Source organism: Electrophorus electricus, chromosome 3, assembly GCF_013358815.1.
Source record: "Electrophorus electricus isolate fEleEle1 chromosome 3, fEleEle1.pri, whole genome shotgun sequence".
NCBI classification, from domain to species: Eukaryota; Metazoa; Chordata; class Actinopteri; order Gymnotiformes; family Gymnotidae; genus Electrophorus; species Electrophorus electricus.
In genome coordinates this window covers 20,987,991-21,058,708 of record NC_049537.1, presented here as the reverse complement: position 1 = coordinate 21,058,708, position 70,718 = coordinate 20,987,991, and the positions used below count along the sequence as shown (strand labels likewise).

Genomic DNA, 70,718 nt, shown 5'->3' with positions numbered 1-70,718 from the left:
GCTGTGTCCAAAAGAAACGAATGGGAAGGACATAAAAAAAGGAGTCATAGCAGGCCTGGGTACAGCCGGGCTGTTGGGTGTGGCAGGATATTTCAGGTATTGTGGGTGTTAATCCCACCATTCCCATCATCAACATTAGGACTCTGAAGATGAAGAGGACAGTCAGCCATACTCTGCTAATGACCGTAGAGTGGGTCAGCACTTCTTCCACACATTTTGCGACAAGTCCCCTGTAGTCCATCTCGTCTGCCCTTCAAAACTACTGCAAAGAGCAAATGAAAAGGACATTTGTATGTAGAATTTGGCCTGATTTGATACTGGTGTTCACAACATTTCTGCACAAACAATTCTGTAAAAATGATGATCATATGTGTTTATTGGTATAGGAGGTGTAATTTGTGTATTCAAAATGCTCTTTGATATCATAACAAATCAGATAACAAATAACAAATCACCGAGAACGTACAACAACATATCAGATACATCAAGTGGCTAAGAACTTTTCCTGATTTAGTTGTCTACTTTTCTAGCATACTGCTGAAATCACACTGTGATCACTTTACTATACATCTACTCTTTAGCCTAGTAGACTACCATACATTTTACAGTCAAATGAAAGTTGTTGGTTGCTGGCCCCACTACTGTACAATAAGGTCAGTTGATTGGCTGTCCCAGACTTCTGTAACCTGTGTTTTTTTATTGTCAACCTTTATCATCCTTTGTCAAGCGTGACCTGGTTTCGTCCAATGGGCATGGATTTTTAAAATATTCATTTATACTGTAAATGCACTCCTAAATACTGCTTATGCAAACATTGACTTTACTGGGATATTTTCTTGTCAAAGTGGGAATTAATGAAAGGGGTTACTGGAAACATGGCAGAACGTTTAAAGCAGTTCTTCAAATGTCCCTCCCCTGGCTAAACATATTTATATAATACTTACCCATATAATAACAGCTAAACCAATGAAAATGTAACGAAAAAAAAAACAACAGACTGTGAATGTAGCTTCTATTGCATGTACCATCTTGCCAGATTTCCTCTCATTATTTAATGTGCAAAATAAATTACTTAAAAATGATATCATCTGTGCCAAAGTGATTTTGGACTAATCATATTGTGGTCTAAAATCTCATTACTTGTTGACTTGGTATCTGTCTGTTAAGGACACGTTATAACCAAACAAACAAAAAGATTTTTCTGATCGTTACCCCTGAGGCATATGGAGGAGACCCGGAAACTTGTGAGGGGTTCATTGTCCAGTGTGAACTCTTCTTTGGGTACCAGCCTTGGTTAATGGATCACGCGAAAGTATCCTCCGTGATCTCCAGGCTCACGGGTAAAGCTCGCACGTGGTTTCGTCACTAATGCGTCGCCCCTGATGAGCGACTACTCGTTGTTTGTTTGGGAACTAAGGGCTGTATTCAACCACCCCCGTCAGGGGAGGCTCTGCGGACAAGCCCTGTTGCACCTGAGGCAGGGTCTCAGACCAGCTGCTGACTACGCCATGGAGTTCTGGACCCTGGCTGCAGGAACAAGATGGAATGAACCCACGCTGTTCGACACATTCCTTGGAGGGCTAAGGGTAGAGTTGCAGGCAGAGCTGGCCTGCAAGCAGGCCATGCAGAAGCCCTACCGATGAGTGTTCTTCCCCCCTCGTGCTTCTTGGCGTCCCTGGTGTGGGACCTCGACCAACAAATAAAGGCCGCGAATCCACATCCACAGTGCCCATCCGAATACCTCTATGTACCGACGAAACATCAGGGTGCTCTGATTACATGCTCACATACCTCCATGGGAACGGGACATCTTGGTGCCACACAAACGGCACAGTTAACAGGCACTCGCTACTGGTGGCCTGCTATGCACAAGGACGTGGTGAAATATGTGTCTTCGCGCATGGACTGTGCCCGCAGCAAGATCCCACGTGTCCCCCCTGTCGGTAAGTTGCTCCCCCTGCCTACTCCTCTGAGACCCATGTCACACCTCGCTGTGGACACAGTGCATTGCAACTCGGCGTTCCTAGCATCCCTGCGGATTACTTTACCATTTCCGTTGTTTGTCATGGATAATAAAGAGCACGTTAGCTCAACTTCATCTCTCGCTTCTTCTGTGTCCCCAGTGTCACACACTGGTTTCCACTTCTTTGAATAACTTTGAATAGGGTCATTCCATTGAAAAGGTTTTGGTAAATGCATTCCTATCTGTAGTCCATAATGAATAAACAAGCAGCTATCAAAAGTATCATCGTTTCTTTTATTTACTTTTTCTCTTTTAAATAAATGTATTAGTTTTTGTTACACATGCCTATCTTTATGCTAGATACTTTGCCCTCATAACCTTCCTACATTTTTACAAATGTATCTAACATTTTACATTTTATATTTCTCGATTATTATTTTTTTTTACAAATGTAACATTTCAGGTTTCAACTCAAATTTTGCTCTTATACACCCAATAATGAACCAATATGGCATAAAAAAGAATTTTGCAATCAGCTTTCTGGAAAATGCAGCAACAAACTTTCAACCTCCTCTGACAATATACATCAAACAAAGCACTGATTCTCATTAGATTAGATGCTGGAATGTAGGTCAGATCAAAACCCACAGCCTTGTGCGCCAGAACCCCACACCAAATCTGGTAGTATTGTTTTCTAGAAACATGTGGATGGTGCTCAACACCATCCACAGATAAATGGCTTTGATGTCTCACATGTAATATCATAGGAATAGGCCAAGAAAATATAAAAACTCCAGGGGGCTAAAATATGCTAAGGAAATGCAGCATTGGTCACCAAATCAGCCTCAGTTGATTATATAGTTTATAGTAGAACTGCATTGCTGTTGAATTTAAAGATCAGAGGCAGTCGAAGCCATAGAATGATCTTACACACAGTTAGAAATTCGGCAGTGAAGAGACAGGAGATTGTGTTGATCCTCAGATTCTAAATGTAGAGTCAGATTCTCAGTGTTTATTTGCATGTGTGGAAACATTTTGGGTCCATTTTTTCTTAGCCAAAAAATTGGGTGGCCAAAAAACGAATTTTTGTTGGCACAAAAAGGTCTTCAATAATATGCTTTTGTAACATAAAACCAAACAAATAAAATGATATACAAGAAAGAAATATATAGCATTTAAGGAAAAGTCAATTATATAGAATTTTTTAATAGTGGCTCAGAAACAAAAAGTTAGTTCTGTTTGTTTTCCTGAGGTGTAGCTATTTGTTGGTCTTCTTTTTCCTCTTGGTTTTTATTTTGTTGAGCACTGAAGAAAAAAATAGCAAACAGAAAATACGATGTGAGGTGAGAGGAGAGTTTTGTTTCAAATGCTGCAGTAGGGTCCCCAATATTTTCCTGTTAGACTTTTCACAAATATTTGTTGTTGACAACTGATTTTAACCTCAGGCAGTGGTTTTAACCTCAGGCAGTCCAACAGCACAGGGGTATAATCATATTTAAGAAGAGGGAGACAGTCAGGAGGAGGAGAGAGGGGTGTGGCTAGATTAGGCCTCAGAGACCTCCGTTCAAAGCATCTTATCACCTCCTGACCTGGGTGCCTGTTTTCATAGAGGCACAAGACACTAAAAAGTCACATAAACATTCAGAACATTTAGTTTTTACAAAGTACAAATGTAATATGAAGCAGAATCAGGACTAATCACGAAATAAAACAAATGTAAGCAGGGCATATGAGTTCCTTAAATTCCCTCTTTGATTCTTCGATACATGAAGGAGTGCTGGCCAGTCAAACCTGCCCTCCATTAAAAAAAAAAAGTTAAAAAAAAAAACAAAAAAAAAAAACCCTATTGTGGTGGAATTCTGGAAATAAAACGTTATAGAGATCTGGCTTCTTTTATATCATGTCTTTATTGTAGCTTCACTGCAGTCTCACACACAGCAGTGTGGTAAGAGGCACAAAAAGAGTCACGCTCAGGCCTTATTAAACATGCAGGTAAAAACAGGAACTGTACACATCAGATAAGATGCTCCCGTCCCCAGATATGTCACCCTTAATCCTTGGTCTGTAAAAACCAACAATTCCTGGAATATAGGTATAGGTGTACTTGAAAAGCAGAAACATACTATATGAAACCTGCTGCTGAAGCAGAAACATGATTATAAAACAAAATTTCCATTACACTATCTAGACTGTAAGCCAGATGGTCAAACCTTTATTCAGCATACCATGCTAGGATAGATTACAAATTTTAGATACTCTTGCTGCAAATACAGGCTCGGAACAGACATCAATTCTTTAAGCGGCAGATACAGAATAATAATATACAATAACACAGATAACAAATACTCCTAATTGGACAACATTGTGCCAAAAGGACAACACATATCCTCATAATCATCCAGGAGCCTGGACAAGTGAGTCATCTCAGTAATGAAGAGAAGTCAAATAATATATAATGAAGTCCAACCTGAATTATGAACTTAAGGTTTATAGCTAGGTTAGACAACATTAGACAACATCCTCGGCTGGACACTATATCAACTAAAGCCACTCAGTTTTGCATGATAATCTTTTGTAATAACAGAGTGATTGTGATGTTGCAGAGTCATTAATCAGTTATGATTAATTGCTGGGTTACCTGTTTTGATAAAGCATGACCAGATACCTGTGTTGTTTCTATTCCACTACACAGTCCAGACACTACATTCTTCATAACACCATTTGAACAGCTTTTTAAACATAATGGAAACATTTTCATCATAATAAGATCTGCACATGGTTAATTATAGTGATCATTTACACTGGAGTACAGACTTCGTAGAAAACCCTTGGATTCAGTTGTGTATATTTGTCAGTGAACAGTAGAGCACTATATTACAATGTGAAGCTCGATATGCCAACCCTTAAAATGTTAACAGGTTAAACACAGTTGAGACATCATCAGAAGATCTGTGCTTTTTTAATATAATCATCATTTGCATTAAATATAAAACCATATAGTTTTGCTTATATTGTAGATTGCATGATAATTTAGTCACTGACCTCCTTCAGCTCATAAGCTTTTGCTCTGTCTGGGACATCTGTCAAATATGAGGATGAGAGACATTTTTCTCTTTTTGTCCTCAGCCTTTTCAAAAGCACAATCCCTTCCAGCACATTCAGGATCACAGATGCACACGCGACTGCAAACATGTAGATGGAAATGATGGACATCTCAGTGCATCGAGACAAGATACACTCCACTGTGTGGGGACACGGATATACCCTGCAAGCCAGCTCTCGACTCATCACTAAACCATATAAAAAATATTGGCCGACAATGAAAGCAAGTTCCATGGTGATCTTGACAAGCAGCTGAGAAAAGTAGCCACACAGCACACTTTTGCTCACGTTCACGTCGGCCTTTGGTTTAGTATGTTTCGGGGGCACCCCTGTAAAATGGCCGGCTCTGTAGATGTCATGCATTGCATAAGCAAGGTACAACACAGTGGGGGTAGATACAAAAATGAGCTGTGTCCAAAAGAAACGAATGGGAAGGACATAAAAAAAGGAGTCATAGCAGGCCTGGGTACAGCCGGGCTGTTGGGTGTGGCAGGATATTTCAGGTATTGTGGGTGTTAATCCCACCATTCCCACCATCAGCATTAGGACTCTGAAGATGAAGAGGACAGTCAGCCATACTCTGCTAATGACCGTAGAGTGGGTCAGCACTTCTTCCACACATTTTGCGACAAGTCCCCTGTAGTCCATCTCGTCTGCCCTTCACAACTACTGCAAAGAGCAAATGAAAAGGACATTTGTATGTAGAATTTCTGGCTTCAGTACTGGCCTGAATTCATACTGCTGTTCAGAAAATTTCTCCAAAGACAATTCTGTAAAAATGAAGTGGGCAAGTTCAAGTTCAAGTTCAAAGAGGTTTTATTGTCATTTCAGCTATATACAAGTACACAACAAAAACGAGACAATGTTCCTCCAGGACCATGCTGCAACACAAAAACAACAGTGCAACAGACAACATGCTACACAAGTGCAAACAGTCCAATATAGTGCAAAAATGTCATTAAATAAACATTAAATAAACAATAATAAATACAGGACAGGACAAATACGAAATGAGTAGACAGTGCAATTATTTAGTACAGTACACAGTACTGGGCATATGTAAAGCGAGTTGTGCATAGCAATCAGTGACATGCTACCCTGAACATAGCAGTCACCGGTAGCAGCCAGAACAGTTCAGAATACAGTGCTGGTTTAATACAGTACTCTAGTAGCAAGTAGGATAATGTGCAAGACTGCAACAGGAGCGTATAGTTTATTTGTGTGAGGTTTGACTTCAGCACTAGTCCGATGCAAAACAATGTGTGAGAGTGTGTGTGTGTGTGTGTGTGTGTGTGTGTGTGTGAGATATATATATATATATATATATATATATATATAGTGTATGTATGTATGTATGTATGTATGTATGTATGTATGTGACAGTGTATAAGCATGTATAAAACTGCCCGTTTTGGAATCTGAATTGGAATTGGAGTTAGCCAGAGTTCAGGAGTCTAATGGCTTCTGGGAAGAAGCTGTTGCACAGTCTGGAGGTGTGGGACTGGATGCTGCGGTACCTTCTTCCAGATGGCAAAAGGGTGAACAGTTCATGTGAGGGGTGTGTGGGGTCTTTCATAATGTTGGTGGCTTTCCGGATGCAGCGTGTTATGTAGATGTTCGTGATGGAGGGAAGAGAGACCCCAATGATCTTCTCAGCTGTTCTCACTATTCTTTGGAGGGTCTTGCGGTCAAAGGCAGTGCAGTTCCCAAACCAGGTAATGATGCAGCTGCTCAGGATGCTCTCTACAGTTCCTCTGTAGAAGGTAGTGAGGATGAGTGATGGGCTTCCCTCAGCTTCCGAAGGAAGTAAAGACGTTGCTGGGCTCTCTTGGTGATGGAACTGGTGTTCAGGGTCCAGGTGAGGTTCTCCGCTATGTGAACACCAAGGAACTTGATGTTCTTGACAATCTCCACTGAAGATGGCAAGCAGTGAGTGATCTCGCCTTGAGCCCCTGAAGTCAACAACCATTTCTTTTGTCTTGTCAACATTCAGTTACAGGTTATTGACCTAACACCAGCTAACCAGTTCTCGGTCTATATGCAGGAATCAACATTACAGACATGTGATCAAAGTATCCGGGCTTCGCCCGGTACGCACCGGAAATGTTTGTGTAAACGAGATCCAGGGCGTTCGCGCCTCTCGTTGCGAAGTTCATGTTTATGGAATTTAGGCAGTATTACCTTGAGATTTGTGTGGTTGAAGTCTCCGGCGACAATAAACAGTCCGTCTGGATGAACGTTCTGCAGTTCACTAATCGCTCCATACAACTCCTGGAGAGCCTCTCGTGTGTTCGCGCTGGGTGGAACGTACAGCGCCATTATAAACACGGAGGTGAATCCCCGCGGTAAATAAAAAGGTCTGCATCTGACAATAGCAAACTCCACCAGCGGTGAACAGTACTTAAGGACAAGCACAGAGCTTTTACACCAGGACTCATTGATATAAATGCATACTCCTCCGCCGAGTGTTTTGCCGGAGAGCGCATTGTCTCTATCGGCACGGATTGAGACTAATCCATCCAGATGAATGGCGGCGTCTAGAATCCTGTCGCTAAAACAGGTTTCAGTAAAGATTAAAACAGCAGTCTCTGAACTCTCGCGTTGTAGTCTGCTGGAGTTTGATGCAGTCCAGTTTATTATCCAAGGAGTAGACATTTGAAAGGAATAGAGATGGTAGAGCTGGTCTGCTAGGATTAGCTTTTAGCCTAGCACGGATCCCAGCTCGCTTCCCCCGCTTCTGCTTCCTTGCACAACGCTTGTGGTGTGTCTCCTTTCGTCATTCGGACTTAGGCGACGCCGTGGTCTGCGGCCTGGTAAACCCGAGCTCACAGAGCGTCTGAAGCACGCCGTCGTCCAGGTAGCTTTGTGCATTATGTCTTAAGTGTAGCAGGCTATGGAGGTTGGTTGTTTCCATGTATGTGTGGTTTAAGTTGCTGGAAAAAAAGTAGTATAGATGACAGATAGTAGCACAATAGCACCATTATCGGACCTGGAGTAGCCGCTGCGTGCTACCGCGCCGCCATTTGGCAAATGCCATATGGATGTTTTTAATATACATGTATACTGTAAATGCACTTCTAAATATTGCTTATTTTTGACAAAGAGGTCATTAATGAAAGGAGTTACTGGAAACATTGTATAACGTTTAAAGCAATTCTTCAGAGGTCCCGCCCCTGGCTAAAAACATCCATATAATATATGCCCATATAATAACAGCCAAACTAATGAAAATGTAACGGAACAATAACACAGACTGTGAATGTAACTTCTATTGCATGTACCGGCTTGACAGATTTCATCCCTTACACCCTTTCACTTATTTAATGTGCAAAATTAATTACTTCAAAATGACACCATCTGTGCCCAAGTGATTTTGGACTAATCATATTGTGGTCTAAAATCCCATTACTTGTTGAGTTGTTAACAACACAAAATAAATAAGTCACATATTACAAATGACTGATCAGTTTATCATTCTGTTAAGGACAACTTCTAAACAACCAAACGAAAAGATTTTTGCTTCTCACCTTAGGTTTTTGCAAAATAACTTTCTTCACCTGGATAAAATATCTTTGGACTCTACACCACATCAAAGCTCTAAGGGTCAGTTTTTATTCCTGATATTTTCTTTCAAATGACCAATCACATTTCTCCCTTATTTTGTGGGTTTCCCGGATGAAGTGGTTTTGTTGGCATGCGCGTTTGTTTGCATTGGTTTCCACCGCTTCATATAACTTTGAATAGTTAAAAAAAAATAAATAAATTTTAAAGATTCTGGGATATGCAGTTCTATTTGTAGTCCATAAGAGAACATTAACGTTAAAACACAATTTGCTGAAACACAATTACTGCATTACATGTAAACAGAAAAATTTGTCATGTTTAATATAAAAAAAAAAAACCCTCAAATGTTAATTATAGAATTTACCCAAGAATATTTCTGTTTGTTGTCATTTATTGCTGGATCTTTTTACAAAATCTTAGTTAATATCCACAACTAATGTGCAAATGTTATGAGAGGATTCTCAGGATATGTGCAAGCGTCATGATATTGCCTAACATGACACAATAATGACCCAATATGGCATAAAAAAAGAATTCAGCTTTCTGGAAAATGCAGCAACAAACTTTCAACCTCCTCTGACAATGTACATCAAACAAAGCACTGATTCTCATTAGATTAGATGCTGGAATGTAGGTCAGATCAAAACCCACAGCCTTGTGCGGCAGAACCCCACACCAAATCTGGTAGTTTTTTTGTTTTTTTCCCCCCCCAAAAACATACATTGCTCAACACCATCCACAGATATATGGCTCTGACAGAGGTCATAATACAAAAAAATAATATTAACAAATTTCTCATGTCTTTTAGGCTTGCATGAGGAATCTGTGCATGGCTTCAAAAGCATGATTTCAGCACCCTGCAAATAACTGGTTAAATGTTATTAATGTTAAATGTTAAATTAAAATGTTTGTAACCTTTACTTGTTACATGTTTCTATTATTTATATAATAAATACAGGTTAATATGCTTTATTATTCAAACATAATGTGAGAAGAATCACTTCAGTGAAAAAGGGCCAGAAGCCCTGTGCTGGACATTTTGCCAAGTGAGAAAAAAATGGATAAAAAGCTTGCATAGAGCTTGAACATAATCCGCTGACATTCCTATCAATAGTAATTTTTACAAAAAATTGTCAAGCCATTTTACAATTTTTTTTTTTTTTTGCAATGCTAACCACATTAAAGGCCCTGCACAGCTGTTTTTTAAAAGCCATGAAACGTAAATATTTCTGCAAAGAATGTTATATATTCCAGTTACTTTCTGTTTTTTCCCTAATGCCAAGTTCACATACACAATTTTTGCCCATTTTTTGGAAAATGAATATGCTAAGATCCTGTGGGACGTCAAGACACAAACAGACAAGATGGCAATTGCTAACCAACCAGACATAGCAGTGATGGATAAACAGCAGAAGACGGCTGTGGTGATGGATGTAGCGATCCCAAGCAATAGCACCATCAGGAACAAGGATCATGAAAAGCTCGAGAAATACCAAGGGCTAAGAGAAGAGCTGAAGTCCTGGGAACAGCTAAGATACTATGCAGGAGAGACAGATTTTCAAAATTGTAGTGAAGTAGTTAAAGTGTGGGATTGCCAGATACCTGAGTGGCAGTGTACATTTGTTGCAAGTCACGTTGTTACGGTTGGTCCCTACCTAGCATTCCTGTCACCTTGGCAACCCTGCCTTGTCTGTTTTTACTTCCTGGATTCTTTTCCCTGTGCTTCCTCTTTTTTTGTTTCTGTTCCTTAGTTTTAGTTTCACTTGTTTCCCACTCGTTAGTACATTTAAATATCATTGACCTAGTCATGGTTGAGTACTTATCCTAGCCCATATCGTGTTCTCTCGGTTTGTGTTCTGTGTTGGTACAGTTATTTTTTCTTGTTTTCATGTGCTACTTTCTGTTTTATCATGTTTCCTGGATTGGTACGGGTTGGTAATATGAGCCTGGACTGTCTTACTGACCCTGATTTTGGATTTGCCCTTAAAAAAAACTTGCTCTTCTCATTGTTTGTGTCTGCCTCCCATTTGCTCCATGTTACAGAATGACCAGCCATCTAAGCACACAGCAAGAGAACAAGACTCTGGTTTGTAGTAGTTCTGCTGGAAAAAAAACTGTTTCCACATAGTCCAAGTTTGCCCTGTCTCAACTTCACCAAGCCAGAGACCGCAAAAGCCCTGGCACTGTGCGTACAAGGCCGTCTTATTTGCAAAAAACAATTCAGGTAGTTTCACTTGCACGGATGGAATGCACAGATGATCATTGGTACTCAGTGTGCTCTTGAGCACAACTGTGAGCTTCCCATAGCGCATATGAGCCTGCTGCGTGGGTTTTGTGGGTTTTGTGTGTTCCTCTGGGGTCACCCAGTCTCCAGTCCCAGTGGCTGTCCCGTAAGCCAGCCAGCCAGTTCTTGTTCCCGGCGTGGAAGACGTCACTCAGCCAGTTACTGTTCCCTTGCCTCGTGCCAGGCCTGTTCCAGTGGCCGCGCTCCCAGACCTGCCTCCTGCTGCTGCAGGGTTGTTTCCCGCCCATCTTGCGTGTCGGCTGTCGCTGCTGCCCTGTGGCTCCCGCCCGTCCCACCTCCGTCTGTGTCTCCTGGGACTCCTGTCTAGCCTCCATTGTTGCATCCTCCTTTGTTTTTACTTGGTTTTTTGTTTTTCCCCTCTGCCAGGTTGGTTTCTGCCCCAGTTGTTGTGCCTGTCGCAGTGCCCATCTCTGAGGCTTTTTCTGTGTATTGCTATGTTTCTGTCCCTGCTCCCGTTCATGTGTCTGTTCCCGTGCCCATGTCAGGTTCTTGTTCCTGCCCTGTTGTCCCTGGCCTGGTCTGTGTTACCTTTTTTGTTTTTCGCGTCCTTCTGTGCCTCCAGTCGTCCCTTGTCAATTGTCTTTTGTTGTTTTTCCTCATCCTCCCTCCTGGCCTTTTTATCCTCAGTCTGTTTCCATTCTGTGTCCTGTTCCTGGTTCTCATGCTCTCTCTTTGTTCTTGTTCCTGCACCTCCTCCTGCTCCTGCGTCCTGTGCCTGCTCTGTCTGTATTGTCAATTATGTCTGCTCCTGTTATTGCACCGGTTCCTGTGTGGGCTTCTATTCTGGTGTCTGCACCTGGTGCTGTTCTCGTGTCGGCCATGGTTCTGTACCTGTTTCTGTGCCTGCTTCTATCTACTTCTCTGCCTGCTTTGGCTGCTGGGTTTCTTTCAGTTCCTGCCCCTGTCATCTTTCCTGGTCTGTTCCTGTCTGTGTCTAGTCTTGTTCCTGGTCCTGTTTTGTTTTATGTTTTGTTGGCATGCCTTGGTGCCGCATGCTTTTTTTGTTGTTGTTTGTTTTGGGGGGTACTGTCACAGTTGCCCCCTCCCTTTCATCCCTGTCACCTTGGCAACCCTGTCTTGTGTCTTTGTTCCTTCCTGGTTTCTTTTCCGTGTACATCTTTTCCTTAGTTTAATTTTCCCCACCCCTCATTAGTTTCACCCGATACTTGTTTCCCCCTCGTTAGTACGTGTATTGAAACCCCGTTTGTTCAGTCTCGTCGCTGGTCATTGATCTAGCCGTGGTTGTGTACTTGTCCTAGACCATGTTGTGTTGTCTCGGTTTGTGTTGTCTCGGTTTGTGTTGTCTCGGTTTGTGTTGTGTTGTATTGTGTTGTGTTGTACATTTTCTATTTAGCCTGTTCAATTATTATCCTGGTTTTCATGTGTTACTGTCTGTTTTATCACGTTTCCTGGATCGGTGCGTGTTGCCAATATGACCCTGCACCGTTCTACTGACTGATTTTTGGATTTGCCCTTGATAAATCTTGCTCCTCTCAGCATTTGCATCCACCTCCCACTCCCAATTAATTTTCTTCAACATATGAAAATATTCCCCTTTGCTGGCGTAAAGTCTGCAAAATTTTTCATTATACATATTTTTTGTACATTTTTTAAAGCCTGTGCACAAATATTACTATGTTTTTATTGTATTTGTCATATTGCAGAGTTGTTACCCCTAAATATTCTTACCTAGAGGACAAGCAGGAAGGGCTGTGCTATGTGGAAGCAGTTTAATTCTGAGCTGTGTCTTTTCTTGTGTCTGTGGTATTTGATGAAACTGACTCTTTCCAAAATATGAGCTCATGCAAAAAAAAAAGGGTAGTAACAGTGTGTAGGGGTATATGTATGTGCTAACAAAATGATTTGCTTAGCTGTTTGTGGGTGGACACTTACTGTGATGTACAGAAGAATTTATAAAACTGGAAATGATTCTAGATACAATCTCTACCCGTCATATTGGATTTGGTTGCACCATTAAAACATAGTACACTTGTAGTACAAGGTAAGCAAACCATTTGATGCCAATATTTGAAATCATGTGTTTGTGTCATATTATTGTGTATTAGTTTACAGGAACAACTAAATTAAATTACACAAGTCATCCTTTACAATTCTTAAAGGCTCTAAAGTTTTAAAACCGGTAGTAACAGAACACAGGTTCTGTTTTTTTTATTTAGTTATTCTGTTTTTATTTATTTATTTTTTACAGATTTCTGATTTTCTGTTTTGGTCTTAATTATACCTTCCTCTATCTTCAGTATAAATCATGGGAGACTGGGGCTTTCTCTCCAAACTCCTTGATAAGGTCCAGTCCCACTCCACCAACATAGGAAAGGTTTGGTTGACAGTACTCCTGATCTTCAGAATCATGGTGCTTAGTGCCGTTGTAGACAAAGTGTGGGGGGATGAACAGTCTAACATGATCTGCAACATCAAGACACCAGGATGCAAGAACGTGTGCTATGACCAAGCGTTCCCCATCTCACACCCTCGCTTCTGGGTCCTCCAGATCCTCTTTGTGTCCTTACCGACTCTAGTCTACCTTGGTTACGTACTTGCCATTGTCCACAAAGAAAAAAAGCTCAGAGATCAGCTCCAGAACCAGGCCGTGAAGAAGGGGATGAGGCAACCAAAGTATACTGAAAACAACGGCAAGCTTCGTTACAAAGGGAGCCTGCTTTGTGTTTACATAACTTGCATATTGGTGACTATTCTTTTTGAAGCAGCTTTCATAGTAGCCCAGTACATTTTATATGGATTCGAGATGGTTCCCTTGATCTCCTGCAATAAGGATCCCTGCCCCTCTCCTGGTGTGGAGTGTTTCATGTCACGTCCCACAGAGAAGACCATCTTCATCGTGTTCATGCTGGGGGTGGCATGCGTGTCCCTAGTTTTGAACATAGGGGAGATATTTTATCTGATTGGTCACGCTACTGTATTCAGATATCGGACACCAAAGATTTCAAATGATCAACCTAAATCCTTTACCACAGAGACATTTTGCTGAGATCAAATTCAACCATTTTGCTTTTGCCTTCAACCGCTCTGTAATTGCTCATACTAGAGGACAATAGAAAAGAGAGAATGGCTCCACAGTGAGAAAGTTCATGAGCTTTCTTCAGATTTTGAGCACTGCTGCTTTTCTAATGCACAGATTAACAAGATAGCTCTGAAACTATGGCACTAAAACTGATAGGAAGATTTTTTGGATGTCTGTGATAAAATAAAAAATCCCAATAAATAAAGGGAGAGAGTAATCTACTAAGGTCTAAATGAATAATTCCCTCTTGCATATTGTTTCTGTCTCACTATTTGATGTTTGTAAATGTATTTAAATGTCACTTTTTGGGTTTTTTTACAATTGTTTAGATATTTCTGCTTTTTTAATGCCATCAGAGGCAAATACAAAATTATTTGAAACATACAGTTGTCATATGCACACTATTTAATTTTGTAGTATCTGTGATTAAACAAAAGCCTCCATTACTTTCTCTCTTCCTCATAACCATAATTTCAACACAACCTCTTTTCCTAAATCACTGAAATGTCAGCACCACTGGAATAGAAGTAAATGGTTGTGTCCACATTTGTGTTTCAAAAAATAAGGAAGACAATATTTTAGTTAGTTAGTTTATGTAGATTTGCTTAGTGGTAAGCCTGCAAATTAGGAGTAAAAGATATGGGACTAATGAGTACATGAAGGTGTAAGCATAATGAAGTTAAGTGCTTTCTTTCATCTTTATTTGCTACTAAAGATCGTAACATTATTAATAATGGCCGTACTTTGAATGCATTAAAAATAGTAGTGATTAGCTCTACCACTAGGAGGCGCTAGATGAATATCTAGCGTCATCAACCTTCAGTACATGTTTACTTAGTTGTGTATATTATGGGATTAATGGTGGACAATACTGCTGAAAGATCTATAATACTGTAAGACTTGTGTAAGAGGTTTTAAGTTTTAGTTTATTTCCTTCATTGGATTAAAACTTCAAAAACTGAACCTGAAAAAGACCAAATACATAAAAACATTTAAATACAATAAAGGTAATTTACCCTTTTAATGCAGAAGTAGACCAGAAAATGAAAGACCATGTGAGTATTTTGGCAATCAATAGTTAAGTCTAAGGTCCACATTGCTGTTTCTTTTGACAGCAGTTTGTCCAGGCAGAAGTACATGGGTTCGTTTTGATTCCCACAGAGCCTGCTGGAGCCTGTCTCCTGGGGAAGGGAGTGGGGTTAGATGGTCTGACCCAAACATTTCATTTATAACCTTTATGGCTTCACATCTATCGCTCTTGTTGACCACATGACAGGAGAGGAATCTCTTCTTATGATCTGGACTCCTTGCTCTTTTAAATCACACCTTTCCTTGTGTTAAATATTGTGAATCTCGCACATTCAGTCTGACGCTATGGGTGTCTGATGCTATACATTATTGCTGGAAGAAGCAATGAATGTTTTAGTATCTTGTGTGTGTTATCCTTGATCAATTCTCTACTGACTGACATCCAACCTACTCTGTAAGATATTTCTACAAAAAATTAGTGAGAAATAGCAGGCCACGGGAGGTATTGACAGGATATGTTCATATGATAATGGCCTAGCATGCGATACACGCTACAGAAAATGTGGCTTATGTCTGACAGGAAATGAAGATCCTAGGGTTAGATGGACTTTCTCAGGGGGGTTAGGTGGGGTTGGTGGATTACAATCCACACTAAATACTGTAATTGGACCATGGACTGCCAGACAATTATTATGAAGAATGGTATACCATTTATATGTTCAGCACATATTTTGACATGTTGATTTAAAATTTCTGATTGAAAGTTTTTTGGTGTATTGTTTCCTACAGCACAAGTGAGTGTATAGATCTGTTGTAGCCAAGAGTCTTACAAACCTTTCAGTCTGCGTCATTCAGGGTGAGTCACCTGAGGTTAACAACTACTGAGACGGTGAGCATAGGAATTGCTAGATATCTGAGTATGATAAAAATGATATTACATATGTTCTTATTGTAGACCTCAATCAAGAAAGGTGATAAAGCGTGAGGGAAGGATTGACATAAATGGGGTAATATAGCTGGCTAACTAGCTAGAATTTATAGAATTATAATTCATATGCTTAAATTCAGGCTTTGTCCAAAGCTTTCTCCTCTGTGGAGGAGGATTTATGCACTTGGACCCTCATGGAAGATCCTTGACTTCAACCCTAGTATCACCCTTGGTTCTGGGCCTTATACTGTATATCTGCTCTAGGCTGTACCACGGAACTTCCAAAATGTCAAATGCCCAGTAAAGTTTATTTCTTTCTTTGATTTGCACTATACATTTTTTGTGAAATTTACAGTTTAATATTACCAGATTTTTAAAGCCCCTTAGAACAGTCATAAATTATATTGCTATATATACATATATAGTAAACAGAGGCCAAGAGGTTTTCTAATAATATCTCTCTTAAAATACCTCTTAAAACTGTAGCTACTGTATCTCAAGAGAGGTCCAGACTCTTCAGTCATGTGGTACTGCCTATAATGTACAGGTTTTGGAGACTACATTTGTAGTGCATCTAGCAGTGAAAGTTTGATATTCCTGTGATAAGGAAAAGTTAAATTAAGGCTTAAACAAAGAGTAACATATCAGTAAAACGCATTGATAAAGATATCGCTAAAGTATGTGGTAACATTATTTACAAAATAAAGCATTTGCAAATCAGATGTCTTAGTGAGGTTTTGTTCACTAAATCTAACACAGAAAAGATAAATGAAAAGAAGGGGAAAAGAGAAAAAAGAAATAAAGGTTTGAAATAACCTTCTTCTTCTTAGCATTCAACCTTATTCATGAAGCCACTGAAAAGTCTACAAATACAATGAAGTAAGATTCTAGTCCTGTAGCACTTGGGAAATAGGACACAGAAGCAAGAAGTCTTAAAGATACTTTCCACACACAAAATTCCCTAAACGGTATACCATAAAAGTGTGGCACCCTTAATTTTTTATTCAATACAAGGGTATATAGTTAATTAATTTAGGCCAGGCTTGACACTTGACAGTTTTGATATTTGTTTTTTTGTTGTTGTTTGTTTGTTTAGGATTATTTAGGATTTCCTACTATGTTCAGTCCCAGGAAGATGATAAAATTTTCTTCCATTTAATCCCAGAGACGCATGATGCCTTTTTGATCTGTGCACAATCAAGTAGAAAATCTCGATTATATTCAGCAGCAGCGACACACATGACACCACCAGCATGAAGATGATGAAGACAGTCTTCTCTGTGGGTCGAGACATGAAGCACTCTACAGTGTATGGACATGGGTATCGGGTACACTCAATTTTGGGCACCATCACAAAACCATACAGGTAGTATTGACCTACTATGAAAGCCGCCTCGAGCAAGATCTTAACAATCACACTGGCCATGTAACTGGCAAGCAGATCACCTTTAATTTTGACCTTCCCCTTGTCGTCTGTGTACTTGGGCTGTTTAATGCCCTGACACTCGGCTTGGTTTTGGAGATGCTCTCTCAGTTTCTTCTCCTTGTGGATGACATGCAGGACATGCCCGAGGTACATGAGCGTCGGTGTGGCAACGAAGATGATTTGGAGGGTCCAGAAGCGAATGTGGGATATGGGGAAAGCATGGTCATAGCATACGTTCACACAACCCGGCTGTTTAGTGTTGCACACCATTTTGGACTGTTCATCCCCCCACACCTTTTCTGCACCACCTCCAAGAACCATGATTCTGAAGACGAAGAGCACTGTCATCCACACCTTTCCAATCACAGTGGAGTGGGACTGCACCTTGTCCAGAAGCTTGGAGAGAAAGCCCCATTCTCCCATTTTTGGCCTCCGTTAAGCCTTATCTGTGGAAGATAATGAAAATACTGATGCAATTCTCTTTAAATATGGCACAACAATAAAAATACCTCAGTGACCTTAGTAGATTATATGTAAAAACTGGCTTTAAAAACAGTGCAAGGTCCACTCACAAGGTACAACCTAGTGATGGAAAGCAGAGACAAACAGTTGCCAACATGAACCTTAAATGAGTATTAGCACAGATGCTGCATTTTTTCCTCTGAAGTCAAGAACATCTAAACTATTCAAGTTAAATAACACCCATCGTCTGCACAGCAAATTAAATGAGTAGTATATACAGCTTTTGCATTGACTAATGAGTTCAGGATGAGTTTATATAAGAGAAAAATTTAAAACCTAATCGATTTTAATTTTATTAATATTTTAGCACTGATTATAAAACATTGCAGGGGCCAATACTGACTGTCTAATCTGACTATCATGAGAGTGCCGATTTAAAATGAACAGAGTAATCATACGCAGAGATAGAAGGATATATATCTATCTGAACAAGCAAATAAACACACTGTTAAAATAATGAAAATTAAGAAATATTAAAAAGGCACTTCAGATCCTGCTGCCTTAACATTTGTTCTTTAAGCACTTAGAATTTAGTAATGTAGCTATTAAAAAGGAAACAGTAAGGCTTGAATACAAATCAAGTTTGTGAAAATCAGGTTTGTGAAAGATATAGTTGTGTACTTACCTTAAAAGGGGCTAAAGCTGGAATGATGAAACAAATGGAAACAACTACTAAAATGCCATGAATTGGAAGGCTACAGTGAAGTTTACTTTCTGTGGAGTTTTGCAATAAGGCTAGAGCATGTCACGTCACCCATTACATCTACAAATGATAAGTCAACTGTGGTACAAATTAGGAGAGTCAGGTAGAATGGGGGAAGAATTAATCATTAATCGTAGAATGTGTTCTGCAATGGGTCATACACGTGAAACAGGAGAGGATATGCTTTTAATTTAAATAGAGTACAATCTTTTCTGGAACTCAAAACAAATACCATCAGTAACCAGATTAAAATATAAAAAATATGAGAATACTGATTCATTTGGAGTATTAATCTATTTTCCCAGGACTGTCTTAAATTCAATTCTGAATTATCTGTATAGCACAAATTAAATGGAGTATTAGAACTTGCTAGTCTAAATACTAATACATGTTGCACTGCCTGCAAAACAAATATGAAAAACAAAACAAACATCAACCAAGCTTGAGAAATCCTCACTGACTGAGCAGATGACTTACTGCCCAGCCCCCTAACTGACATTTATTTTAAATTTTGTGATGAAATGGAGACTGTTACCCATCTCATTAAATTGTCATTTTAATTACTGACCTGTGCTTGTTACGGTTTATGAATAGTCATGTTTTATTTTATATATATATATATATATATATATATATATATATATATATATATATATATATATATATAATCTTTAAATACTGAAAATACCCTAAAAAGAACTTTATATTTGCTACATAAAGCACAAGAAACATTATATGCTTTTCTGGTATTGCTTAAAAATCCATTTTCATATTGTAATAGAGAAGGCAAACAGCAAATTTATTATTAAAATTTAAATACTTCAGATATAATGATCATTCATCATATTCTTATTCAAAGCACTCATTCTGAAGAACATACTACTTCTTTGGTGATATCAAGTGCTTTATTATAAGTTACTTTCAGTGAATACATGCAATAGCAAAACAATGCCAAAATACATTAAAAACAATAAAAAAATTTATTTTTTATCTGGATATGCAAATTTTAAATGACAGTTTGATTATAGTTCACATTTATAAGAGTACATTCAGAAATATCAACAAATGCTTAAGAAATGCTGTGGATAAAACCACTGGCTTAATCTGGCACGGGGGGTACCACATTTAATGGCCCTCTAATAACTTTTTGTCCTCCTTCAGACCATCACTGCTGGCAGAAGAACTCTGTCCACTCTGGATCTGTATATTCAGACTGTTTTGCTTCAGTGCAAGTTCAGCCTCCACCCGTGGCTGCCATGATACGGACAAGCTGGCAGGATTCTCGGCTGACGTGGCGTTGGGAACGCGTCGCCTTCGGGAGCGACACCTAACCCTGGTGCACAACAGGTAAAAGACCTCAGTCACATTCAGTAGCAGGGACACGCATGCCACCACCAGCATGAAGATGATGAAGATGGTCTTCTCAGTGGGACGAGACATGAAACACTCTACTGTGTAGGGGCAAGGCTTTTTGGAGCAAGCAAACTGGGGGATCATGATGAAACCATACAAATAATACTGTCCGACAATGAAAGCAATCTCTAAGATAATCTTGAAGAACAACTGGGTTAGATAGCTGCCTAGAAGGTTCCCCTTGATCTTAACATGGCCTTTGTCATCTGTATATTTGGGTCCCTTTAAGCCCTTGCTGTGAAGCTGTCTTTGTATTTTCTCTCTCAGCTTGTTCTCCTGGTGGATCACATGGATGGCATGGCCCAGGTACACCAGAGTCGGTGTGGACACGAAGATGATCTGCATGACCCAGAAGCGGATGTGGGAGATGGGAAACTTCCAGTCGTAGCACACGTTCTCGCAGCCGGGTTGCAACGTATTGCAGACTAAACTAGATTGCTCATCCCCCCACACGCTCTCCGCTCCTGCCCCCAGGACGAGGATCCTGAAGATGAAGAGCACGCTCATCCATATCTTGCCAATGACAGTAGAGTGGGACTGCACCTTGTCCAGTAAAGACGAGAGAAACCCCCAGTCTCCCATTGTCTCCGGCGTTCAGTCTTAAAAGGGAATGAAAGAATAGGAATCATATTTTCTTTAACTTGGAGATCAATGTTTTAGATTCCATACCTATAAACATTACCATAATCATTAATTTGTAACAGGCTCATATTAACTCAAATAATCTATGCCTTGTAATCATTGCTTCCAGCCCTTAGCCTAAAGTTATCAATTCGTGAACAGCAATAAATATTCACACGAAATACTGAACTGATCACTTGAGATGCCAACAGAAAGTAGTACTATAATAAATACTATTATAAATAATACACTCCAAATTTTAGTTTGGAGTAAATAGACATGGACATGTGGTTTGATATATGTAAGTACATATTACTCCAGTGTAATTCAACAGTATAAATTGTTAGTGATAATTATCTATGATATTACACTGATTAAACAGTACACATTACATTAAGAAACAGAGGTATCTTAAACCTTTTACTCAACACGGAAATGCTGGTGTTTAGAATCTGTAGGCATGTATTTATTGTAAATTATTTTCATTTCCATAAATATAATCATTTTCATACCTTTAATTGGTCAAAATACCAAAAGCAATATTTTTAACGTTTTTGCATATGATATAAAATGCTTTTCACTTACCTACACAGACACTCACTTCTTCCTTACTAAAAATGTTCCAGAAACCAAGTGATGGCTAACAATAGTTGAACCTTGAGTTTTTGGCTCTCAGTGGTTGTGTAATTTTTTAAAGTGGTTAACTGTCACGTAGGAATATCAGCAAATGGCACACACTCTCTTGGAGTTCAGAGCGGCATTAATTATTGACAGATATGTTCAGGAACGTGGACCATGCTCTGTACAAAGACCTGTTCTTTTTAATGTCGTGGTTTTGGGTCAACAAGTCATTTCAACCCAGAATAAATAAACCTATTTTGCATTATAATAATAAAAAACCCTTCTTCACTTTGTTTTTTGCTGCCCACTGACTATAGAAAAATTGTTGAAGACATAGTATGTCCACATAATATTGATTGTAATGATGATGATTACAACAACAACAACAACAATAATAATAATTAAAATATATATCTTATTGCTAAATTCAACAATGTTTTAATCCTTTGCTCTCGCATTCGGTTTTCAAAAAGGAAATTCTGATTACAAAACCATTATATCTCAGTCGTCCAGTCAATTATTGTGATCAATATGAAAACTGCCTACAACATGAAAACTGTCTAATGGAGATGAAAACATGCTTCAAGTTACATCGGGGAAAAACGTGTTTCCGTGCTGCGTCTCTACGGTGGGAAAATACAGCGAGTAAACTGTGATCATTTGTTATGCTTTTACCTCAACAGATGAGAAATTCATTCAAAAAGTTGAAGCAAGACATTTTTAAAACAGTTTATTGCCATGACGTATTGGTATTTCTACCCTGGAAATCTGACCCTAACCCAGGTGTCTAGCAAACTGTAATGAAACTCGACAGGAAATTCTAGTCACACTACATATCCATCTTGAAGCTGACTCCGTTTATAGCTGTTTTTACATATTTTGCAAATATGGCTTGAGATCCTCTCATGGGCGAGCCATGTACCAGATGAATTCTACCAGTTTCTTATTTCTCATAAATCCTTCCAGGGTTCATGGACAAGTGCTTCATGTCTTTTTAATGCATTTCTCCCACTTTGTGGACATTGCCATCATTAATCTTATTTTTTGATTGACAGCATAATAATACAACACCCGGTGCTGGGCGGAGGTTAGCTGGCTACAGCCAGATAACCTTTAGAAAGAATCTGTCACCGCAGCCAGGCAGTACTGACGTCGGGCGATGTTGGCTTCTAGGCCTTTCAAGTTATACGTAAGGAGGGAATGGCTACTGACAGATACGTATTTGTCGGTAGCCATTCCCTCCTTTCATATAACTCGTGTTCCTGAATTCCTGGACACTGAGGAGTTGCCGGCTTTGTTAAGTGTGGTTAAATTAAGTAAGAATTACATGAACATTCTAAATGGCTATATAAACAATAGATGGTACAACCATTGCAATGTTTTTATTAAGTACCTCATTAGATTGCGAATACTTAATATTCTCTAAATTTTGTATAGAAATCTTGTATAGAAATTTGTTGAATATATGAGTGTCCTTGAATTAATATTTGGACAAAATGCATTGATACTGACTTTAAATATCTTTACTAAATTTTATATCATTATAAAGAGCTGATTAAAACGGAGTTTGTATGTCTCTGATATTTACTAATCTCACAATAAGATATTTTTTGTGGGCTCATGTGCCAAAAAACTATGTGAAAAACTATGTGCCAAGAAATGGAATGTTCCACTCAAACACCAAAGGGTTCATTTATTCAGACAGCAATCATGGAAACATTAGAAAATAAAATTAAAATTAGAAAAAAATAAATAAATGAAACCTTTATTGTCCACAAACCCATCAGAGACATAGCAAATGTTTTATCATTTAATAAATTTTCACATCAGGTGGAAAACATCAGCAAAGTTATTGTGTTTAGAGTTAGCCACACTCATTTGCTATTATTTTTGGTTATTTGCACAAATTAGTCCTGTGAAAAGTTATGTTTACAGAGGCTTGCAGCTCAGATATGAACCTCTTCCATGTCATTGGTGTTGTGCTCTTCCAAAGCCATGTTCTTGGCCACCTCATGGCAAAGATCTCTTCTTTGGAGCCCTAGTTCACCTTTCATGCAGTTCTGGATTGAATGATCTACATTTTCGAAATTCTTCCTGCTCATAACAGGGGTCACAGGGGTTACAGTGTAGTCCCGCTTCCGATTCAAGCACTCGTTGACCTTCTTGACACACAGATAGAAGACCTCGATGAAATTCAACAGTAATGACACACATGCCACAGCCAGCATAAACCAAATGAAGATATTCTTCTCCGTTGGCCTTGACAGGAAGCAGTCGACCTTGTGAGGACAGGGGAAATGATTGCATACATATTGTGCTTGAAGGGTGAATCCATAAAGGTAATACTGGCCTAGGATAAATCCAACCTCCAGCACTATCTTACACAGTAAATTCAGGATATAACTCCTGAGGAGGCGGCCCTGGATGCTGACCTTTCCCTGGTCGTTGCTGTACTTGGGTGGTTTGTATCCTTTCTTGACAAACAGACTGGCTTGATCATTGTGGGCCTTCCGCATTGCTTCTCTCACACCCTTCTCCTCATGGATGACATGGAGGACGTGGCCCAGGTAGACCAAAGTCGGCGTGGACACAGAGAGGATCTGCAGCACCCAGAAGCGCAAGTGGGAGATGGGGAAGGCGTGGTCATAGCAAACGTTCTCGCAGCCTGGCTGCTGGGTGTTGCAAACAAAGTCAGACTGCTCGTCACCCCACACCTTCTCTGCGCCTGCTCCCAGGATGAGGATCCTGAAGACGAAGAGCACGGTCAGCCAGATTTTGCCCACCACTGTGGAGTGCTTCTGCACCTTGTCCAGGAGCCGCCCGAGGAAGTCCCACTCGCCCATCTTTACTTATACGGGGGACCTATCAAAACATCAATGAGTGACTCCATGTGCATTGCCTCAAAGGCTGTCTCTGTGTACAGTATTAGTATGCTGTATTTATCTGGAAAGCTTACAGATAATTATCATATTATTACATTTTTTTTCAGTGCTAATCGTTAAATTGATTAATGTTATTAGTGTTCTCTTAATAAGCATTAAGCATGTTTTACATTAATATAAAACATGAAATGCCATTAATCGTAACATTAGATATCTTTAACAAACATGCACTTCAGCAATGATTATCATGTTTAGAATAAATAAGGGAGCTGGGTAGAAGTAAAAAGAGTCCTGAGATTCTTTAATGAAAGGACAGGCAGTAGTACACGCGGTGCAGGACAAAAGAAGATACTGAAACAGGTAATCCTCATAACAGTAGATCAATGCAAATGTGAATGTACCAAAGGGCTAGGCAAACAAACACAAAATAGATAGCAGAAGCAGTTCAGATACACTAGAGTCAGAAATATTGGACAAAAGCTCAGAAATATTAGTCAAGGAGCAACAAGACTTTGAAAGGTGAGTCTGCAAACAGCAAACGTATATGCAAGCAGAGAAAAGCAGACCAGGTTTAAACAATCAATATTCTGTTGAGTCGGAACAGAGTCTAGCAGTGAGGGGTGTGGCTGGTGAGGAGGGCCAAGCATTGTCTGCTGGTGAGGGCATGGCCATAATAAACCAAAAGTAATGTTATCAAAGTCATTTAATATTGCGACTGAATTATTCAATTGGTGCTAATCCTAACTCTAACCCTTGCTTTTTTTTTGCAAACCACAGAATCCACCTTGATGCCACTAGAAGTTAATGAAAGCATAACCAAAAAGCCTATGGTGTATTTTATAAGGCAAACTAATTTAACAAGAAGAGTCAAAAATCAAACACTTGTACTAGTAAAACTGCTATTAAAATGTTAAATGCAAGCAAACTCTGCAGGCAGTTTTGCTTTACTATTACTATCAGAGCAAATAAGAATATCTTGTACTTATTGATAAGGAGCAAGCAAGGTCTTTGATGATAGCATCCCTTGTCTGGTGGGAACCAAGGCTTTGACCTTGTTTAAACACCATAACACTAATACCATGCTTGAAGGATGCAGTGCCCAGTGTTGGAGATCCTACTTCCAAAACATATTTAACTCACCAATTATTCTTCCTTGAAAGTGCACACACACTATAGCACTACAGCTAACACTAATGCAAAAGCAATTAAAGTAAAAGCCAATGAATATATAGAATAAAGAGATAAACTCATATAAACCCATCTGCCATTCTTTCTTATAACCATGGATCAATTCCTGATTTTGCATCATTTTATTCATAGTTTTAAGACTCAGCTCATATAACAAAATTGTAGAAATGCAAATGAATTAAAGATTCTTATCTATACTATACCACTAAAATGACAGTGCTGGTGAGTTTGTGGAGAAATTTTATATTAGCCTTTTATTGAATAATAAAATGACATTATCAACAATCTTTCAAAACCTCCCATATGATTACCATATAAAAAACTAAATTGTTGACAAAATTATCCGCCATTTCCAAAATCACTATTATATTGCAGTACTGGAAAATGATTACATTTTCTTCAAGAAAAGTGTTCCAGAAACAGAGTTTCACCTTGACTAATTACTTGCTGCCATACCAACATGCATGTGATGTTTTTCCACTTACCAAATCGGAGAGAGACAGGTCTAGGACAGAGACAGAAGGAGAGACAGGTCTGGGCACTCCGTACAGACGGGACAGACACAAAGCCCAAGAAGCCTAAGCCGAGGATGTTCTGACCCTTTCTCTCCTCACTGAGGAGGCTCCAGCTAAACCAAAACATCACTACACTATTCTCCCACTATCACAGAGACATTAACCTCAGTGGGTGCATGTCATCACACTTACGCAAGACATTCTAGCTGTTTCTGTAATGTCTAAATAGACTGAGATTTTATTTATTTACATTTTGACTTCACATTTTGAGTTTAGGGGGTTATTGGGGAGACTAGTCATGCTCTAACATGCTCTTGGTAAGTTTATAAACATAGATTATTCTCAGTAAAGGTTCTGACATGATCTGAACAGCCAAAGATGCTCTATAGGATTAAGATCTGCGGAATGTGAAGGCCAGGCAAACAAGGGAAACCTGCTGTCATGTTCCTAGGTCCAGTCCATGATTATATGACCCTTGTAGCATGGTGCATTGTCCTGCTGAAAGTGTCCTTCTGCAGTAGGGTAAAGAGCTGCCAAGAAGGGATGAACTTGGTCGGCCTACCGTCCAAACATCCATCCTCAGGTATCAGAGGACCCAGGGTGTGCCACAGAAACCTTCCCCACACCATTACTCCATATCCACCAGCCTGAACTGTTGACACCTGACAGAAAGGCTCATCTATTAATGCTGCTTGCGCCAAATTCTGACCCTCCCATCAGCATGATGCAACAGAAATCTGGATTCATCTGACCAGGTGATGTTTTTCCACTGCTCAGTGATCTAATTTTTATGCTCTTTTGCCCACTGGGCAAAGTATTGTCTTTCTGTTTGCCTTAGACAGCAATGGCACTCGAATTGGCCATCTGTTGTTATAGCCCATCTGTACTAAGGAATGATGAGCTGTGTGTTCGGACATGTTAGCTGGAGCACCAATGTTGTATTTGGTTGCAGTTTACTTGACTGTGCAGCATCTATTTGTCAGAAAAACTCTTGACATCCTCCTCTGTCTCCTTTCTTCAATGAGTTGTTTATGTCCACAGGATCCCCTTTCACTGGATGTTCAATATACTCTCAAAGCTGTTGGATGAGAAAACCCCACAAGGTTGATAATTTTTTAAATACTGGCCCGGCTTGTCTAGCATTGATGACCATGTCTTGTTTGAAGTTCCTCAGTTCGCTCAATCTTCCCATTCTAATGTGGATTCAAACTGAAACTGATCCACAGAAAACTTGCAACATTCCATAAATAAGAAATGCGCAATTACATAAAACACAGCTTTTTATTGGTATTTTCAAGTCAGAGTAATGACCTATAAACTGGAATAAGCAACCAACATAAATAAATTATTACATTAAAAAAGAAGGAAAACAATCACAGCAGTATAACAGCAGAATATAAAACACCAAGCACACTGATGTACGTATATTGGTTTGCATTCTAACAATTTCAATCAACGTCATAACAGTCCAACAATAGAGCTTTCAAATACTTCGACTGGACGAACTATCAGTTATAGTAAGGGCTACTATGAAGGTTGGCTGTAGTATATTGTTGAGGAAATGCAGAAGTGTTGTTTTCCATTTTTAACACAGACAACATGACGATCACTTTCCATATTAGCATTCTATGAATCACTGCACCATGATAAACTTAGATATTGGTTCACCAAACATCAGCAGCTATTTTTCAAAAGGTCTTGCATAACACTGATTCTAATCCCTGGCTCAGGGTACTTGTGTAGGGACTGAGGTACTCCATTTATGCTGTCCTGGACATCACACGAGATCCGAGCACCCATATCCACTCTGGCATGCACTGCACGAGTCGTAACTGGTGGGAACATGACACAGATGAACATATTTTGAACATATTTAGCAACATATTTAGAACCATTTCCATCTAAAATTAAAGAATTAAAGGCTTCTACCTGTATGGTATGAGGCCAGTAGCCGGTAGTTCTATGAGAGATGCCGAGCGTGGACAAAGCATGCCTTGCATACACCTGCGGCTGTGGAACCAGCCAGCCAGCATTGGCCGCGTCGTTATGAGGGGCAACTCTGAAAGGGACCAAACTCTGCACAAAGACTCCCTGATGACCATACTCATAGTGCAGAGCACGACTGAAGTGGTCAAGGAAAGCCTGGTGGGTGGGGGAGAGACAGCAATACAGAAATAAATTAATTGTCAGTTGACAGTACACTACAGCACAACGTAGATGATGAGTTCTGACCGTGGACGCAGAGAGAGCAGCCTTCCTGTGTGTGGGCCTGAAGCATCCTCCTGAAGAAATGTTAATGATGGCTCCCCTTCGCCTCTCGGCCATACCAGCCAGTGCCAGGTGTGTAATCATAGTGGCTGCAGCTATGCTGGTGTTGATAATGTCCCACACCTTGCTCTCAGACAGGTCAAGAAAATCTTGAGGAATGTCCAGAGAGGAGTCCAGACAGTTTATTACAAATCCTATGTCTTTGTCTCTAATGACCTCTTTAATGGATTTACACACTGCAGGACCGTGGCTGAAGTCTGCTTCGAGCGGAATGGCCTCCACTCCATGCGTCTCGGAAATGGACTTGACAGCGCCACTTACACTGCTGACGTCGGCGCTGATGAGGATGACGGACACACCATTCTTAGCCAGTTCCTCAGCATAGGCTTTAGCTATGATCTCTGATGCACCTGTATGAAAGCAAACAAAACCTGGGTGGGTGGGTGTGTGGGTGTGTGTGTGTGTGTGTGTGTGTGTGTGTGTGTATCGTGAGATGCAGTTCCACATGAAAAGATGCAAATTGCCCTCTGAGCAAATTTATTGTGATCATCCAATGTTATCCAACAAGCTCAGTCGAATGCTGAATGTGAACTTACCACTAATTATAGCCCACTGACCATATCGGTGGACCAGATCTCTAGGATAAACCAGACGCGGGATAAAGTGAAGTCTTATCAAACTGTAACAGTCCCGCATCAATATAACAGCTTTGCTTGCTGTGTAGAATGCACCCACTAATGCGAGGGTTTCTACATAACAATTGCATGACCTGGCAATTTCTCTATACAATAGCTGGAAGCTGTCAACAGCGGCCATGACTTGAAAGGTTAGCAGTCTACTAGTCAGCCACCTATCTAGCTAGATGTCACGAACCGTACGTAGAAAGGATGACAGGTAATGATCCGTTAGGTACAAGTTGGCTACTTTCTTTCAGGAAGAACGTAACCTTTAATGCTTTATCCGACTGCTTCAGACTGCATCAGTAGCCTTTCTCGTCACACCTTTGACAGCCTCAACCCAAACACAGAATCCGGAAGAAGAATTGGTCCTACAAAGCCACGTGACGCCATTTCGCAATTCCGTTAAAGTGACAGCTTTTTATATATATATATATATATATATATATATATATATATTTGCAACATCGTGGATTCTCATGCTCGTTAGTATATATACAGACACATACATATTTAAATATAGAGCACCATGATATGATTCTTTTATGAGTTATTTCTTTTCCACATGCGCTGTAATGACATTATAATTTGCTAGCGACTACTGTACACTTCGCTGGTGTCCGCTGTGAGCGTGTTGTCTCCATAGAGACGCTTGATGTCTGCCAGCTGTCCGTTGCCCACCAGTTGAGTCGAATAGCTTATCCAACAGCAGCTAAGCGCAAATCTTTTGTGCGCTCGGAATGACGAGTTCTGGCTGTTTATGAAAGGCATGCCATTTCGTCAGGTAACGTCGTGATAAGCATGCCTTTTTTAGAACAAGCTAGCTAGCTGGATTAGAAAGCATGCAGGCGTATCTTGTAAATTAACCTTGCTAATTTAGCTAACGGTTAGCTACCTAACGCTATCTTACTTAGCTTAGGTTAGCCGGTCTGGGAAAGGAGTGCATTATTAAATGCGACTAGCAAGCTAGTACCTGAATTACACTGAGCTAGATAGCCCTCTAAACAAACAGATGGCAAATAGTGTGTCAAACTTGGCTTTGGGGGAGGTTTACACTTGAAGCTCACGCTATAAAGACAAGGTTATCTAACCTAGGTGATTCTTGTCAGTTGCATGATAGCTAAATGTACCTTTAGGCTAACTAGCCATGGCCTAAATTTAAAGTTGTTAAGGAGTAAGTAACGCTACTATACTGATATGAATGTATTGATGTGGTCACTTCTACAGAACTGATACATCGCTTGGGAATGAATACCGTGTCTGTGTGCACAGGGAACACTTGGCGGAGAGGAGTTCATCACACCTCCTGCAGAGCGATGTCTCAGTTTTCGGTAGAAGACGAGGCTGAGGTACAGTCCCTGCTGCGGCAGCTTCTCAGGAGCGTTAAAGAACGAATCTCCGGGGCGCCGTCTGTGGAATGTGCAGAGGAAATCTTGCTTCACCTGGAAGAGACCGACAAGAACTTCCACAAGTGAGTCACATGCGACCTTTATCGTGACCCTAGAGCTTGTCTGTAGTAAAGCCGAATTTCCTTTCTTTGCTGTTGCATGTTAGTTATGAGTTTGTCAAGTACCTGCGGCACTATGTGGAGAGCACCCTGGGAGCAGTTATTGAAGAGGAGACAGAGAGCTGTGCCACAGGGGACGGTCATGCCATTGGCTCGGCTCAGGATACACTGGTCCATGTTGTCACGAGAAGAACCAGGGAATCTGCACAGTATGTCACATACTCTTACTCTCTCTCACTCTGTCTTTCTCTCTCCCTCTCTTAACTCCTTCCATCCTTTTGATTGCTTCAGATTTTTTTACCTATATGGACATAGATACAGTAGGTGTATTGTTGTTTAACAGATATAAACAGATGATGCAGGCTTTAAAGCAAACGATGATGGTGATTGTGGAATCACTGCTCAATAAATTTGAGGAGGACCAGCTGAAGAAAGAGGAAATGAACCAAAAAAGCCCACATGAGCAGTTTAGTAGCCACTACACAGACAACTGCTCAGACAGTGACTCCTCCTTTAATCAGGTGATGAGTGATACACACTTTTCCCTTTAAACATTTAAACACATACCAGACCTTATGTGGCTGTGAAATGAGCTGAAATGCATTGAAGCTACAGAACTTAAATGACTGGATTACAAAGGAGTTAATTAATTATCAAGGATTTTGCATTGCTGGTATAAATAGAGACAGTAGTGTTGCTTATGTCCTCCATTTTCTATTTCATGGTGACAGTTGTAATCACTAAAATAAGAATGTAATCACTAATACATATGTTCCATTTATGAAGCAGAGTTATGCATTCATCAGACAGGAGCAACTACAGGTCATTTCTGAGAAGCTTGACCCGAGCAGGCCAAAAGAGGCAAGTGCTCGTTATTTTTGCACTTGTCAAGCTAATTGTTTTCAATGCTGTTTCCTCCCTTAACAAGCTTTACAGTGAGGCAGATCGTTGATCAGTGCTTAGCAATGGCAGTAAACTGAGCTGTGTGTGTGTGTGTGTGTTTGTGTTTGTGTTTGTGTTTGTGTGTGTGTGTGTGTGTGTGTGTGTGTGTGTGTGTGTGTGTGTGTGTGTGTGTGTGTCTCCTGGCAGGTACGCTGGGAAGCCTTGCAGTTGTTGTGCTGTGCTCCTCCCTCTGATGTGCTGAGCTGTGAGAACTGGAGTGGTCTGCACAGAAACCTCTCTGCTGCCCTCTCTGACCCTGATCCTGACCTCAGTGTAAGAACCAGTGTCTGCTTTCAATAAACTCTGACTGTAAACCTTCAGTACTGCATCAGACAAACAGTGATCGTTCAGGCCTACATTAGACAAATGTGGTGCTGTTGTCAGTGCTAGGAATCCACCAAATGTGAGAGAAATTCGTTTAAATTTTACCATAGGAAGATTTAGGTCTCTGAGAACCCCTGCCGCAGTTTCTATGTGAAAATATCTGTTAGCCTGTTGTTTGAAAGTGTTTTGTCACATTGTAATAGTGCGAAACTGCCACAATTCTCACCTCTTACAGTGCTGGCTTCCACTGTTTAGTTTTTTTGGGCTTTATTTATTTATTTTTCTTCACTTTTTCACTGTATATTTGCAGGATAAGGTTTTGCGCTTCTTTGCAAAAACATTTTCTTCCTCTCCACTAAATGTGACAAGGGAAATGTACACTAGCTTGGGTAATCCATTTATTTATTCATGTATATTTTTTTTAGATTTCTTTGTGGTGGATTCTTTAAGGAGACGTTTAAATATGCCCATTTAAATGTGCACTTTCTATTTCCTCCTTCAGTGAAAAGTTTGGAGAGTGACTTTTTACATCACAAGCTGGGTTTTCCTGCCGATTCATCGGGGCTGGATGTGAATAGACCGTATATAGCTCGCCTGCTTAAGCAGGTGTACGCCATCTCCCCAGCATTTCACTGCTCACTGGGTCTGAGCTTATATATGGCCATATTGAATGGACCCTGGACCTAATCATTAATGCCTTGTCCTCACAGATGAGACTGATGAACGACTTTCAGAAGGAAGTGACGACGTTTTGGATACGTCATCCTGAAAAGTGAGCTTTGGCCCCACCCTGCTATCCCGTGAACCACAAGCCCAGGCGCAGAGTTGCTAAACACCCACATCTCCCCCCCAGAACCTTCCCCGCTGCAGTGATTCCTCATATATTGTGATGTTTTCTGTAGGTACATGGAGGAAATCATAGAGAGTACCTTGGGCCTGCTCTCTGTCCGACCTGAACATGGCTCAGTGAAATCTCTGGAGCCTGTCCACTTGCTGTCTCTGCTGGACATCCAAGCCACTTGGTTCAAGAAGTGGATGGTGAGTGCACATGGCACGAGACTGCTGTAAACACACACTCAGACACAGAAGGTACTCTACTAAAGCGGGTGGCACACGGCTGCCCTGACATAATGCTGTAACTGCTCCCCTCAGCACGGCTACTACAGCAGAACTGTTGTCCTGAGGCTGCTTGAGAGGAAATACAAGTCCATGGTAAGTTCCTGAACATGCCATCCATATCTGCCTCATTAAAATGTGGAGGCCAGTGTCAAAATATTATTAACAAACAAAAATGAAAATATTATTTGAGTGGATCTTGGAAGGCACCTCCTGAGACTTGTGTAGATTATTACTGCGACACCACCGACTAGAGAAGCTCAAGAATCTTGCTGTTCTTTCTCTTTTAGATTGTTGCAGCTGTTCAGCAGTGCATTTATTATTATGAGTCATGTGACCCTGGTAGAGAGGACACCCTGGAGATCACTCAGGCCATGGAGCATCAACAGATTGGTATGACTATCCTTATTACTTATGTGCAAACCTAAAGATACCAGTTATTCACCCGAACCTTTTTTTAAAAATTCTTTTTTTTTTTAGGCACGGATTTAGCCTAGTCTTTGACTAAATAAATTGCAGTGCCATGGTGAATTATACCATTATAAGTACAGACAAATAGAGCGAGAGATATGTAGAGATGCGTACTTATGGATTGAGGACTGATATATGGATGCAATTCCCAAGGCTCTTTCTCTCTCTCTCCTCGTCCTTGTATGCCGCCATGTTTTTGTGTGCCTCCCCCACGTTCCCATTCACTCCGAACAAGCAGTCTGGCTGCAGAGACGTGCGTATCGGCCGCCTTGGCATTTGGTCCGATATGCTTGCCGTTACTGTGTGTTCTTCCACAGACCAGTGCCTGTCAGGTGCCTGTGGAAAGATAACTCCTGATAACTCCAGCGGTCATGGCAGTTCACACAGGCCTGCCACATGCTCTGTTTTGGATTTGCGTTTCAGTTGTTCCCTGTGATTCCAACCCTATTGCACACAAAAACAAACAAAACATGAGTTTGGGGTTAAAATCGCTTCTAGCAACTTAGTTGCTGGCTTGTATCATGCTGCAACTCCTGACTTGGAGCCTGTCTCACAAAGCAAGATTTAGGGCATAGCCAGCTTACTTTATACATACTGTGACTCAGAATTTTGTCTCAAGACAATGGACCACTTTTTTACCAGACTACATCGCCAGGCAACTGTTTTTCTATATTTTGATTTTACACTGCTAGAGTCAGTGTGAGGTTAGTCTCGGTTGCGTTTGGTAGGATTTCAGAAGCTGAATTTTAGTCAGAAACCCTGGCTGAGTTGAGCAGGTAGCAAGAGAAGCAGAAACAGCTGCAAATAAGAGTGAAACTACTCTTCTCTACACCACGTCCACACGCACATCAGTCTCTTAAGGACGTGCTAAATGCAGTGAGACCGTTCTCTAAAGGGGAAGCACAGGTTAAAGAGTCATAGCTGGGTTAAGGGTTGCATGCAGTCATTCTGACACATGACTCGCACTTCCTGCAGCTTGTCAGCAGTGGTGTTGACCTTGGAGTTGTACTCTGCAAGGTGGACTGGTGCTTTATTACATCCGTTTAACTAGGCCACTAAACCATTCTAAAAATCTATGTATTTAATATAGGTTTTAAAAATCCCCATAAAGTAGCTCAAGTTAATATCTTAACAGCTGAAAATAGTTTTATGTATTATGTGTAACAATGTGTTACAATTTGTTTTGCTAACGATAAAAAAAATAAAATAATAAAAAATAAATTACATTTTTCAGAATAGATGAGGAAGGTTTTTGCGTGGTTTTGCTTCAGGGAAGTGTTGACAGGAGGGAGGAGGTTGAATTGGGCTCTGCGCTGTGTTCTGTGCCCTCAGGTCCTGCTCAGAGAAACTGTTACAGTGCTAAGGAGCTGGAGTACACGCACTTCGTTCACTCAGTTTGCCTGCTCGGGAGGCTGCTCATGTACACTAATGGGAGAAAGCTGTTCCCCATTAAAGTGAGGAAGAGGAGAGGTCAGTCTGGTGTGCAAAGGGGGCCATTACCTGCCTCAGCAAATACCAGATTTGTATTGATTTATTTTAGCTTTAGTAGAAACTTGCATCAGTGCGTTTGGATTAGTCAGACGTGATGAATGGTCAAATGACTGAGTAATTTTTTCACTGTCTGTTCCAGATCCTGTAACTTTGACCAACTTGGTGGTTATCCTAATTAGTATCATGTACCAGCGCCCAAACACGTCATATGCAGTTTCTGCTCACACAGGTGGGTCCTACTGCTTCACAACTTTCTGTGAAATTCTGTGGAAACTCTGGAAACTCTGTGGTGTACTTTAACACATCCCCGCCTGGTTGAGATGAAGGATTAACTCTGGGGGGTTGTGGGGGAGCTGGGAAGGAGATCCCTTTTTCTTTTTGTTTTTTTTGTTTGTTTGGTTTTTTTTAAACCCTTTATCTGGCTCGGAGGACAACCCTCTATGCAGACGAATAGTTCTATTCCTGAAAACGCCTAGTTGGCTTCTTCCCCTGTCAGATGCAAACATTTCTCGGATCTGTGAGGAGGTCCCACCCATTCTATGACCCATTACATTGGCATTGCTCACAGTCTTCCTTGGTATCAATCAGTACTGCCCTTTGGATCAGACTACTTCCTCTTGGCATGTTCTCAGCAAACCCACAATGCACTGCAAATGATATTAATCCTACATTCTGCTAATGTTTAATTTTGCAGAATTGGTAACACCTTTGGTAGATTGGGCAAAACTGGGCCAAAAAACATTGACTACTGAGAGCTTGCTTGGGCATCTCCATATTTTGGCATATGTATGCTCTCACAGATAACGTTTTGTGTGTGTGTGTCTGTGTTTGTGTGCGTGTGTGCGAGCACACTTTTATGCATGCATGTGTAGACTCACTCTCACCCGCTGTGCTGGTGATGGAGGTCCTGCGGCAGCTATGTGAGCGCACAGGCTGTGCGGTGGAGTGCATCTACCAGGTCCCCGTGGTGGAGGCACTGCTGGTGCCCATCCTTGCCCTGCTCCGAGGCAAGCCGGTCAGCAGCCAGCCATAACTCCCTCACCTTCCGTCTCGCTTGGTTTTTGTGTCTAGACGATCGCGTTGACTCAGCTACGCCGACCCTGTTCCCTTGAGCGCACACCAGGGTCGTGCTCAGAGTTTTACATCGCACATCTTCTGTAGCTTTCTGATCCTTTCTGCCCTGCTTTAGTTCTAGCATGGAGTTGCACTGCAGAAGTTGCCAACCGTAACACTTAATATTTAAACTTCCCTTTAAATATTAATACCCAGACAAAACACACACGCAGCCAAGGACTATCCACTTCTCGCATGCCATATTCGTAGCTGTCGGATTTTATTCCACAAGCACTGTGAGCTTCGCTTAAAGCCTTTTTCAATTTGTTTCTGTGTCACAGGTGAAATTAAAATGCCCAGAAAGCGGCCTGACTCATATAGCAGACACGCTGGCGAGAATCGCCACCACCGAGTGTGGCTTAGCCCTGTTCCTCTACGAGAGGAAGCTCATCTCTGCCGAGGGTGAAGGGTAAGCAAATGTAATTTAGCTCTCGGGGTTGTGTTCGAATGCTTCTGTCTGGAGATGACTGCCTACTTAGCACCTTCACAGCTCTTGTTCCCACACCCGTCCAAAGATGCGTCATGGCGTTCCGGCACTCCGTACACTTTTGCAGGGAGCGGACCCCGTCGAGAACACAACCAGGGAGCGTTTTCATTTCAACTGCAGCTCTGATCAGACTCCTCATGGATTTTAACTGGGGATGTAACGACTTTCACTGTTGTGCTTCTTCCCTCGCCGTGCACAGCATGACCGCAGCCCACATAATCGTGCGGTTTGCTCAGGCGCTGCTGGCCAAGGAGTTGCCCGCGTGCGCGGAGCTGGAGGACTCGGCCGCCGTGAAGGGCGCCTTCATTTTTGTGTGCCGCCAGATGTACAACACCGGCGCGGGCCTGCAGGTGCTCGGCCCCTACGGCTTGCACGAGTGCATAGCCCAGGCCTGGAGGAAGGTAACTTCATTACTGCCGGCGCCACCAACACCTGGCTGTGGCGTGGGCAGTGCCTTTTTAAAATGCACACTCGAATTCAACAACATCCACTCACACACTCTCAAGAAACCTGGAATAAAGTCATTAGGAAGAACGCAGTACCTGAGATTGGAAATGGCACTTGATATGGTCACTGTTAGGAGCGCATTAGAATGCGTGCGTTTTGAAATGCGGTCATAGACTATTGTTCTGATGAAGATCTTTCTTGGTTTTGACATTCATTTGTATTAAGGCCAAAACTCCAGCTGTCATGCATAAAGACACATCTATTACTTTCTGTGGACAAGTAGTCAAATCATACTTTTGTTCCAATAACTAAACTTTAAAGGAAAAGTTACACAGGACACATTTACATTTACAGCATTTAGCAGACGCTCTTATCCAGAGCGACTTACAAAAGTGATTTGTCATTTACTCATAGAATATATCCAAGTACAGTATAGTAGGTTAGAATTAAACATACCAATGAGCTGAATACTGTAGAATACAGGGATGAATGCTGATACCTAGAAGTGCAAAATACATAAGATCTATCTTAAACAATGATTAGCACTTATTGTTTATAGCACTAGAGTTTGTTAAAAAACAAACAATGCCCTACAATAAGTACTAAATTAGTCAGTCAATAATGGAGCAGTTGTCAGTTGTACTTTAAATATTCTGCCAATAGATGGGTCTTCAGTCTGCGTTTGAAGATTGCAAGGGACTCTGCTGTCCGGACAGCAAGCGGGAGTTCATTCCACCATCTTGGAGCCAGGACAGAAAATAGTCTCAATGCAGTTACACTCAACCATTTCATATTAGGTTCACATCCATTTTTATTAAAAAAAACCCCAAACACACTAACCCTTGCATGTTGAAACTGATGAATTCAGATAAAGCAGAACTGATGACAGACTGTCCAGCTCCTTAAACTTGACCCACAGACGGGTGTGGTCACAGGAATTTCCTCAATAATCTGTAATTCTGTATATCTTGTAGATAAGTGGCAGTTTGGCAATGAAGACATGATAACAGCATATCTACAACATTGATCAGGACAGACAAACAATGAAGTGGTGTAGGACTGAGTTTGATGAGTAATCCAAGCCACTGAAATGAGATGACAAAGAAATCATTGTGTTTGAATCTACTTGTGGTTCGTAAAGGCATTGTCTGGCTTTGCTTTTCATTCGGTCTGGGTCCAGAGCTGTATTGTTTTCCTAAACAAAATAGCCTAAGCGTTTGAATAAGCCCTGAGTGTGTAAGGGGCTGGCGTGACCGTCAGACACAGCTGTGTGGAGCTCCTGCGCCTCGATTCTCTAGCAATAACGAGATAGGCCAAGCTACTGTTGCTGCTCTCCTGCTCACTCTGAGGCCTCTTCCCAACAGACAAGCTCACTGTCCGAGAGAGTTCCCACCCCTGTCCCCGGAGCTCCCGTACCGGTGTCCCCCCAGGAGCTCCCAAGCACGTGAGTCATCCTCCCCCGTCTCCATGTATGTCTCATATGCACACGCCCGTCTCGTCTCCACCATGCCTGTTTCCTCACCACATCTGTCTTCATCACGCTGAGAAGTCCTGAACCCTCACTACTCTCTTGACCCGTGCAGTGTGATCTGGGAGGAGGTGCTCTTGGACAATCTGCTGAACTTTGCAGCCACTCCCAAGGGATTGCTGCTCCTCCAGCAAACGGGGGCCATCCAAGAATGCGTCACCTACATGTTCTCCAGGTTCACACAAAAGCTTCAGGTATGGAGCCGGTCAGGACAGCTTTATCAGTGCAGCTGAAGCAGCAACTGCATCAGTCCATATGAACTATTAAACTAACTTCCCTTTTAAATGAGTCTTTACAATTTAATAAGTGTTTAATGAGTACTTCTGGGGTCACGGATGCCTTTTTTATATATATACATATATATATAATATAAAATGAAGATGAAATAATAATACTCTTCTCCAGTGCTGGCTCATTAAGCCAACCAGTAGCCTGAAGCTTGGTACAAGACACTAGCCACTTGTCATCTGGTAATATTACTCTACATTTCGCTTTTCGTTTCCTCAGGTGAGCAGTTGTGAGAAGTTTGGCTACGGTGTAATGGTGACTCAGGTTGCAGCTACGGCCCCTGGCATAATGGCCCTGCGTAGCTCTGGTAAGCCAGCCGCTGGAAGAGAGCATTCATTTTGGCTTGAGTCTCTCCTCTGTCAGCACCTCTGTCAAAACAAAACAAAACAAAACCCTTTTATCCAAACCGTTTGAAATGGCTTTTCTGTGTACTACAACAAAGACCGTAGACCTCACCAGCCAGACTGGGGTACTGCATGTACAGTTTCCAACCCCTTCATCTCTAATAGCCCCTCCCCCCCCAACCCCCTTCCCTATTCACTCTTGCTGCTGTTCGCATGTGATTAAACGGTAGCGCGCATGTCACGTCACGTGTCGGAGACAGCAGCCAGTAGAGTCTGCAGACGGAGCAGTGATGGAAGCTTAGCTCTGTGTGTGTGTGGGGAAGGCTGACCTGCGAGTGACCCTGCAGGGTTCATCCAGGCTATGGTGGTGGAGCTGTGGTCAGTCCTGGAGTGCGGCAGGGAGGACGTGAGGGTTGTCCATCCCAAGTCCACGCCAATGGACCCTGTTGACAAGAGCTGTGTGAAGGTGCCACCTTTTGTCCCTTTCCCATGTTGTACCAGTTAATGATGTTTCCAAGATTTTTGGAAGTTTTTACTTGGAAGTTTTCTTATCTTTTACATCTTGGTTTTTAACAGGATACATTTACTGTTAAGGACAGAATTATGTCAATTCAGATTGACCCAAATTTGTGCAGGAGTGAATCTTTGCAAATGCTGGAAATACATAAATAAAACTGCTTTAATTCCATGGTTTAAATAAATAAAACGAACAAACCAAAGTACCTCGTATTTGCATGATCATTTTGCATGATCATTATACTTTGTGTGTGTGTGTGTGTGTGTGTGTGTGTGTGTGTGTGTGTGTGTGTGTGTGTGTGTGTGTGTGTGTTTGCAGTCCTTCCTCACACTGGTGAACCTGCTGTCCTCTGCGCATGCTGTGTGGGAGCTGCTGTGCCACCAGGTGCTCCCGAACAAGTCAGAGTACAGCCTCCGAGAAATGCCTACCTCCGTTATCGTGAGTTGCCCAGGAATGGGTCCACAATGCAAAACCACATGTGTAAGAGGCGTTAGCCTTACGTAGGGCCTCCCGTCTGCCAGTAGGGAATGATTACTGCGCAGTTACCGCGCAGTGACTTATGCAGTGACATTCTCCTTCATCAGTTCTGGTTGGCTTTTTTCTTCGGCTTCTCAAAAATAACCAGGCAGTTATCACAACTGTAGGTTAACGTGTAGCCATGGGAGGGCAGGCTTTGACTAAAGATGAGTGGTCAACACCTGAAAGATTCTTCATCACCCTCAGCTGCCTCACTTTGTTCAAATGGTCAGATTTAAAAAAAAAATTTTAAAGGTTGTTTTTAAAAAAAAATTCACCTCATTGTCTCCCTCAGGACGTGATGGACCGCCTTGTTGTGATTAACTCGGATGCAAAAATACACTCCCTGTTCAACTATGAGCAGTCACACACATTCGGTCTGAGGTAAGATCGATAGTTCTCTCTTCACCACTTCTCCCCTCGATAAATAGGATAAAAGAGTACAAAAGAACGACGTCACCTTTTAGGGCTCTCATATCTGTTTAGGCCTCTTTGCTTCATTCATTCTCCTTCCCCTCAGATCAATGGCTGACCGATTCGCCCTTTGTTGCATGTGCTATAACTATGCCCATCCATTTATAAATGGACAGGAAAAATCTGCTCATCATTTTGGAGTAGCTGCTGCAGGCAGGGCCGACATAACTGCTACAGAGCTTACTTATGTTAATTAGAAACATGTCTGTCTGTTTTTTACAAGGGGGCTGCACCACAGGCCTCCGCTTATTACTTCAGAAACATGCGTGTCTATGGGGAGTAAAATGTTGCAGCAACAAACCCAAGCTTGATTGATTTTTTTTATCCCCCCAGCCTCCCCCCCCTGGACACAGTAGATCGTTTGGAGGGGTGGGGCGGTTGAGGCATGGAGGCACACAGTATGTAATCTGCCCATGCAGATCTTCGTAGGTGCTATCGGCCTGTTCCAGGCTCGCCTCCTGCCAGACCTGGACACTCTCCAGCCCAGTGGGTGGCATCCAGACAGCCCTCTCTGCACGCGTGCTGCTTTTGCTAAACACCTCTGGTCATGAGCCCCGTGGCCTTGCCGTGTTAATGTGAAACGAGCGCCATTTGGTTCCGGGAGGTGCATTCCATCACCGGGTGGGATGCCCGTGTTTGCATGAGACAAAGGTGCGCGTGTCGTGCTGAGATAACGCTTCAGCGTCGGAGCGTCCCCCGTTCCCTGATCCTTCATCTGTGGCACGCTGGTATTCGGACTACCTCCTGCCTGCTATTGCTTCCGAGCGTCCCAGCTGCAACGTTAAGCCCTCCACACAGTCTACGTGTGGGCCTGCTCAGACCGGCTGGAGCTTTGCAGGCCAGGTCTTGATCCTCTGCCGCGCACTCCTGATAGGTTCACTCTGACGGTTCCACTGGCTCAGCCTTACCTCATTTCAGCGGTGCTGAGGTCATTCGTGGTGACAGACACGCTGGCTTTAGCAATATGAGTGCTTAGAGGTGCCAGTGAATGATGCCTGGACCCTTAGGCTATAACAAGTCCGGCCCCTTGTGCTGACTGGAGTATAATGTGCTGTGCAGAGCAGCACATTATGTCTGCAAACCTCAGTTAACACACAACGTAATGAAACCGTTACAGAATTGTAGATCAACCCTGTCGCTTATGGGCCTTTGCGGTAATCCAAATCATCAGAATATGAAAAATGAATAAGCCTGTGCCCGGGGCAGCTCAGGCCTGGTAAAGCACTCCCAGTGGTTGGATCCCTCCCAGCGTGTCTGAGTGACTGAATGTGCCGTCACGGTGGAGGAGCCGTGATCTGAATCAGCCTCTCAGACATTCATCACCCTCTGTGACAGATCCAGCGGCCCTCCTGAACCCCAGCGCGCCCCTGTAATATTCCCCTGAAGCGAGCGTGCTTGAAAGCAGAGTGATATCTGTAGAGTTTGTCCTCTTCAAGCTTACTGAAACTCCCAGAATAAGATGATAGGCAGGTTAAAGGGAAAAAAAACGAAACCGCAGCTCTCCCAATGAATCTCGAAGAGGCGTGTAGATTCACGTCTTGTTAGTGGCCGTCAGGAGACGGCGTCTGGGCCGATCGGTGGCAGCCCACGCTGAGGATGATCGTGGCTGCAGGGATGCTCAGGTTGCTTTTAAACTTCAAAGATAAAAATAAAAAAAGAATGTTTGCAGCTTTATATTACATTATTTAAACTTTGTTGGCTTGAGGAAGGATTACGATCATGGGTTAAGCTAGATTTTTCTTTAAAGGAAACAAAAAACAAAAGAAATAATGGGGGGAAAAAAGGCTACTGACACGTTTCCATTGCTGAAATTTGTAACCGGTGAATAGGACATTCGAGAAGAAAGAAAACCAGCAAGTTCTTGTGTTCAAATGTACGAAATGTCAGCCTTCAGTCAGTGCTCTTGACTGTGATCAGCTTTAACTCCGCAGGTGGTTTCACTGGGAGCTATTGGAAGGATGAAGAGGCTGTGTTCAAAGGGCCTTGATTCAGTCTCCCATGCAAACCCACCATCATTTCCCTGATATGAAAAGTGAATTGCTGGGTCTTCTCCAGTGCTTCCTTGAGTGCGTTGTCATGTGTTAATGCCACAGCAGAATCGGACCAATGCTGTTTAAATGGCAGATTGCTCATCCGCTTCTTAATAAGGCTTGAATTTGATCAAGACTGTTAAAAGCAGGTCTCTGCCCCAAACTCATCAACAGGTCTAGTGTGGTGCTCACGGTGCCCTTCTAGCCGTCCTGGGTGTGTAGAGGGGGTTACCCTGGAGCTTCTGCTCGATCAGCGATAGCGAGTGCCGTCAATCCAATCCACTAGTGAGAGGGGAAAAAGTGTTTCCTCGTAATCACACCCATCTTCCTCAGAGCTGTTCTATTATCGGTGAAATGGTGTCCACCGATACCAAAGGTCCTCAACACGGGTCCAGGCTTTTATGATTTATTGCCTTCACAGCACACTAACATGTACGTTCATGCTTCAGTTGGAAGCTCACAACTCAACAGTATGTATTGTACTTGAGCTAACCGCTGCTTACAGGCCATTGATGTCAAGCACTGTGCACAGAGCAGAAACCAAGGCCAGTTTTCATGTGGACAGTGACTAGACCAGTGCCCTGATTATTTCCTCACATGCTTCTTTGGAGTTTTAGTATTAACCTAATTGGAACTTTGAATTTTACATGTGCAGTAATGACAGTTAACATATATTATAACCCCCAAGTGGTATGTTGGTCATTTTTCTATCTTTTTTTTTTTTTTTTTTTTTAAATTTCCTTTGATGCCAGTATATCTTCTGCCCCTGTTCTAACTCAGGCTGCTGAGCGTTATGTGCTGTAGTCTGGACTCCCTCCTGCTCCTGGAATCTCAGTATAAGCTCTCGGATATCCTTCTCCAGAGCCAGGAGGACAACGCCATCGAGTCCTCCTCTGGGGACAGGTATGCAGAGCTCAGTCCTCCCCCGAACCTCCGCCCTGGCATGGCACGCTGCGATGATGTCAGCTAAAAGCCAGTATCACCCACTGCCCACAGTAATAGAATTAAATATGAGTGCTGATTAAAAGATAAGAGGATAAGTAAAATGTGCACATACTGCTGTTTTAGAGAGGGGTGTGAGAGCTAGCGGGTTTGGAAATAAGGCGTTTGTAAAAAAAATAATTTTAGGCAACATTTATGCTTAAGTATTATTGTTATTATTTTAATATTGGTGCCTGTTGCTCAGAGGGTTCATCATAGATGGCCTATCTGTGGAGAGGCACCACCTCCTGGTCCGGATGAGCGTGACGGGTGGCCCCTCTGAAAGGAGCCTTCCTCCCAGATCCCTGCAGAAGGTCACAGCTCCTCTCCTGCACTCACAGTTGCCTGCGGTGTCTCAGCAGCACAGCGTGAAGCACGGCGTGGAGCATGGCGTCACACACCTGTTCAGCAGCGCTACAGCACTGCACACTTCAGCACACCTGATTTAGCATGACTGATTAAACTAATCAGCTGTTTATCAAGCCCTTAATGAGTGGGATAAGATGTTGGGGTAGTGACCGTGTTAAACCAAGCAGGCTTATAAAGCCTCCTGGGACTCTCGTCCCGCTCTTCCTTATATATTGCTACCTAGCATCTTTTTTTTTTTTCACTTTTTCTGTATATTCACATTGTTCCAACAAACAGATTTTATGTTTGATGGTTTTCTCCATCACAGTGACTTTTGTGACTAATGCTTTAAGGAATATAAGGGCTCTTCCTCTCAGGGGGATGATCCGTACCCTTGGCCGATGTTCTCCACCTATCCACTGCCCTCCTGCTATGTCCTGGATGCAGCAAAGACACACCACACTAAACAAGGTAAGAGGCTGCTCTTAAACCACAGAGGCCCAGATGCAATAAGAAGCACGCGAGACCCGCAGCAGAGGTGCAGCTAGATCAAGATTTTGCCCAGTGGATCATAATCTACCACTCAATTTGCTCGACTGAATCGCAGAGGCACTATTACAGTCCCATCCAGAACACCAGCGAGAAATGGAGGCATGAGCAAGATTTTCATCTATAGCGCCGAATACATTAGGACACAGCCGCCGTGCAGAAACCCACGATGGATGTGTAACCTCCCCCCTCTGCCTGTCTGTAATCATATACTCTGAGTAATCGTGACTCAGGGTTCAGGCATAGTGCCATATTTATTGGCTTAAGAACATAAAAATGAAATTGTCGGGATCATGAAAAGGCTTAGAGTATGGCTGTCAACTCCAGTTCCGCAAGGTCTGAACCACTGTCTAAACGTTTGGTTTACCATAAAGAGACCTATTTTCTGTCTATCCAGTTGGTAATTTACTCGCTTGCATTAATGCATTGAACAAATTGTATAAGGGGTATTGTTTACAAATATAATCCACATACAAACAAACATTACGTTTCAATTTATGTATATTGATACACACTTTATTTTTTTTTTCAGGAGCAGACCTTGTTTTTTTCTCCCGCTCACAATATACAAAAAAAAAATGGAAGTGGCCAGCAGAGACGACAACATCATAGAATATTCGACCCTGACAGTTCTAATCCTAGCGAAAGATAAACGTTAACCACAATAACAATTATTATAACAATAACAAGTATTATTATCTCTATACTAGACACAATATTTTAACAGATTTCATGCACAATAAGCCCACCTCTGCGGCAGGGGCAATAGTCTCATCCTGCGGTAGTGGAAACCGTGTAACGGACATAATCTCCACTGTCCTCGAGACTCTTGTCAGTGCAACGGAAAGAGCCGACTGGGGAAGGGCCGTGGCGCTGGCCAGTGCATGCCAGATGCCAACAAGTGCGGGAGACCCAGGTGTTTTGTAAAGCCAGGAATGCTGGGGCTCCTCTGCGTTCATGGCTCTGTGTCACCTTGAATTGCATTAAATAATGACAGCATAATGCGACTCGGCCATAGATGGGATTTTATTATCTCGCTGTCAGGCATGTGAGAGTAAGTCTCTCTGGTGAAATGTTTCCACTTTCAGCCGACGGCCTCTTCGACACCGGCCGTGTGAAGACAAAGTAACTGTGTCTCCTCCTCGGTGTAAAAAGGACCCGCCACTTTTCGCTCGGTTCATGTTGGTAAATGCAGGTTGTTCGTTTGCATAACCCCCTCCCCTAATTTTGCACTTCAACAGTGCATCTTCTTAAAACGACTGCACGTGCAAAAAGGCTCCTGCGCACCTTTGATCAATCGGCATGCAAAGCGCAGTAGCTGACGCAAAACTCTTTGTAAGTCTGTCCCAAGTTCTTAAACACTATGTCAAAATACTTTAGTTGCTCACTGCTTTTGTAGTTCATGGTTCAGTACTGCATGTAGTTCGGTACTGTGCCACAGAGACCACCTCTTTTGTTTAATTTCCAGGCAAATTGGCCGTTAAATAGTTCTTCATTTTTCTGGATGAGGAAAAAAGCAAGAAATGTACTAACATAATATTTTACAACAGCCTCCACACTAAGTATGATATCATATCATATCTAGCAGTATTGAATTTGTCCGCTTTTTACTCTCTGTGACTGATGCGATTGTGGTTTATCGTGTGGTCCACGACTCTGACTGCTTGAACATGTCTGACTACTCGAGCAGACAGTCTTCATTCCTGTAAAAACAATCTAATTGACTGGTGATTTCCAGCTTATACTTTCCTAACATCTGATTCTCTGTTGCTGTCCCCTGTGTATCTGATTGTTTGTTTGTTTCTTCTTTTTCTTTCTTGCCAATATCTCAATTTCCCTCTAACCTCTCCTAAACCCACCGTTTTACATAAAGCAGCAAGTGAAGCGTGTCACATCAGAGCCGGTATAAATAGGGCCCAAACCAGGATTTCCATGGATTCTTTCTGTCTCTGTGCCTGTGAGAGACTCCCACCTCTCCTTCCACCTACCCCCCCCCCTTCACTTTCAAGGCAGTGAATCTTTATTTAAAAGTGACAGCTGCCTGCATGCTACATAACCAATGACCTGTGACTCCCCGACTGCAAGGTTCTCCTTCTTCTAGCTGAGTTGTGCACATGAGCATGAACCCCACTCGTTCAGTTAATGACACTGATGTATTCAGGTCAGTCTCGCAGGGCCGTCTCGTTCGGCGTGAACAAAGAGCATGACATTTCTTGTCATTTCAAAGGTCAGGCTTGACCTTCCTGTCAGCCCGCCACAGGTTTTACTTCCTATACTAACGGGTCAATCCATAAATATGTGTGAAATGCATAAAGGCAGTAATCAGTGTGCTTATTTGCTACTACCGTTGTTTTTTGTTTTTGTTTTCTTGCACCCCGGTAGACTCCGAGCTTTGTGCTTTCCTGACGTCATCTAAAGATGTGGAAAGAGACAAAACCTGGATGGACAGCTGCAGGAGACACTATTTCAACGTGATGACTTCAAAGTCCAGCATTCTCACAGGAAATGGTACAGACTTAATACTCTGTGTTAAGAGTACGGAATTGCTCAGATCAGACTTCAAAATCTCATAACTAACATGTTCCTCCCTCTCATACATTCAAGTTGTGTTCAGACATAATGGTAAGCATCAGCTCAATGCCCTAAATGTAAATGTAATACATGCCTGCTCAGCGACTAATGACCAGTCTAGCATCTTTGAGCTATGATATTTGTGCTGGTCAGTCCACAGTTGATATAAAGAGAGGAGAGGTTCTTGGTAAGGGCCTGGGCCTAGAATCCTAGAAAATCATTTCAGAATATTCTGTCAGACCTGCTTTACTATACTAATATTGCTATCTATGTAGTACCATAAATATTGATGAGCCAATGTATGTTTCAAGATCGTTGAGTGTCTTGATTTCTCGATTCTTTAGTGTATTTTAAGTTCAGTGACCATAAGGAGGTCTGTTCTTCCTCCTGCAGACTGTAAAAAAGCATATCGGTGTCACACCTTTCCACTTACGTGGTACTATAAAAACTTATCACTGCTTATATTATGACAGATAGCACTTTCTTGTCATTTTCAAGACTTGTACTGCACGGTCAATTTTTCAGTGGATGAAAATAAAGGTCCGTGAGCAGAGGGTTTTTAAAGAGAACAGCTTCCAAAAGTGCCTCATCACTTTGGCAGCTGCAGTGCAACGCAGTCTGTTTTTTCTTATCCTTAGTGGTTGCGCCTCCGATCCGGCCTGTAATGTGGGTGCGGCCTTAAAAACACTTTAAACGCTCCTCCACACGAGGTCATGCGCACGGTCCCTGTTGGTTTCCGCTCACGCCTTCACGGTTTATAAGCCTCGTAATGTCCTCGTGCTGTTCACAGGTGATGACGCCTCGAATTACAGATCCTTTGAGAAGGGAAAAAGATCAGCGGGGGTTTGCGGAGCTGGTGGCGTGACAGTGGAGTCTGTGTTCGGCTGGAGTGAAAGCAGCGGGGTTAACCAGGTCTTTGTGTTCCCCCGCAGTGCTGGCTGATCTCATGGAGGCCGTGGTGCAGAGCCTCTCCTTGAGCCCATCTGCCTGCTTCTTCCCACCTGTGGATTACAAAGGCCAGTGTCAATGCAAAGAAAAGGCCAATTAATGCCTCTTAGACCCCCCCCCCCCCCCCGTCTTCTCCTGCTGTACTATACCACCATTATTTTTCTCATAAACGCAAATTTTTATATATATATATATATATATATATATATATATATATATATATATATATATATATATATAAGATTTCTCTTACTAACCTAGAATTTATGTATATAAATATATAAAACACAGTTCATAATCCTCATTGGTAGAAGTCCCCTTTCAGTCGTTACCCTATTCATACAACAGAATTATTTAAAAAATAAGCACATAGTTCAGACTCTGTGGGGTTTTCATTTATTAAACACGCCTGCTTTTTTTTTTTTTTTTTTTTTTTTTTTTTTTTTTTTTTTTTTTTTTTTTTTTTGCATATTTCTGCTTCAAGAAACAGCCCTGCAGGGTTGAGTTTTTAAATGACTAATTCAAAGATACCTTTATGTCCTAAAGAGCTATCATTTTCACATTTAGAATCATCCTTAATTTAATTACCATTGTTTGTCTTTCATTTGGAACTACAGTGACACTCACTTATTAGTCAAAAACATAAGTTTGTCAAAATGTTTCTTTAGCATGTTAAAATGGGCCAAAGACTAAAAAGGTTTTTTGGGGGACTCATCAGCATTGACATCAGAGAAAAATGCTGTAATTGCATTGCCAAAATTCTTCATACTGACATCCTGCTGTCGTTCTTTTTCTCTCTCCCTCGCTTCCTCTCACTCTGTCTCTCCTGTCCTGTCTTTGTGCTTCTAACTTTGCTCTGCTCTTAACTTTTGCTTGCCTATGTTCTATTACTGTCTTATTAATAACCATCACTACCACACACATCGTCCATGCAGCGGTCTTGCGCCTTTTTGTCCTTCTGTGGGGTTTAAAGGCGTGTCGTGTTGGCTGTTTAAGGCTGCCTTCCCTGCCAGGCGCTTATTTGTCTGTATTATGTCATCATTACACTCCTGCCATTGTTCTCATATTAATAGCAATGGAGGAGTGGCCCTATAATCACATCGAATGGTTCATTTAACTCTCACCAAGACCAGTTAGCCAATTAAGCCCACATTAAACTATGATAAATGGACACAGCACAGCTGATACTAACTGGGGCCTAATGTGGCTCAGTGATGGGAATGTATGATTTTACAATGCTTTTTGCCCCACCGCGCTGCCGGTCTGGGTCACATTCACGCCGAGCAAATCAAGATGGATGGCCAGAGTGGCTGGCGTTGTAGCGCAAAGTTAATTTGGTCTTCACGGCGTCTTTTATAGCAGCGGAGCACTACGTGGAGACTCGTGGCCTGACATCTGTGGAACAGCTGGGCGTGAAAGTCTCTCTCAGGTGGGCACTTGGAGGAGGAGCTAGAGCTGGTTAGGAGTAACACCCACAGAACGCAGCGTACTTGGATAATCATCACATTTTATCACCTCTATTTCCAGCATTCATATACAACTGATTCTCAGTAGCTGAATGTCTGGAAGTATTTTGTCCAGAAATTTTTATTCTACAAATATTATTTTATCGAACCTACAGAAAAATAACAGGTCTTTACTCATGTATGCACGCGTGTTAAGTGTATTTTCCTGGTAAGGTGCTGAACAGATGGAGTTGTCTCAGATACGGTGGTAGACTGAGGTGTGCATGTCTCTGGCTAGGTATGGTTTATTCCTGAAGTTACTGAAGGAGGATTCAGAGCAGGACCTGTGTAACCTCCTCAGACACACCCAGGAGTTCCTTTCCCAGCAGCGTCTGAAGCTCCAATCTGATCTGCGTATCCTTTGTGCTTCACATCAAAGCAAGAATCAAGGCCAGAGTCTGGTCGCCTGCAGCTGTCAGATATTAAACTGGGGAACAGTATGTACGTTGGCTCTTTTTACAGTGAAAGATGCATTTAGGTGTATTTGGATATGTGACATGGTGCCTGGTTCCCTTTACCATCAGGTTTAGTCTGCAGTCATCTTTGTTCCCTCTGCAGTGGTAACTGCAGTACCTTTTGAGTATATTTTGAGTAAATTTGTTTTTATTATTATTATTATTATTGTTATTATTATTATTATCATTTTGAGTAAGTTTGAGTATATTTCCTGGAAACCCCTCTATGGTTAAGAGCAATGCTATGTTGTCCTTATAGGAAAACAACATGGTGTCAAAACAGTGTTGATTAAGATTTGAAAACCCACTTTCAGCAGGAAATTCTAGACTTTTAACTAACTTCATAGACGCAATTCAATAAAATTATAGTTTATTTATATAAAATTCTATATACAATTAATTATAGATGTATTTATGCAGTTTAAGTCATTTAAAACTTCCTTGCAGTTGTACTTAAAAAAAAAAAAACCTGCTATAGGTTTGGGTTTTTTAAAATCTTTATTTTGAATGACATGATTTTTTTTTTCCCCATGTATTGCACAGTGAGAAAGTCATAATCCAAGGCTTCTGAGTCACACTGGCCTTTCCTTGACCCCTGCTGTCCAAGGTTATCTGCAGAGGGGTTATCCTGGCCATGACTGGTTTGCCTCCACCGTGTTCCTGCTCCTGTGCGGAGACGCCGACCGCTCCCTCAGCCTGCTGCTGCGTTTCTCACGCCTGCTGACCTCTGCCTTCCTCTGGCAACCCAGGATCTATGCCTCTGTGAGTCCTCGCTAGCAGAGCTTCACACACGAGCGCACCCCACCCACCCACCCACTTGCTAGGACGAGCTGACCAGCAGCTTTCGCTTCTCCTTCCCGGGTCACTCATCCGTGTTTCACAGCTTCCCCAGAAGGGGCCTGTTGCCCAATCTCTGCCTTCACGTCCCTCCGCCTCCCTGAGCCACTGGGTTCCGCCTGGCCATCCCCCGCCATCCTTGGGTAACTCGGGGAACGCTGTAGCACAGTGAGCGAGTGGATGAGCACGCACCCTTTACTGAGCATCTCTGCCGCAGTCTGCTGTGTCCCCCTGCCGGTGCAGTGCTGTGCTGTTTTCAAATGGCCACTGAACCGAGGCGCCCCAAGGCCCCGCTGACTGCCACAAACCGAACAAAACGTGTGTTTTAGTCCTCGGCCAAACCTCATCTTGCAGAGCCGTGTTTGGAAAGTCCATGTGCCTTCCTTCGGGGTTTTCTGTTTAAATGCCAGTCATGATCAGGCCACAGTAGCCGTCACTGTCTCGCCACGGTTTGTAAAGGGCATCGTAGGGTAAAGTTAGGGGTAAACAGCACTCAGGTAATTGAATTGCAGAAACGTAGTTCTGTGTGGGGAGACGGTAACGCTCCACATACAGTGTGTAACTGATTATAGGCCGCCGTGCATGAGGTGCATGCAGACCAGAGAGTACACGGCATTGAAAAAGCAAAGGAGAGCAAAAAATAGGCCGGGGGGGATGGAGAGGGAGAGAGAAAGAGGGGATGAGGGAGTGAGGGGGATTGGGAGAGAAGGAGGGGGAGAGAGAGGTAGAGAGAGCGCGCTCCAGGGGCGTGAATCTCTAAAGAGGAACTATATCAAGAAGCTCAGTGTTGGATCAACACCTCCAGTGTTGCTTGAGCTCTTAGTTGTTTGAGTTCAGTTGCAGGTATATAAATACAAGAGGTGTTAATTCAGCACCACTGTTTATGTACGGAAAGCATGTCTGTCCCTGGCATCAGTGTCACAGGTGCAAGCACACACACACACATCTGTATAATGTGTGTGTGTGTGTGTGTGCCTTGCTCTCAAATCTCTCTCTGGCACTGGTTACAAAATATTCAGATACTCATTTACGTTTACATGTACATTTTTGGAATTAAGCAGACGCGCTTATCCAGAACGATCTACTCACTGAATGTATCCTAGCCAGTACAGTAAATTGGAGTCAAAGAGACTGTTGAAATAGTATACAGCTAAAATGGAGGATTTGGTGCTGATACCTAGAAGAAATGCAAAATAAGCATATGTTCTATATCATACAATGATAAGTGCAATTAATTCATTATGATGTTCAAAGACCAATAAGGTAGGCAACTCTATCTTGAATGCTTTTATTTAGTAAATTAGTGTTTGACTGTTTGTTCCCAACTTGGCATGAAGGGCTGATTTAAACTGATTTTTTAAATACTTTGGCTTGAGCTTAACTAAGTGAACCTAACTGGACGAACCGAGTTGTGGCATTAGAGTATTGCTTATCCATACAGCCATAATCAAAAGACTTGCGTATGATTCTAAAACTGAACTGATTTTACAAGTTTGTATTAGTTTTGTTAGTGTAAAGGGTTTTAATAAGGACACACATCAGTCATATACCTCTACACAATCTACACAGTTAATTGAGGTCCAACACCTTATTTCTGCTTCTTTAATCTATTTATTGTGAATCTGTAGTTATGTCTTCTACACCATATAGTTCATGTATGAATATTTGCCGGCTGTGATAATGCATGCGGCTCTTAAGTTATTTATTTGTAATCATCAGGTGCATCTCCCATTGGAGATAGCGCAGTCTGGGGTCCCACCCCTCTACTCCTGCACTGCCCACTATGTGGAGATGCTGCTGAAGGCCGAGGTACCTCTCGTCTCCTCCGCGTTCAGGATGTCCGGCTTCACTCCTTCCCAGGTATACGGTGAATCTCTCACCATGAGCTCGCGCTCTCCACCACCATCTGGTGGCAGTTTAGGATTAGTGCAGCTCGTCTGTGCATGTGATGGCAAATATTTCTCTCTCATTTAATGCAGTCATAGTGCCATAACTGTATCACACACGTTTATTAACATGGATATATACACTGTGAGATGCAAACACTTTATATTAGTGATTAGTTGGTGCTACTAGGGCTGAGCCATCTGTACACATGGAAAGAACCAAGCATGCTGCTATGTTGCTCGTGGTTGATGTTGCTCATTATAATGTCTGAAATTCAAGGCTACAGCACTTTTAAATTCCCTCCAATTATGATCCAGCATGATGTTTCGGTACAAACCGGCAATGTTTTGCATAGGTCTTTTTCCTGCTGTTTGGTGGTTTCTCTTTCTCTTCAGCTTGTCTTCATAAGCTTAATTCCGAGCGCGGTGTCTGTCCCCAGGGATGGGCACTGTGCTGGACTTCATGAAGCTTTACATGTCTGGTTCATTCCAGCAAGCTTCATTCAGTGCTTATCTGCCTGCATTACTCAAAGGACTTATGCAGAAGAAAAGAAAAGCCTGCAGCTATAGCGTATTTACATGGATATGTGAAGTTATGTATATGTAATATACAAAATAAAAGATCCAGCAATCCCCTGGGCTCAGTACAGGCCAGCAGTGGCTGCACACGGGATGGGCGTGAGGTGGGAAGCCCCCAGGCTGGGAAGATGCCGAGTCTGGATGGGCCAAGGCACAGGTTGCCTGGCAGAGTGGCTCGGAAACAGAGGAGCCAGCTATGGTGCAAAATGATAGGCATGATAATTACGTTGACACAGAAGGAAGTGTTATAGGACCTGGCTGTTGTGCGTTAGAAGTGACAGAGCAGGAGAGTTCACTGTACGATCAGAATGTTAAGGTGTAACTGCATCGCTGTGTGATATGTCAGCAGTGATTTTCATTAGGGATGTGTCACACCTCCTAAACAGAGCTTGCCCTAAAGTGTGGCACTGAGGGCGACTTGTGGTGGTGTTAAGCAGTGTTGGCATGAGGTTCGGTGCTGACTGCACCTAGCAAGTTACATTGGCCTGAGCTGGGGAAGCTGAGAACCCTCACTGAACGCGTGCAGCAAACATCTAGCATTTAACTGGAGGTAAACATTCCTAGAGCTAACTTTGCGTGTTTTACTCTTTTTCTGTTTTTACTTGGAGATGTGCATGCAGTGGTTGGGCCAGTGTTTCTGGAACTACTTGGACTGGTCTGAGATCTGTCACTATGTGGCCACATGCATCATCATGGGGCCCGATTATCAGGTGTACATGTGCGTCTCCGTGCTGAAGCACCTGCAGCGGGACATCCTGCAGCATGCGCAGACCCAGGACCTGCAGGTCTTTCTCAAGGTGAGGCCCCCGTACACCCATCCCTCGCTCCTGTCACGCTGCCACAGTGGGCCACTGGTATGAGCTATACGGCGAACACCGCCCGCTCCCAGAATTCAAGGTGAATATCCAGAACAGCAGAGAAGTGGGTTTACATCAGTGCCAGTGTTTGTACGTGGCCTAAGAATTCAGAACATATCCATGATTAATCAAAATTAGAGGTTGAAATGGAAATTACATGCTGAAACCGCTTTTGTTGTCGCTCAGAAGTTGAATGCAGGGGAAGACACAAAGTGAATCTATTCTGGATGACTCTGATGAAACATGAATCAAACAGAAATAATACTTTCTTTTGTTCAGCTAAATTCAAAAAACAATTGCCTGTCACTGTACAATAATTCCCATTCTCTGGAAAAAAAACACCATAGTGTAGTCTGCTCAGGGAGCTTCCAAAGCTTTTTCAAAGAGTTTTTCTTTTTAATGTTGATATTTTTCACATCTTTAGCTAGTGTTTCTTTCCTGATTAGGCTTAAATATACAAGCCATTTGCTTTTAGAGCCACATGAGTTTATGCACCTAAAAGGAAAGTGTCTGTCCATTATATTTAATGGTTCCTGTGATCGTCATGACAATGGTTCTGACATTCTGAAGTAGGGCTGGGTGATACTGCACAAAATTAAATCTTGATTTTTTTAACTCATGGATGGTTCTGGGTTTACACTTTTTTTTTTTCTTTAAGACCTTACCAAATGCTGTTGGAGGATTGGACAGTTTAATGCAAGCAGTTTTTAAATTTTTTTATTTTTTTATTTTTTTATTATTAGAAGGTACTATGGATGTACAAAAATAATACCAACACAATGTACAGCAGTCAAATAATGGAAAAAAAAAAGTATGCATGCACAACAAAATTGTGTACTTTTGTTTGCAACTGACTTTTAACGTAACTTGCACTTTATATACATTTATTACACATCTTACTTTTCAAATCCATTTCAATTCCATATCCGTCACGGTTTCCCTTCATGGCTATGTTTTTACGTTTAGTTCTGTATGTCCCTGCCCTTGGCCATATGCACCTGTGTCACTCCTCCCCCAGTGTATCTGTGTACTTGTACCTCTTGTTTCCTGTCTCATGTTTTCGGTCATTGTAATTATGTCTATGTTTCACTTTGTATCTCTGTGTCTCACTTTGTCGCACTAAGTTTTCTGGGGAAGCCTCTTCGCCTTACGGTTGTCTGACTATGCACTGTCTTAAGTTTTTGTCGTTGTTTTTTTTTTTTTTCTATCTTCATGATCACATTTTGAAAATCACATGAAAAATTAGTTCAAATGAAACAAATCGACCAGCACTATTCTGAAGTACTAGTCCACAGAACAAGGGAATTCTACTCAGTTCATGCGCCACAAGTAAAGTGTTTGTAGGACTTAAAGTTAACATCTATTAATCAACATTTAAATGTTTAGCTTTAAATGAGGTGACACAGTACATACTGCTAGTAAAGAAAGGCAGGTGTGCAAGCACATGAAGAGTTGGCATTATAAATTTGTCACTAATGGCATATGACAGACTGTTTGAAAGGGCATGGAGGAAAGTAAGACAAATTAGTTTTGTCCAATCAATCTGTTTTGTGTGTCTGCGCAGAGTAGCTGACTGTGCATAATCAGGATGTAGCTTGAGTGTTGTTACTGTTCAAAACAGTTGACTGTCACTTGCCAGTCAGAATTGTTCACATGCTGTCAAGAGGTTTGTATAACACCCACAGAATTTTAGACCTTTGGTGTGTGTGTGTGTGTGTGTGTGTGTGTGTGTGTGCGCTGTGTGTGTGTGTGTGTGTGCGCTGTGTATGTGTGTATGTGTGTATGTGTATGTGTGTGTGTGTGTGTGTGTGTGTGTATGTGTGTATGTGTGTGTGTGTGTGTGTGTGTGTGCCAAGAACCGCTGCTGGTGATTGTGGTTTTGCAGTGGGAGTTATGAAGGCAAGGCAGGTGTATTTATATAGCACATTTCATACAAAAATGTCATTCAAACTGCTTTACATAAACAAGAAGGCAAAGTGATTTAATCCATTAAAGAGACATGTATAAAAGAAACAAGAGAACTGGAATAAATAATTGATGCAAAAGAAATACACAGCAATTAATATACATAAATTGAAAAAGTATGCATAGCCCACCAATTGAATCAGGCACTGCAGAAGACATTTCATTTTTGGTTTCAAAAAAGATTGGCACAGCATTCTTGGTATAGGTTGGGTAGTGAGGCTGGACAAATGATTAGATTATTAAAGTCAGTTGAGATATTGGGAATTATTGACACAGGTTTAATGGACACAGGTTTAATTTAAAATAATCTTTGATTGAGAAATGTAATCTTGAACTGAATTTTACTACTCGGATTTAGTGAATTCTTTGTTAGCGTGGTTGCTCATGCCTTGTGATCAGGAAAAACACAAAGATTAAAGAAAGATTATTAAGAAAAATAGAAACGGATTGAATATGCAATAAATGAAGATAAAACAATAAATTAACCCCAGCTCAGTAAACGCAGACTGGAAAAAAACAACTATAGTGACAACGTACCGGGGCAGGCTGACAGGGGGTAGAGGTCAGTATGCTCCTATGTTCCTCAAATATCCAATTGATGGAAATATTTCAAATGGGCAAACAGCAGTGGTAGATTCAAACACAGTTGGAAGGTACAGTTCCCATTAGCAGGCTCGCTTAGTGAGGCAGACCTAGCCAGACAGCTGTGCCACTGTTGCTGATATGAAGCCCGGGAAGCTGGCTGCTTGTGCTCAGCCTGTGTGTGGGTGGTTGTGGGCTACGGGGACTTTCTCTGGGGGGGCTGGAGCACTCAGCAACCTCCTACACTGGACTACTGCTGCAGCTCCGGATACAGGCCAGGAAATCCCTGCCAAATCCGTAGTTATTTTTCTCCAGTAATAGACAGTGGTTGACCTGTGGGGTGCTGTAAAAAGCCCTTATGCAATTCATAGCCCTGAAACAGAATCATGTGTTGGTGGAACAGAAAAGAGTGCCCAACCTGGGACCGGTTTCATAAATATTAATGTCTGCTATCATCTGCAAATTCTGCCTGTTATGCATGTTACATTATTCACAACTGAGGCAAATGTACCCATCTAAAAATGGAAATATATTGTTGATCTATTCCAAAATCTAATTTATAAATCTATGTTGTAATATATTTTGACACATTGTTGAATAGCTGTTTGCTTATCGTATTCAGGGGTTAACAGTATTGTTATATTTAAATTATTTGAATTTTAGTCGTCATCATCATCAGATTATTTATGACTTGCTTTGACATACTTATAGTTAATTACTTGTTTGCAGATTCATGTGGCACAATTAGTGCATCTTCCAAATGGACCCCTAATTGCTTCTGGGTGCTGTAGTCTGCAGTTGCGACCAAGATTTGCTTACGCTGCAGACACATTTAATATTCCATCCTCGCGGTTTATTTGTTCTTTCTCTCATTTCCATATCCTGTGGTGTCCTTTTACATCTCGAGGAGTAAATTTAAGGCTTTAAATCCATGTGCTGACTCAGAGGAAAGGAAATGAAATGAAATTAAGTTACCTTTGTCTCAGCCAAGGTGCTTATACACAGCGAAATGTCAGTGTGCATTAGGCACCACCCTGCTGAGTATTCAGGCCTGCCTTCAGTGCCACACCTGCTTTTGTGCAACATTTTATAAAGGCAAAACACGTCGTCCTTTGAAGATTAGTGGACTTTTGTTTTATGTTCCTTTTACACCATGTTAGAATTTCATTTAGTTTTCCAAAAATAAGCAGCCAGAATGTTTCAAGTTTGTTAATGCGAAGATCAAAATCCTAGTGGTAATAATTAGGTTTTCTCATGACCTCAACATGAGATGTGGGTCCTTTTATTACTGTCATGGTTTTCTGTAGTTTCTATATTAGAATTCTATAATGCATGCTCTGAGTGATGCATCAGAATCGGTCCTCAAAGATGGACCCATTATTGTATCCAAGTAGTTGACTAAACACGCTTTCATGTATGATCTATATAACATGCAGCCATAAAAGAGTGCAGTGCTCAAGAAGAAGCTTCTTCTCCAGCCGACACACTGTTCCCAACTCTTAAAAACTAAGCAACTTCAGAGAATGTTGTGGGAGGCCTGAGCTCCTCCTCCATTTTCACCCACACCGACTGCTACAAACGTGTGCTTGTCTCCCCGCTGCAGGAGGAGCCCATCCGGGGCTACAGGGTGAGCGACTACTTAGACTACATGGAGGCTTTGGAGCACAGCTACAGAGCCATGGTGCTCACAGACATGGAGAGCATCTCGCCCAAGCGGAACACCTAGCATTCCACACAGAGCCCCAGCCTGGAGGGAATCGACCTGCATTCTACTGCTGGACAAACTGCTGGTGCTTATGGGATAGGCACATGGGATGGCATCATAAAAAAAATAGAACTGGGCATGAGAGCTGAGTTTCTATCAAAGAAGCAAGTGTTAAAAGTACAAAAAGTGGCAAACGAGCCACACGGTCATTGAGTGCTGTTTGGTCATTAAGTGCTGTTTGGTCATTGAGTGCTGTCTGGTTTGATGAATTTGCTTTACTGGGGATGGCACGCCTTGATTTATTTTTTGGCCAAATGCCAGCTTTATATATATTTAGTTAAGCTACACAATGGCCATTGACTGTGGTTGTCTTTCTTCCCAGAATGTTCCTTTAAAGACCCTAAAGGGACCATTCATTCTGCCCCTTATGTGGAAACAAAAGATTTCTACGTGTGGCACAATGTACTTTGTGCAATGCCAAAATGTTTGCGTGTGTGTGTGTCCCTGTACAATTCAAAACAGTGCTATTTTGGTAACATGTCCTGTACAATCACTGCACTCGTTTTAAATATGCAGATATGTTTCATCTCAGTGAACCGAGTCAAGTTACATCTCTATGAATAAATATTAATTCAGGAATATTAAGATAGGTTGTGGAGTAGCATAATGAACCCCTCCTCCCTACTCCATTGCTGTGTCTCCCTTGGTGATAGTCACCTGAAAGCTGAAGCAAAGCCTGATGTTTAGATCTTCATCTTTTTGATGTAGACTTCCTCTCAGGTATTTACAGCCCAGAAGAACATCAGACAGCAGATTCCACAAAGTATATAGCTTCATAAAACTGTAACTGACTGAATTGCACAAATATATTTTAAGGGACTGTAACACAACCTTACATAGCACAGTAGCTGTCACTTGCATGTTTGATGGACATTTTTAACCATGGACTGTAACCTTCACATTGTCTAAGTGTATGAGTTATTTATGATATCTTTAGCCACTTTTCATACAGTATGATCAGACTTGTCGTTTAGTAGTGATGCTGCAGTATGCATTGGTGACTTTAGCCTTGTTTCCTATGAACATCTGCAGTTTTAAAGGCAGCAGCAGTAGCGTATCACGACGACAAGTCATCATTAGCGGCCAGAAGCCGTCTCCTTCACACGTACCATCTGTAACTCCCACAGGGAATAATGAATGGGATCATTAAAGAGGTGTCTTTCTCCTTCACAACAACCACTAAATATATAACATGTTGTTTACTCTGTTTAATAGAAGAGTTTGGCGTTTTTTTCCACTGTTTTTTTGATGTTGTACTGTTTTAAATGGTTTGGGTTAGACTTTGGATTTATGTGAAAAGATAAAGTAATAAATAACATGAAACTTGTTGCATATTACATAAAAATACTCTTAAACATAATAAAAAAGAACAAATCAGATGTTGAAGCATAAAATCATACATGCCAAAAGCCATTAATTGGTAAAACATTGAACAATACACAGATATTAATGTACATTCCTTTATCATAGATTCCCCGTTTCTGTTGCATATCTGTCACTACTTAGTCACAGCCATGTCCCAGTATAGTAGGTTTGCCAAATGATGTTTTCAGCATGGGCTCAACAGACACAATGACAACCTACTTCACCATGCTTGAAGTAACCACCAACCAAAAGCAGCAGCTTATATAAATAAATAAAGAAATAATTCTGCCATGCAGTTACATAGGGAGTTAGTGGGACCCTGTTATCCCTCCTTTCCAGTGATAGCCCAGTGACTATACAGATACTCGTGTTTGAGTCACCAAACATGGCTTTTATTGTGCATTTGGATGCTTTCTGTGGTAACTAGACACCAGCTTAACCCCATCAGCTGTTTCACTTCTTAATGCTAATGCTGTTTCCATTAGTGATGATTCGAGGTGACAATGGGCCAACAGTGGACTCCAGAGTGTGGTTTGGTTTGGCTCATAAACTGAGAGCCTTTTAAAAAAAAAAGAAAAAATAAGTCTCACATTTTATATCCCATCTAATAGACCCTAATAACGGAAGGTAATTTGTCATGGCTAATTAATGATAATTAAGATTATTTCATGCTAATTAAGACCCCTCTGTTTGCATATCCGACTCTTGGAGCAATATTATCCACCTTGTCATGAAAGTGCTGTGTTATTACCAAACGCTGTTATGCTACATCAGACCTTGCCTATAGCAATTTACTGAAACAGTTTATTTTCAGGCAGCTGTCTGCTGAAGTGATCTTCAGACACCGGTCACTGAGATTAATGGACATATGTGGGCATATTGTTTCTTTTTTTTAAGATGACGTCAACAGAACTAAGCACCTGAGCAATCAGACACCACTGAATGTGGAATTTTTAAAATGTAGCTAGCATTTCCTCACCCACGTCTTATGTAACAGAATGTGGCCTTGTGTGTTGAGTCCCTCAATGAAATCATTGGCACTGCATGGCCGTTTCACTCTTCGTCTCAATGTGTTAAGACTAATTTATGACCTCTATTTTTTAACCATTAATAGAGCCGGTAGGGAATATCCGTCAGGAGACCATCGGGGAAATCTGCTAATCCTTATTAGTGTCATCGTTCAGACAGCAGAGTAGCTTAAACACAAATGCACTGTTTACCAGAGCCCGTGAAGAGATTAGCAAGTCTGTTATTAGAGGATAATGATAATAACCCAACGAAGCTTTCTCCGTCATGCCAATCAGACGCATTGTCTGCACGCCCGCACAAATGTGTGCGCACGCACACACACACACACACACACAGAGCAGCCAATTTCCAGCCATGACCAGTAAAATCTGACCTCAAGGCCTAAAGTCAGTGTTAAAGCGAAGCAGTTGTCGGAGGGGTGTAAATTACGGGCGCAGCCAGAGCAGTGAGGTGTGGCCTTTTCATTCAGAGCCCAGCGTGGCGTGATGTACCGACCGTCGCTCCCCGGCCCCTCCTGCAGGAGTGCCCTGGACCAGAGCCATAAGTGGATCCGCGGCCGGACCGAATGCTCCTGGGTGGCTGTAGAGGGTTCAGTGGATCGATAATGCATTCATCTCTCTGGCAGCCATGCACTTGCAGCTCCCCCTGTCACGCAGGCCATTGTATATATTACCCATTTAGCCCAAGACTCACTTTCGTTGCTGCATGATTGCGAAATACTTTGAAATAGGAAATACATTGCTGTGACATAAATGTGTTGCTTGTGCACCATCTTTGACACTAGGTGTTAGAAATTAAGCTGCAAAACCCTGCACTCTAAAGATCATTTTCACACGGGCTTGTGCATAAGCAGATATGCACTCTAGCAGAAAGTCACGGCAGTGGAGAAAATAAACATTACAAAATGCTTATAGAATATCATTCTTAATACAATATATACAGAAGTGAAAATATGTTTTTTTCATTTGCTTTGCTTGTGTGAGTGTTTGTGAAATTTAAATATATTTTGCACAAACTTGAGAAATAATGCATATTGAGATTTGCTTATTCTGAAGTTCTGTGTTGCATTCACCCAATGTGTTGTTTTGTAACAGTTTTGTACTTTATACTCTTACTAAATAATAATCCTATTCTGTAACTCTATAATAGTTGCTACTAGACCTCTTCTGTACCTCAGTAAGAGTTGCTGGTTTATTTAGTACATATAAGATAGGAATGGATTCTACAAGATGCAGAGGAGGACTATGAATAAGAAATAAGAAATCTGAAACTGTTTTGTAGTAGCCTCATTGTGTATTTATCCACAATGAAGAGTCTAATGAAATAATGTATCAAAACAAAGTGCGCATACACCAGCTTATCAGTCAGTTCATGTCATCATATCATATCATATATTTATTATAATGCAATGAAGAACAGTCCATCTGTACATATGCTTTTAAAACGTTAGTTACAGTACAGAGAGCTATAATGGTAGCCCAAGAGCTGAAAAGGTAGCCAATTTTTATTAGATACTAACAAGTCAAAATAGCTACAGGGGTCTACTTAATGTTAGCTCAACTGGTATCACAGTTCCTTTAAACATTAACCAAGGCAGATAGCTAACTTGCTTTGTAGTCAGATAATAAGATTCTTCTAAAGCTGCTAACCAAACCTGATCGGAGTGGAAATGACTCAAACTTTGGAACTTCTAGAACATAAAAAAGCCTTTTAAATTACAACATAAAAGCATGTTTAATCACTATCTTGATTTATGTTAATTAATGCGGCACTGCACCTGTTCTCCCTGCTGTCTTCACCGATGTTCTCCTCACTATTGTCCTGACCAGCACTTTGTGGCATCTGCCAACAACGTTTTTTTCATCTGGAAAGCGAGACAGGAAAAGCACTACTGCAAAATGATTGTCTTGCATGCTTATTGTAAAAAGGGACGCAGGCATAGCCTTTTTGCAAACAGCCTCTTCCCTCTAATCCCAAAGGTCCTCCAAAAAGGTAACATCCGTACGCCACGCGGGCCGCAGAAGCGATGAAACCTCGCCGTCGTGTTGTTTGCGGCGATTCAGTGGCTCGTGTCATGGTGCATTATGATGCTTCAAATGCCCATCAGAATATGGCTATGAAGGTATGAAATTGCTCTGCAACAATGCTGCAATGTTATCGACAATGAGGGTCGAGGCTGGCTGTATGCATTTGAACTGGCTATGAGTGATCCTAATTTTGCCAAGATAACGTTTCCCACACAATTGCGCTGTCACCACCAGCCCGTCCTGTTGAAGCCAAACAGCAGAGCTCCATGACTCACGTCGCTTGTGCCAAATTCTGATCCTTCCATCAGCATGATGGAAAGGGAGTGACTAGACACAGTTTTTCCCGCATTCCACAATGGTGCTATTTTGATACTTTGCCCAATGAAGATGCTTTTCTTGTTCTTCAATGACAGCATCACCACCTGACATGGTCTTCAGCTGTTATAGCCCATTTGAGACTGTGTTCAATAAGTGAGATCTTATGCAAAACAAATGTGGAGGTGTCTTGTCAGGTTGCACAATAATCGAGGTCCCTCAGATCCACAAGCTATGGCACCAGGTATCATGCCACATTCAAACTCATGAAATCTCTGATTTTACACATTCCAGTGCTCAGTTGGACACTAACAGATGCTATAAATGCTAGTATAGCTCACTTATACTACATGCCACAGGCACATCACATATGACTTGCCGAAATATGAACATGGGGTTTCTGCCTAATAAACAGGCAACTCAGTGCAAGTGCTACATTCAGACAGCTGACATGATGTTTATGTTCAAGCAACCATAGAACCAGAGTTTTCCCTTTCCAGAATAGCATTTATTAAACTTTCAGCCATTTTAGGAGGTGATTGCTCAAACACACAAATGGGATGAAATAATAATGAAAAAAGTAAGTTAAAAGTCTATCAATGTTAAAGGTGTAATTTCAAGGAACATTAAAATACCGAATAAAATGTGCTGGATCTTGCATTACAAGACCAGTCAGCCAAAAGGTACATTTATAATCCAATAGCTTCCATTTCATTCTTTAAATAATGATTATTCATAACAGATTGGCACCTGTGTACTCAATATACATTTGGCATCGAATGAAGCATCCAATTAGGTGAGATGTTGGCTTCTTATCTGATACATCTTCTTTGGCTCAGTAGTAGGAAATACTAGTACAAAAGCCCAGATATGTGAGTGTGAGTGTTTTACGGGGTATGATCACCCATAAGTGGCTCTCTTAAATGGTCTTCATGTTGGCTAGCGTCCATTTGGAAATTTCTCTCTGTGATCCCTTCTATGATCTCTTTTCTACTGAATGTTTTTTAAAAAAAACAAACAAACATAAAGCATTGGCCTTATTTGTATGAAAGGTTGCAGGCAGTGAACAGTGAAGGATGTATGATGGACTTAGGTTGGCATGCCAGAGGTCTTTATAACATCCTCCACTAAGCACAGCAAGAACGTTTCAGATGGGCGCTCTCCATTTCTCAACTTAGCCATTATCCATCATGACTCACATGGCGATCCCCCCCTGAGAAGACTGTCAAATTTGAACCATATATCTGAACACGAGCTGCTATGGTATTAGCCAATACAAATCTATACTGTGGAGCTTTTTACAGATAATGACGAGCCCTAACCAAAACCAACTGCTTAATATTGTATGGGTTGGACTTATTTTTCCAGCACGCCCCTCGGGTGCTCAATTGGATTAAGATCTGGGGAATTTGGAGGCCACCAAAATCAACACCTTAAACTCTTTGTCATGTTCTTCAACAAGAACAATGCCATTAGGGACTATCATTAACGTGAAGGGGTGTACTCGGTCTGCAGTAATATTTAGGTGGGTGGAGCGTGTCAAAGTAACTTCCACATGAATGCTAGGACCCAAGTTGTCCAAGCAGAACTTTGCCCAGAGCATCACACTGCCTCTGCCAGCTCTTCGTCTTCACATATTGCATCCTGGTGCCGTCTCTTCCCCAGGTGTGTGACGCACGCATACGCGGCTATCCACATAACATAAAAGACAAGGTGTTTCCTCAGACCAGGCCACCTGCTTCCAGTGCTCCATGGTGCGGTTCTGTCGCTCACATACCTACCTTTGGACAGGGATCAACAAGGCCACTCTGGTCTGTGGCTGTACAGCCCCATGTGCCGCAGGCTGTGATGCCCCGTGTGTTCTGACACCTTTCCGTCATATCCAGCATTTACTCTTCAGCAATTTGTGCTACAGTAGACCTTCTGCGGGATCAGACGACATGGGCTGCCTTCACTCCCCACGCGCATCAACAAGCCTTTGGGCGCCCACGTCCCCGTCGCCATTCGTCCTTCCATGGATCGCTTTGTTACGTCCTAACCACTGCTAATGGGGACACCGCACAAGACCTGTCATCTAGCCATCACACTGATCCTTGTCACTCATATCCTTATGCTTGCCCATTTTTCTTGCTCCCAACACATCAACTTGCTGTCTACTCCCCGAGATGTGCCATTGTAATGAGATAATCAATGCTTTTCATATATACGAAAAGAGAGAAACAGGATGTTTCAGACAAAGATTCTTCAGCTGTGCAAGCAAAGTTTCCCTTCTGCACTACTCCACAATTTTTACTGCAGTACATAGCAGTTACTACAAGATACACTTACTTACAAGATGGTACTACTACAGTTTACTAAAAGAGTTGTTGTACTACAGTTTACTAAAAAATGTAGTTTACTAACAATTATATATATATATATATATATATATATATATATATATATATATATATATATATATATATACACACACACACACACACATTTAAGCAGACATCTGTCTGCTAACCTTCTGCTGACAGCAGGGGATCAGGAGGATATCTCAGACAGCTTCGCGTTTCGATATGCACAGATAAAGGAACGCTTTCAACCATGCAAATTGTAGAGTATTACCAGAAGTGTAAATGGAGGCCTTTCCACGTCAGTGTGGCCTATAACCTGCACTTGCATCTGACAAGTCATTGTCTAGTATTATATAACACTGAGTGTTAATATGTTCTTCAGATGTGTGCTATTCAGCAGGCCTGTAGACAATGGCAGTGTTAAATTCCTGTTTCATTTATTTTAAGTTTAAAACATAACAAAAATCTTTGCTGGTTCAAAAATGGAAATTACTCAGAAGATTGCAGAAAGACATCAGAAAACTTGAAATCCCAAAGATCTTTGGATATGCTTTCAGAAAATGTCTTTTGCTCAGGGTTAATTCTACCACACACACACAGAAAGAGAGAGAGAGAGAGAGAGAGAGAGAGAGAGAGAGAGAGAGAGAGAGAGAGAGAGAGAGAGAGAGAGAGAGAGAGAGAGAGAGAGAGAGAGAGAGAGAGAGAGAGAGAGAGAGAGTCAGTCAGTAGTCAGAAACTCTTTATTCATTTCCAAAGGTCATGGTACAATGAAACAGTTCTCAAAGTAAATTAAATAAGTGGGACCCCATGGTAATAAAGCAAAACTTATTTTAATGATTTATTTCACTTTCTGTAGTTACTTAGGGCAAGCCAAGTTAATTTGTGCAGCACATTGCATACGGACAGGTAATTCAGAATGCTTTACATACACAAGAATGAAAGGAATGAGAACATTGATCTGAAAGGGCTACTGGGTTTGTATTTTTCAAAAATATCTTAAGTGTATTTTGGTCCCAAGCCCACTAATTATTTATTACCAAGTAGCAACACTTTGAAGTTTATTCTAGAGATAACTGGATGCAAGTGTAAAGATCTGAGTATTCAAGCAATGTGCCTGGTAGCCTTGGTTAACATCTTAGATGAAACATTCTAAATGAACTGCAGCTCTCTATTGGTCCTTTTGGGAAGGCTGGTAAGGAGGTCTGGTTTAGCCATAAAACTTTTAAATCTGGCTTTTTTTTGTTTACTTTGCTAAGCTATTTTGCTAAATATAGAACACATTCAATAATTCCAGTTCTATTATTTTAGCATTTAGAATCAAGATAATCACTAACTTACTCCTTTTATTGATGAACAAAATCATTTTCTCTGTGTTGGTGCATTCAGTTGTACATTTGCTCCATGCACTGACAATCCATTTAAGGGACTGAAATTGCTAGGTGAAAAAAATGTAATTCTGAGTGCTGTTTGTATAACTACAACAAGCAATGTTTATTTTGCAAGATGTGGCCTCTTGTAAAGGTCAAAATAGAGAGGTGCCAGAATTGAACCTTGGGGAACCCCACATCATTATTCAAAATTGCCAATGATGACAAAACACTTGCATTGCACAAATCTTAGGTATTTGTGTTTAGAGCACTTGTGTTAATTTATTAAGGGATTTATACTTCAACATTTAAATTTTATTTGTTTATTAATTTTTAATAATTAATTTATTTTTTACTGGTTCCGCCTTCACAAATGCATTGTTTTAGACATTTGCTGTTTAAGGCTTACTTGAGCTTTCAGGCACTAACTCAACAGGACAAGACTGCAATCACAATGTACAATACAAAATGTATTGTGCTGCCAGGTGTGAATAGCTGCCAAACCCTCCTATGGCACTACTTGTGCAGTTTCATTCTTTCTCCATATCACAGACAAGGACAATCTGTGGGATTTCAGCACCACGGCAGGGGACAGCGACTGCCGTGGCAACAAGCCGGCAGCAAGAGATAACAATGCAGGGCTGCTGGCTAATGATGAGCCACGCCCACTCTAGCCCTGATCTATCCAAACAGGAAGGATAAAAGCCTGTCTGCCAGGAACTGGAATGAGTCAGAGCACTCCTGAGATGCTCCCCAACCAAACCTTTAAATCTTTCTCACTCACTAATGCTTCCTCTGCTTTCCCTCACATGCTCTGCTCATGACCTGACCACCAGATACCAAAGCTGTCTTTCCCACTCTTGTGTTTACCCACAAAGCCCCAGGCCAGAGCACCCTGTCCTCACCATGCCCTGAGCAATGCTTCCACTGGACCCTTTTCGCTCAACTATACACACAGTAAATAACCACCTATGGGATCTAAATCTGGAGGACGTGTGGGAGTGTACATGGTCATTCCACTGTGCACCACAGTCCCCAACAGCATGTAACAGCACATGTACCACCCTCACAATTTGTAATCCTAGAACTGATCTTGGGGCATCTGAGATGTTACTTCAGTAAGTGGATGGATGCGTGCTTGTTTGTTCTGACTTTTGCTTTGTTTCACCTTAGTGCAATGCTGCATTAAATGAAATGTTAAATACTGGGTATTCGATGGAAACATAAGAAGCAGGCTTTAGATGACCTGAGGCGACCTGATGACTTCGAGTGGACAGAGGAAACCACAGGCATATGCGCTGAAAGCTACAAAGATGAAGAAAAGGATGAAAGAAGAGAGAGAGAGGTGGACATGAGCACGGAGAGTATGAGGAGCTCGGCTTTCACGCCATTTGTTTTGGGTGGAATGCAGAACCTCCGGAGATACAGGCAGTCCCTCAGACATAGTTAACGGAAAGAAAAACCAGGAAGGGATTTGCATTTGTATGAACATATGTGAAAAATCATCACAGGCGATGTTTTTTCTAGAATTGCTGCTCATTATAAAATAGGTTGGCATCAACGGTCCACCATTGCAGGTCAGAGCTGGGAACACTCTGCTTTGACTGCACTCTTCAGAGATTGTAATATTCTTAGTGGCTCAGTCTGATTTTTATGCGATAAAGTAGGCAAAGCTCTGGACACAGTTCTCCAGAATGCCTGGTGGCATGGTGCAATGAGCAGTAGCTTTCTGTTTCCCAAGCACATACCTTTGGTGGTGGCATTTCTTTGAAAGAGGGAACCGCAGGAAGAAATTTGTGGCTATGCGATGGGTGAGCTAGTGTTTAATTGTGGATCTTGTCACCATTTTGACCTACTGCCCAGGATCCTAAGAGACATCTGCCTATGTTTAAAGGTTGTAACCTGAAAGAAATATTCAGAGCATGCTATAATACTCAAATTCCTCCAGAAGCCTCCCTCTTTTTCTTTGACATGCTCGTGTGACAGCTTCTAAAATAGTTTGAATATAAAGTTGCCTTGTTGTGTCACAATTTACCTTTTCTTTTTGCTGTCACAGTCTCTAGCTTGTTTTAAGCCAACCATTTTAAACTTCACCCTCAGGTCCTCATTAAGATAAGCACATTGTTTAAGGAATGAAGAAAAACCATATTATAGTTCTTAAACAAATACTGAACAAAGGGAAATAAAGATCTCAGCCCCATTCTGCTGTTTATCTGCTGAAAAGTAGAATTTTTTATTTATAAGCATGCATAATCATTAATAAATAATCATTACTATTTACATTTTTTTAATAAATTAGTATAAAATTAGACAGGGGGTACTGAGTTAATTGACATTATTTTTTTGGGCGCTGCATAAACCACAAAACATTTCCAAAGGTCAAAGTGAGACTGCGATTATTCCACTGTTCATTTTGACGTGCCCCTTGCTGCTGAGTGATCAGAGCTCCACTGTGCTCTCAAATCAGGGCACTAACCAGTTCACAGAATACACACACACACACACTTCCAGTGACACCCTATAGCCTTCTGGGTTACATTGCATATTGACCAGCTGGTGTGGTGTCAAAGACAAATCAGATGTGAGTAGTCTTGCTCAGAAAACCAATTTTATATCTCTTTGTCCCTGTCTCTCTCTCTCTCTCTCTCTCACTCTCACTATCTCTCTCTTATTGTTTTGATTTTTGTGATTATTATTTCACCATGTGACAAATTCAGATGGTAAAATAAATATCCAGGCAATGACAGTATCTCTAAAAAAGCAGGAATTCATTCTTTAGGGCTTAGAATCCCTGGTCTTATTGTGGGTGAGATTTTGTCTGAGGCATTAGGTCTGATTCCTAAATGTCCCATCCTTCTTGTTTGTGCCAAGGATAGAAGAGAGGGACTGCGAAGGTAAAATGCCTGTGATCAATTATTAATGAATTAATCTGTCTCCATAATATATTAGATAGATATTAGATGTGCTCTAATTCTATCCTCTAATTCTATCCTAGTGGGCAGCCTAGAAAATGAACAACTGGTTAATGTAAGGAGTTAGGGCTTTAATCTCAATGACATGCACTGAATAGTGAGGGACCTTATGGGGATATTGATTTCCGCTATAATTAAAACGGGTGGGTAGGTGTTGCACTAACAATAGTTAACTTGAGCTCTTAAAGCAAACATGAGAAATTGTAGAGCTAAAGCGGTGACTAAACGTATTATTTAGCCAAGAATTCAAACAAGAAAGTAGTAGCACCCCTTGGCCAATAGTAGGTTGATAGTATAAATAAAGCAATTCAAGTAAAACTGAATTCATTACTTAGAGGCATAAATTGAGAAATGTAGCTCAATTGGGCATGAGGGCATGAGGAGGGGACCCCACGGTCCCCAGAGAGACAAGAACGTCTCTAGAACCTGAATAACCCACAGCGGTTGTAGGGTGGTTTTCAGGTTGCAGAACAAGTATGACAGTTTCAACTAAAAAAATAATTCAACCCACATCCACACAGACCACAATTACCTCTGCAGGCCGACATTTTATGGGAAAAGTTCAAAACTTCCAAAACTCTGTGCAATGCCATTTGACATACTTGAGAGGACACTTTTCAATTTTCAAAAAACATTCTTTTGAGTGAGGAAGTGCAAAGTTTTATCACTATGAATGCCATGGAATATTAATTCCACATTAATCTGGGAAATATGACTTTCACATTTATCTGGGAAATATGACTTCTAGTACGTATATACCAGTGCTCTTGATCAGTGCACCACAGGCATTGTATCATATATCAATGAATCTTGAAAGCGATAATCGCAATCAAGAACTACACTCAAAAGCAATCTTCTCAGAGATTGAGTATTGATTGCTGTACTGCATACTCTTAATTTCTAAAAATGTGCCATAAAAAGAGATGTCAATGAATGTCTAGTTATGCAGACAGCACAGATAAGAGCTTTGCAGTTCGGCTGATTTGAATAATGCATTCAATGCACGCATTTGCATTTGCACAATATAAGTAATTAGAGAGGAACCCAAGCGAGCAGATTATAATTTCAGTCTTTCGTGCTGAATGACATGCTCTCACTCAGGGGGCGAAAC

At 41.6% G+C, this 70,718-nt stretch overlaps 6 protein-coding genes across 8 annotated transcripts; 2 read left to right on the top strand and 4 right to left on the bottom strand.

Moving 5' to 3' along the window:
- Positions 1 to 12,306: 12,306 nt before the first annotated feature.
- Positions 12,307 to 14,420, top strand: cx28.1 (connexin 28.1). The gene is made up of 2 exons (XM_027001688.2): positions 12,307 to 12,936; positions 13,193 to 14,420. Exon 2 carries the CDS (start codon positions 13,201 to 13,203, stop codon positions 13,939 to 13,941), a length of 741 nt encoding a protein of 246 aa, XP_026857489.1. The 5' UTR covers positions 12,307 to 12,936; positions 13,193 to 13,200; the 3' UTR covers positions 13,942 to 14,420.
- A 1,887-nt stretch (positions 14,421 to 16,307) lies between these two features.
- Positions 16,308 to 18,622, bottom strand: LOC113572271 (gap junction Cx32.2 protein-like). The gene is made up of 2 exons (XM_027001687.2): positions 18,505 to 18,622; positions 16,308 to 17,803 (listed from the first exon to the last, which is right to left on the bottom strand). Exon 2 carries the CDS (start codon positions 17,778 to 17,780, stop codon positions 17,034 to 17,036), a length of 747 nt encoding a protein of 248 aa, XP_026857488.1. The 5' UTR covers positions 17,781 to 17,803; positions 18,505 to 18,622; the 3' UTR covers positions 16,308 to 17,033.
- An 843-nt stretch (positions 18,623 to 19,465) lies between these two features.
- On the bottom strand, positions 19,466 to 21,356 carry cx32.3 (connexin 32.3). The gene is made up of 2 exons (XM_035523946.1): positions 21,202 to 21,356; positions 19,466 to 20,594 (listed from the first exon to the last, which is right to left on the bottom strand). The coding sequence occupies exon 2, from the start codon at positions 20,575 to 20,577 to the stop codon at positions 19,708 to 19,710; it is 870 nt and encodes a 289-aa protein (XP_035379839.1). The 5' UTR covers positions 20,578 to 20,594; positions 21,202 to 21,356; the 3' UTR covers positions 19,466 to 19,707.
- A 1,827-nt stretch (positions 21,357 to 23,183) lies between these two features.
- cx34.5 (connexin 34.5) lies at positions 23,184 to 24,080 on the bottom strand. Its single transcript, XM_027001671.2, has one exon. It carries the CDS (start codon positions 24,078 to 24,080, stop codon positions 23,184 to 23,186), a length of 897 nt encoding a protein of 298 aa, XP_026857472.1.
- Positions 24,081 to 27,084: 3,004 nt separating this feature from the next.
- hsdl1 (hydroxysteroid dehydrogenase like 1) lies at positions 27,085 to 29,109 on the bottom strand. Its single transcript, XM_027001673.2, has 4 exons — positions 28,687 to 29,109; positions 28,055 to 28,500; positions 27,752 to 27,964; positions 27,085 to 27,654 (listed from the first exon to the last, which is right to left on the bottom strand). Exons 1-4 carry the CDS (start codon positions 28,904 to 28,906, stop codon positions 27,583 to 27,585), a joined length of 951 nt encoding a protein of 316 aa, XP_026857474.1. The 5' UTR covers positions 28,907 to 29,109; the 3' UTR covers positions 27,085 to 27,582.
- A 200-nt stretch (positions 29,110 to 29,309) lies between these two features.
- On the top strand, positions 29,310 to 59,522 carry tbc1d32 (TBC1 domain family, member 32). 3 transcript variants are annotated; one of them, XM_027001684.2, is made up of 34 exons: positions 29,310 to 29,551; positions 30,040 to 30,238; positions 30,322 to 30,483; positions 30,618 to 30,795; positions 31,061 to 31,135; positions 31,364 to 31,489; positions 31,851 to 31,929; positions 32,043 to 32,146; positions 32,251 to 32,312; positions 32,443 to 32,578; positions 32,693 to 32,752; positions 32,947 to 33,049; positions 34,460 to 34,597; positions 34,758 to 34,847; positions 35,491 to 35,633; positions 36,013 to 36,140; positions 36,418 to 36,619; positions 38,030 to 38,109; positions 38,249 to 38,387; positions 38,701 to 38,788; positions 39,173 to 39,291; positions 39,661 to 39,780; positions 40,154 to 40,242; positions 43,143 to 43,265; positions 43,549 to 43,657; positions 44,069 to 44,162; positions 46,623 to 46,748; positions 47,744 to 47,827; positions 49,119 to 49,188; positions 49,503 to 49,618; positions 50,327 to 50,481; positions 52,276 to 52,416; positions 53,630 to 53,818; positions 58,029 to 59,522. In XM_027001684.2, the coding sequence occupies exons 2-34, from the start codon at positions 30,084 to 30,086 to the stop codon at positions 58,149 to 58,151; spliced, it is 3,906 nt and encodes a 1,301-aa protein (XP_026857485.2). In that variant the 5' UTR covers positions 29,310 to 29,551; positions 30,040 to 30,083; the 3' UTR covers positions 58,152 to 59,522. The 3 variants fall into 3 exon arrangements, with proteins under 3 accessions (XP_026857485.2, XP_026857483.2, XP_026857482.2); XM_027001682.2 differs by having other exon boundaries at positions 29,995 to 30,238; positions 31,064 to 31,135; XM_027001681.2 differs by having other exon boundaries at positions 29,995 to 30,238.
- The last annotated feature ends 11,196 nt before the right edge of the window (positions 59,523 to 70,718 follow it).

Excerpts from the sequence above, each read along its gene's own strand:
- cx28.1 (XM_027001688.2), top strand. The coding sequence starts at position 13,201 with ATGGGAGACTGGGGCTTTCTCTCCAAACTCCTTGATAAGGTCCAGTCC.
- LOC113572271 (XM_027001687.2), bottom strand. The coding sequence starts at position 17,780 with ATGGGAGAATGGGGCTTTCTCTCCAAGCTTCTGGACAAGGTGCAGTCC.
- cx32.3 (XM_035523946.1), bottom strand. The coding sequence starts at position 20,577 with ATGGGAGACTGGGGGTTTCTCTCGTCTTTACTGGACAAGGTGCAGTCC.
- cx34.5 (XM_027001671.2), bottom strand. The coding sequence starts at position 24,080 with ATGGGCGAGTGGGACTTCCTCGGGCGGCTCCTGGACAAGGTGCAGAAG.
- hsdl1 (XM_027001673.2), bottom strand. The coding sequence starts at position 28,906 with ATGGCCGCTGTTGACAGCTTCCAGCTATTGTATAGAGAAATTGCCAGG. Across the intron at positions 27,965-28,054 it reads CTGCTCTCTCTGCGTCCACG|GCTTTCCTTGACCACTTCAG; the intron begins GTCAGAACTCAT and ends CCCACCCACCAG. Across the intron at positions 27,655-27,751 it reads ACTGGCCTCATACCATACAG|TTACGACTCGTGCAGTGCAT; the intron begins GTAGAAGCCTTT and ends TGTTCCCACCAG.
- tbc1d32 (XM_027001681.2), top strand. The coding sequence starts at position 30,015 with ATGAATACCGTGTCTGTGTGCACAGGGAACACTTGGCGGAGAGGAGTT. Across the intron at positions 31,136-31,363 it reads ACCCGAGCAGGCCAAAAGAG|GTACGCTGGGAAGCCTTGCA; the intron begins GCAAGTGCTCGT and ends GTCTCCTGGCAG. Across the intron at positions 32,313-32,442 it reads TGGATACGTCATCCTGAAAA|GTACATGGAGGAAATCATAG; the intron begins GTGAGCTTTGGC and ends TGTTTTCTGTAG.